The 69,814-nt window shown below is 33.4% G+C and overlaps 3 protein-coding genes and 1 pseudogene across 3 annotated transcripts; 1 reads left to right on the top strand and 3 right to left on the bottom strand.

Moving 5' to 3' along the window:
• Nucleotides 1-15,165: 15,165 nt before the first annotated feature.
• On the top strand, nucleotides 15,166-15,858 carry LOC145957453 (secreted RxLR effector protein 161 pseudogene; annotated as a pseudogene).
• Nucleotides 15,859-30,613: 14,755 nt separating this feature from the next.
• LOC109815715 (transcription factor DIVARICATA) lies at nucleotides 30,614-33,249 on the bottom strand. Its single transcript, XM_020380508.3, is given in 3 exon segments — nucleotides 30,614-31,162; nucleotides 31,164-31,571; nucleotides 32,062-33,249. Coding segments are annotated over 3 exon segments (951 nt in total). The 5' UTR covers nucleotides 32,493-33,249; the 3' UTR covers nucleotides 30,614-31,050.
• A 7,288-nt stretch (nucleotides 33,250-40,537) lies between these two features.
• On the bottom strand, nucleotides 40,538-42,366 carry LOC145957452 (uncharacterized). Its single transcript, XM_083073711.1, has 2 exons — nucleotides 42,099-42,366; nucleotides 40,538-40,779 (listed from the first exon to the last, which is right to left on the bottom strand). The coding sequence occupies exons 1-2, from the start codon at nucleotides 42,364-42,366 to the stop codon at nucleotides 40,538-40,540; spliced, it is 510 nt and encodes a 169-aa protein (XP_082929837.1).
• Nucleotides 42,367-56,912: 14,546 nt separating this feature from the next.
• On the bottom strand, nucleotides 56,913-63,193 carry LOC109815708 (laccase-4). Its single transcript, XM_020380499.3, has 6 exons — nucleotides 63,013-63,193; nucleotides 60,973-61,124; nucleotides 60,183-60,427; nucleotides 59,921-60,055; nucleotides 57,833-58,765; nucleotides 56,913-57,402 (listed from the first exon to the last, which is right to left on the bottom strand). Exons 1-6 carry the CDS (start codon nucleotides 63,097-63,099, stop codon nucleotides 57,272-57,274), a joined length of 1,683 nt encoding a protein of 560 aa, XP_020236088.1. The 5' UTR covers nucleotides 63,100-63,193; the 3' UTR covers nucleotides 56,913-57,271.
• Nucleotides 63,194-69,814: the final 6,621 nt, after the last annotated feature.

Genomic DNA, 69,814 nt, shown 5'->3' with positions numbered 1-69,814 from the left:
TGTGATCTATTTTTTCCACAATATATCTTATTCCAAATGTGATTGAAAATTTGATTTTCCTCTAGGTCTATCTTGTCTCCATGAATTACTTCTCCCTTGCTCAAAATATTGCATAGCCAGTGCATGACCTCCAATATCAACAATCTCATTTTTCATCATTCTCTCATTTTCTCTTAAAGCAACTATCACCTCATCTAACTTCAATGATATTTTTCCTACAAGCAACATCTAAACTAAAGATTTATAAGGCTTTGGTAGTAAAACCAACGGCACTACTTTCTATTTATCATAAATTTTTTAATTTACATTTAACAATTGGCATACTGGCTGGTTGAAATAATTAATGTGATTATAAAGATTTCCTCTCATCTATATTTTGAGATGATATAACTCCATCTTCAAACATAGACGATTGGTCAATGACTTATACACATAAATGTTCTCAAACTTCTTCCACAAGGCATTCGATGTTGTCTCCTTTAACATGTTGCACTTGATCTCGAAAGTAAGAGCGACTCAAATCATGCTAACAACTTTCGTTTGGATTTGACTCTTTCATTGATAGTATTTGACTTTTCATCTTTCGAAGCATGATCAAGACCTTGTTGCACTAAAATATCTTGAATAGTACATCGTCAAATCATAAAATTTGTTTTACCATCAAACATATGTATGTTCCATATCATAGTTTTGATGCTACTGATGGAAAAAATCTTTCCGCATATGATAAGATTACCTTCACGTTCAAGGATCTTAAATGGAACACACACACTGTCATTTTATTTTTTTTACTATATAAATATAGAGAGAGAGAGCAAAACTGTAATACAAAACTTGAATATTATAATCATCCTAATTTAAAAAAAAATCCCTAAAAGATATTAACACAAATTGATAAAAGTCTGTAAATTTAAATAATATCATGAAGATTACAAATTCTTAAGATAGTTTCTTAAATTTTTGTTCACTTAATTTATTTAAAATTTGAATTATTTTTTCAACAATTTTAAAAATAGGTGGAGCAATATATGAGTTTCAACAAGCAACAAAATGCATATATAAGGAGAATTCATTAATGCTGGTAATTAAAATTATTGAACTAGTAGATTAGTGACCAAACTACACTAAAGTTTGTTCATTAGAACAAATATAGCAACCGTACAAATAAATTTGACTATAGTCTCATAATAATTCAGCATGGTCCTTTAAAAGAAGTTCTTTTTATCAATATATTTTGGAGTGAAAATGGATTGGGTAGAGTTTAGACTATTTTTTATCCAACTAAATTAAACTTGAATTAGGTTGAGTTTGTGAACTTTTTTAATGTATCTCAATCTAACCCAATACAACAATAGTTAGGTTGTGTCAAATCAAATCATTCGATTAGATAATTAAAAAATAAATACATTTTAAAAAATTGAAACAAATTTAAAAAAATAAAATTTTTTAATTTAAATTTCAATATATGATTTAAAGTACAAATAACATTATAATAATCATAAATGAGAAATTGAAAATATTTTAAATAAGCAAACATTATGTCCCTAATGTAATGAATTTTGAATTATATAATAAATGGAATTAATAAATTATTCTTCTAGTTACATGTCTTCTTCAATTTAGTCAGTCAATTCATTATTACAAAATGTTTGTTGAAAAAAATAAAAGAATTGTTGAAGTGTAAGGTTGCTATATTTTCAATGTTTTGTCTATGGGGGTCAGCACTACAAAGGAGTGTATTATGTGTTATATTGTATGTAATTTTTTAATTTACTTTTATGTGAAGAAAAGATAGACACTAAAAAGGGGTTGAATAATGTCAATCAAAAACTTGCATTTTTTTAAGTAGTGAAGTAGTAACGCTAATAATAAAGAGAGTTGAAGTGAAAGTAGATGGAACACACAATATTTTTATATTAGTTTATCTCAACCACCAAGATTACATCCAATTCTTAATTTAACCAAATTGAGTTTCACTATCTTAAATAAAATACTATTATTCTTTCATTAAGCCACTATTGGCTCAAACCTAAGTGTTGCTAGACTTGTTTCTTTAAGCAACCATCTAAGTATTCTTTTCACACAAAGTCATTTCAAGCTTCAACACCAAGTATTTTTTTTTATAGTCAAGTCTCTTTAGGTTCAAACAAAAAGTATTCTTTTATACATAAGTCTTTTCAAACTCAACCCTATAACAACATTTTTATGATTGTAAGGTTACAAAAGTTGTTTCATGATACGAGTTTAAGAACAAAGAGCTTTAGAGAAAGAATGAAAGAATTTAAATATGTTTAGTGTGAATGCTTTCAAAAAAAGGTTCTTCATTCTTTTTGATCATGAAACATCTTATATAGTAGCCTAGATAAAGATGACCATTGCAAAACCTAGAGGGTCCTTCATGAGTTTGTTTCATCTTTCTTCCTTATAGGTTCTTTGAGGTGAGAAGTGTCCGTTTATACATTAAATACGTCTCACAAAATTGTCACTTTTTATCTGATCAAGAAGACTATTTATCATCTTTAGAATACCAAACGGACTATCTATAGTTTGAGGGTTCCTCACAAGCTTACTTTGTCTTTATTATAAGTTCCTCGAGGTGAAAAGTGTTTGTTGACGCATTAAATGCTTGCATTGAATGCGATTCACCAAATTGTTACTTTTTATTTAATCAAAGAGATTACTTATCATCTTTAGGATACCAAACAACTGTCTATAGCTTGAAGGTTCCTCACAAGCTTTTGTTTGTCTTCATTACAAGTTCCTTGAGGTGAAAAGTGTTCGTTGATGCATTAAATGAGTTTCATCAAATTCTCACTTTTATATAACTAAGGAGACTGCGTATCATCTTTAGGATACCAAATGGACTATTTTGTAACGTGTGTCAACGAGAAGCAAGTTCTACATCAACTTTTGTTGACTTTTTCTGTGATTTCAAAGATCTGGTTATCCTTGATTCTGATGCAAAGCATGTCTTTATTCAGTTTAACAGATTTGTAAGTTCTAAAGAGTTTTCTTACTTCAATCTATTGAGGAATCACTCAAATGTACAAAAGGTAGTCGCTAGTCACTATCAATAATAAGTATATAAGACTTTATAAAGACAAAATGTATACTTCATCTGATGACACATCGTCTCTCTAATGAATTGCGTCTTATGTAGGGGTGGGTAGATGAACTCGGGTCCGCAGATCGGTTCGTAAGCCCGCGAATTTTGTGGATAACGGACCCGTTTTTTTCAAATCCATATGATTATGTTTAACTTTTGAGCCCAGCTCGTGAAGTCTACGGACTTGACAGATTTAATCTGCAGGCTCGCGGGCTAGTCCGCGGACTTAACTAATTAATATTTTTAAATATTACGATTTTAATATTAGTTGTGTATTTAATTTTTTAAATTATTATGACATTAAAATTATGTTTAGTTAGTATGTATTTTTCATTTGAATTATTTTTATGACATTTTGATGTTTTTATTTTTGAAAGTTTGGTACTATTATTTAAATATTTGTAATTATTTTTATTTTAATATTTTAATATTTAGTATTTTAAACTATTTTAACTATTGATAAATTTTAGTATGATCAAATTTAGCTTATAAATAAAAAAAATATTTTTTTTTTCTAATTTTTTGTATTTTTATTTTTTTAAAATTTATTTTTTTGAACCATTATTTAGGCCCACGGACCGATCCGTTATCCGCGGATTTTGGCGGCCGGATACGGACTTAAAAAATAAGTTCATTTATTTTACGAACCGGACTTATCCGGCTCTTATAAAACGCGAGTTTTACGGACTGAGTCTAAACGGGTCGAACCGGTCCGTATACTCACTCCTAGTTTTATGTTTCCCTTGATTAACATTTCACAAAAATATTTTATCTTATAAAAACGTTATGTTTATTATTAAGATTTGAAAATTTGAGGAATTCAAAATCATCTTTTAACTTCACATTTTATAATTTATTTTAAGTCAAATTGATTCAAATTTATTAGATAAAATATTCCTTAACTTATTATCCAACCTAAATCTGTAAAAAAAAAAAAAAAAACGTTACTCAAATCAACCCAATAACTTAATCCAACATACATGCAAAACTATAATTAGGTTGATTGGAGTAGCTCAAATATGCTGATGAATGATTATTAGTTTGTTACACGTACCCCTAAATATATCCCGACATAAATAGTTGAGTCCTTTAATAATAGTGACATATTATAATTAAATTGAACTTATTGCAGCGAAAAGAAGACACAGAAAAGGAATTCCAGTCATATAATCACATTGCCTACGCAAATAAAACACAGAACAACTCATACTACCATATCAGCGACCAACCCTTTGTTAATAAATAAAATAAAATAAAAATAAAAAAACAAAAAAAAACACCCTAGTGCATTATAGTTTATGCCACCTCAACATAACTGCTTTCTCCCACGTTGTTCAAGCTTTTATACAAAAGTCTAGAGTGGCATCCATGTTAGACATTCTCATTAACCACATACTCATTTTACTTTCTGACATAGTATTTTGCTTTCCTCTTAGCCTCCTATTCTCTTTTCCAACCCCCCAATCTCTTTTTTATTTTATCTTTTTTTTACTAGTAATTAATTAATTTTAAAATTATAAAAAAATTATATATATATATAAAAGTTGGGGTTCATTCTTTTATACCTATGTCTATGGTTATTAACCAACTCATGGATATCATTAATTCAAATAGAATTCGTTAATTCAAATAGCTAGAATTGAAGAAGTGTTCTAAACATTTGAAATTAATATTTTAAAATTATATAGTGATTTAATTCGTAAGATTATTATAAATGAAAAAATTTCTTAAAATATTTAATACAGTTATATATTAAGATTAAAAAATCCTAATTAAAAATAAGATAATAAATGCTATTAGTGGTATTCTCACTGAACATATATATAAATAAAAAAAAATACTTAATTTTTAAAATTAAAATATAAAAAAATTTCAATTAAATAAATATTTTTAATACTTTTAAGATAATAAATGAGAACATTAACTATTATAGATGCAGTTAAAAATATTTTAATAAATATAATATATATTTATATAAAATTATAAAAATTAAGTGTATTTAATTAATTTTTTAATAAATTGATGTTTTATATATATAATAAGTGTTGAGAAAATATTAAGTTTCTTCTTTACGGAGAGGGAGTGGGAATTTGTCATTTATCATGGGGAAACTTTTTAGGTGCACCATTGCTTCGTAAGTTTTTGGTTTAAGCGGGTGGGCCCAAAATATATGGGTGCAAGCAAAGTGATGAGTACTGTGTGTGCCTTTAGCAAAGGTTGTAAAAGCAACAACAATTTTAGTGCCAACAATTAGCAACAGCAATAAAATAAAAAGCAGAAGTTAATATTTATATGCCTACCCTGTAATTTTTTTTTATTCTTTTGAACCGTCCAAACTGTAGGATTTTGGGATTTATTTAATTATATTATATTGTATGAGATATTTAACTATAAAATTATAAAACTTCAGTATGATCCATCTATAATCTTTGCTTAAAATCAGAGAATATGAGATGTTATTAGAGTAAAAATTGTTTTAATTATTTAAAATTAAAATGTTATATATTAATTCATTTGAAGAAATAAAATTAGTTAGAAGTTCTCTCATAAATAAATATGACAAGCAAATTTGTATTTGTGAATAATATTCAAATCTATTCTAACTTTAACGAAAAATATTTGATTTAATTGAGTATAAATATAAATATAGATAATATCTTATTTATTAAATCGAGTATGAGGATAGGTTGAATATATGTTTACTCATCCCGTATCCATATCCATATTCATATCTGTTTTAAATTTCTAAAATTTTAAATTTTTTTTTAAAAACTTACTTAATATTTATGTAATTTTTATTCTATTTTAAAGTTATGTTAAATAAAACTTAATTAATGTAATTTTATAATTATAATTTTATGTTAAAATTTTTGTTTTTTTTAATTATTTAAAAAAATATTAAATTAATTTTTAGGCAGGTACAAAACAAGTGCAAATATACCTGACACTCGATAAGAATGAAGATGCAAATATAAATTTTATATTTATCAAGTATGGAGATAGAGATAAATATATGATACAAAAATGAAGACAAAAACAAGTATAATAAAACTTGTCCTACCTCAGTCATCATCCCTGCTTATAACTAAAGACGAAAATGCATAGTATTTTATATGCGAAAACTTCTCCTTAAACATGTTACCCACTTTTTTATTTTATTTACTAAAAGTTAAAAAAAAAATATTTCCTAAATAAATATTAGGTTTTTGGCCGTCAACGGATAGTTTTTATTAATTTAACATCATGACCGTATAATTTAACACACATTTGCCTTTGGTGAAGAGATTGGTGTTAAGATTGTTGGTCACCAAGTTGTCATATAGTTAAATGACATTAGAAGGAGTGGCTCAATGTGTTTTCCATGCAAATTATGCATTGGGTACATATCAATCACAAGGTTTGAGTAGAAGCTAGCACAAGAGCTGAAGCTATGGTAGAGTTCGACCATTAAGAAATGTTGATGAACCAAATCCCTCACTGTTATGATCAACTTAGATGACATAAGCTCCATATCAATTATTTGGTTGAAGGATTAAATATGTTTTTAGTCTTTTAAATTTAAGATAAATTTGTTATTGGTCCCTCAAATTTAAAACCGTTACTTTAATTCTTGTAATTTTCAAAAATCTTATTTTAGTCCCTTAGATTACCAATTATATATTTGAAAGTGATAAATTAAGAAGGTTATGCAATATCAGTTGTATTTAATGTGATGTTTTCACTATTAAGAACACTAATAGGTAGATTTTATGCAATATGTTTTATAATTTTCTTAATAAATTTTGAATATAAGAACTAAAATAAGATTTTTTTTTTAATTATAGGAACTAAAAATAATAATTTTAAATTTGAGAAACTAAAAATAAATTTATTCTAAATTTAAAGGACTAAAAATATATTTAAACCTTTATGGAAATATTGTAAGATAATTAATTATGTCTCATGTGGGAAATATGTGATATATAAAGGAACTAATAAATAAATAATTAAATAATTAAAGACAAAATCATAAATGGGTTTAATGGAACAATTATGAGAATAATTGTTATTTGATGGAAATGACAATCTTTAGGGGTTATAAATATCCACTAATGTGAAACAAGTTCCACACCCCTGACAGAAAGTATTCTCTCAAACCTTAGTCATCACGAAAGATAGAGAGAGTAGAAAGAAAAGTCAAAGGGAGTGAAATCTTGGTTCTTTTCTCAAGAAGATCAAAGCACTCTAAGGATCAAAGGAGATTTCTATTATGGAGAAAGGTACACATTTTCTTATTATTATGTGAGTATCATGAATTTCAAAGATCCTTTAATTTTCTATAATTGATGTATTAGAAAATCATAGAACTTACATGTGGTATCAGAGCAAGGTTTTGAAATTGAATGATTCTCCGTGAATGATATGTGTTGTAAAATTGTATAATTCTCCATGAATGTTATATATATACATATATAACGATTTTGCAATGATCTAGAAGACATTGTCAAATTAAGAAATTTTAAGCATTTTTTTTTCGTACCAGAAGTGAGATAATTGTGCAACAATGAAAAATTAAAGGATATTTTCTCACTGGAAATGAGATAATTGTACAACAATGAAAATAAAAGAATATTTTCTCACCGGAAGTGAGATAATTGTGAAACAATGAAAATAAAAGGATATTTTCTCGCTGGAAGTGAAATAATTGTGCGACAATGAAAATAAAAGAATATTTTCCTCACCGGAAGTAAGAAAATAATATGAAAAGTGAAAAGGAAAAGGATAGATAAGTAAACGAATATAATATAAATATTATGTTTGATCCTTTGAGTACCACTAGAAGTGGAATAATTTTGTCAAGGTCATTGTTGCAATATTGAATGATATTTGGGAGAATTATATGTATATATATAAATCCCAATTCATATGAACCCTAATTTTATGAGTTAGGAATTATGATTTAATTTTCTGATGCATGTTGTTTGTTTAGATCATGAATGTAATTCGTAATTTTGAATTATGATCAATATGTTAAATTCCACATTATCGAAATCATAGTGGCAATCGCGTAAGAATTATTTTCTTGAAAGTTTCATTTTTTCTGAAATACCTAAATTTGTATTTCTAATTGGAAAGAATTGATTTTTTTTTTAAAATCAAATTTTGGAATTAAGTGTACGATGAATTTATTAGTCATCAAAGTGGCCAAATTTTACATTTATTTAATTCCACATTAATGGTGATTTAATTCAATTACCCATAGAATAACGGATGCTAAATAAAAAAAATTTGTTTGTTTATGGGTGTATTAACATTCATTAATAAAAGACATTTATGTATCGCCCAAAGGTTGATTAGTTGTTCTCATAATTAATGAATATAATTGTGTGTGACTTATGTGTGCTATTAGATTATTTATATATCCAAAGGTATTAGATAATTCTAATTGGTGCATGTTTAGTTGCAAAATAATGATTTAATTTATTATTATCATTATGTTTGTATGTTGTATGTTGATGTATCACCCAAAGGAGAGCATCAATATACTATTAATTGATGTTTGAATATATTATATGTGTAGCATGTATTTTATGTCTCAAAACACTCATGTGAAAATTTTATTATGCAGTATCTGTTCTCAATTCATTGAATTCTCTTGTAGCGTCTGTTCCAATTTTTAATGGGCTTAATTTCTCTAATTGGAATGAGTAAGTCCAATTTCACCTCAGTGTATTGGATCTAGACCTTGCTATATTGGAAGAGAAGCATGCTACTATTACTAACTCTAGTAGTAATGAACAGAAAGCTTATTATAAAGCTTGGGAAAAGTCTAACAGACTCTGCATAATGTTTATGAGAATGATTATTGCTGACAGTATTAAGACAACTCTACCCAAAACTGAAAGTGTTAAAGAATTTATGGTTTTTTGTGGGAGAACGCTCTCAAACAGCTGATAAGTCTGTTGCTGGGACACTAATGAGTACACTGACCACCATAAAGTTTGATGGTTCACGTACTATGCATGAGCATGTCATTGAGATGACAAATATTGTAGCAAGACTTAAGTCCTTAGGAATGGCTATGAATGAGAACTTCCTTGTACAATTTATTCTTAACTCATTATCGACTGAGTATGGCCCGTTTCAAATGAGCTATAATACAATGAAAGACAAATGGAATGTGCATGAATTGCATAGTATGTTGGTTCAGGAGGAAACGAGGCTTAAGAATCAAGGAAGTCACTCAATTCATTATGTAAGCCACCAAGGGAATCAAGAAGCTGGAAAGAAATTTGTTAAGAAACATGATAAGGGCAAAAAGCCATTAAAGATTAATGAGGCATCTATGCCAATCCAGAAGAAAGCATCAAAGGGTAATAATTGCCATTTCTATGGGAAATCTGGACACTTCCAGAAGGATTGCCCAAAACTTAAGGCTTGGTTCAAAAAGAAAGGTAAGCTTAATGCTTATGTATGTTTTGATTCAAATTTAACTGAAGTTCCCTATAATACATGGTGGATCGATTCTGGATGTACGACTCATGTTTCTAATACGATGTAGGGATTCACTACAATCCAAACCATAAGGCCAAATGAGAAGTTCGTCTTCATGGGGAATAGAGGTAAAGTTCCCGTGGAAGCAATCGGGACTTATTGTTTAATCCTTAACACTAGACACCATTTAGATTTATTAGAAACTCTTTATGTACCTAGTTTATCTAGAAATTTAGTTTCATTATCTAAACTTGATGCTATTGGATACTCTTTCACTTTTGGTAATAGATGTTTCAGTTTATTTAAGCATAATCATCTCATTGGTACTGGTATTCTTTGTGATGGTTTATATAAATTGAATTTAGATGGTTTGTATGATGAAACCCTCTTAACTCTACATCATAACATTAGTACTAAACGTAGTTTAGTAAATGAATGTTATGCTTTCTTGTGGCATAGACGTTTAAGTCACATTTCTAGAGAAAGAATGGAAACATTAATAAAAAATGAAATTCTTTCAAATCTAGATTTTACGGATCTAAATATTTGTGTGGATTGTATTAAAGGAAAACAAACGAAACATACAAAGAAAGGAGATACAAGAAACACTCAGCTTCTTGAAATTGTGCATGCCGATATATGTGGTCCTTTTGATGTCAATTCTTTTAGAAAAGAAAAATACTTCATTACCTTTATAGATGAATATTCACGTTATTGTTATGTCTATCTATTGCATGAGAAATCTCAAGCATTCGATGTCTTGGAAATTTACTTGAATGAAGTAGAAAGACAATTAGACAAAAAAAGTGAAAGTTGTAAGATCTAATAGAGGTGGTGAGTATTATGGAAGATATAATGAAATTGGGCAACACCCAGACTGTGACACCCTTACTACCCCAACACAAATATTGTAATAATATAAATAAACTAAGGAAATAAAATTTTCAACAAAGGTAAAAGGGTTCACATAAAAACCTTTAGAAACATTCTTCAATATCCAAAATAGTCTGAAAATGAAACTTGGAAAATAAAACATAAGAGGTTACAAAATGTTTTCGAAATAATAGGTTCAACTCCATATACAAATACAATTCATGTTTTAGAAATTCTTTGCCCCGATGTCACAATATCAGAGCATACCCATAAATCAACTGTTGACATTTTAGATGTCACTCATAGCCCGGATCTTCATCACCTAAAACATCACAAGTTGTACGGTGAGAAAAGAAAATATCTATATATATAGCACATAAGAAAACACAACATATTATCTCATTATAGCTTAATATTCATAAATATTTCAACATATCGTATTTCAATCAATCATGCATCGTCATCACGACATAATTCTCAATCACATCAATCATCACAAATCTTGCACTTCACACTATGCCAAGGTGACGCTACCCATTTAACAATCCAAGGCCGTGCTCACCCCTGATATAACACTGTGCCAAGGTCACGATTCCCCTGTAGCATATCTAGCCTAGGGTCGTGCTCACCCCCGACATGTTATTCAAGGTCACGATACCCACGTAACAATCCAAGGTCATGCTCACCCCTGATATAACATTGTGTCAAGGTCACGTTACCCCCAACCCAGGGTCGTGCTCACCCCTAACATGTTAACCAAGGTCACGATACCCATGTAACAATATCGGGTCGTGCTCACCCTTGATATAACACTGTGCCAAGGTCACGTTACCCCTAACCCAGGGCCGTGCTCACCCCTGACATGTTAACCAAGGTCACGATACCCATGTAACAATCTCGGGTCGTGCTCACCCCTGGTCATAGGTGTGAAGAACCACAATCACATCTCATTCACATTCCACACAACATCTCATAGTTCAATTCCATACACACATCAGATAAGTCCAAAATAGTGGGTTTCATACACTTCAAGCAATTCACATCTAAATCATCAATTTTTATCAAGTAGTATAACAATAACATTCATAAATTGATATAATAATCAATAGAATTACGAATTTAATATAATCTTAACATAACGGTAAAACCCCCAATTATTCCAAAACCTAACTCACCGACACTTTTCTACAATTTCGTTCTCTCTCCCAGATCATCATTCTTACGAATTAAATATATATTTCTAATCCTCAACACATACAGAATCTAATGGGATCATCAATTCCTCAAACAGAAATAATCCAATTTTTCCAAAACCTAAGTTACATGCACTTTTCTATAATTTCGTTCTCTCTCCCAATGCATCATTTTTACAAATAAATCATATATTCGTAGTCCTAAATATATACAGAATCACATAAGACCAATAATTCTCCAAACAGAAATAATTATAAAATTACTCATAATCCTAAGTGACTCTTCCTCTACCCAATTTCCTCATGTAACTCTATATATAAATAATTCCCTTTTCCCCCGTACCTTGATAAGTATTAGCTAAACCTACGCAAGATCTGGTTGGCCTCCCTAGCTGGGTTCCCCTCGATCTGAAGCAGAAAGTAGAGGGAAAGAAGAGAGAGCAGAAGAAAAGAAATCAGAAAATGAGAGGTGTGCCTTTTGGGAGTGGCAGAGAGCTCAATTTATAGGCATCAGGCTTCGCTAGAACGGCCCGTTCTGGGGTGCATTTAATACTCACAACGGTCATATTTTGGAACCGCCCGTTCTCAACTATGGAACGACCCGTTCTCAATTTTGGAACGTCCCATTCCAATTTGGGAACGCCCCGTTCCCATCTCAAATTTGTAGCCAATTTTTATATTTTGGAACGGCCCGTTCTAGTTTGGGAACGACCCGTTCTGGGATACAAAATCACTCTCGTTTTAGTCTTTTGGAACGGCCCGTTCCAATTTGGGAACGGCCCGTTCTGGGCTACTAAACCACCCCTATTGGGCCTTTGGGCCCTCAAACAATCTGTGAAAAATGGGCTATTACACAGACACCAGACTAATCCTTAATTAATGGTTTTGAAAAAAATGGTTCATGGAGGCTCCACCAATGTTTTACTCAAAACATTAGAAAAAGAAAAGGTTTTTAAAAGTCCAATAATGGCCTTGATAACCAGAATTGGGTTTGGGGGCCAATTACGTGTAGGAAACGTATTAAACACCCTTACAACGTCCTCAATTGGTACCCTTATGATGAAGTTAGCATAAGAAGAATTAATAAGTTATATATTTAATCCCTTTATTAATGACTATTTACATGCTTGAAATTTAAATTACACAATTGACTCTAAAATGTCTACATGATTGCTTTTATTATAACAAGATTTATCAAAGATAAGAAATAAAAGGAAGAGAAAAAGATTGACTGAAATACCTCTTAAACGAGCTCTATTGAATCTTCAAATATGGAGATTTTTAGGCGCTTTTTTGGCTACCTTTCATACTACAATATGCCTCACAAAACTCAAGAAATACAACAGAAGGAAGAGAGAGAGAAATTTTGAGCTCTAAGGAGTCTTGGACGAAATTTTGTGGCTTTGAGAACTGTGCCCATGTCTGCTATTTATAGACATAAAAAAGTTGTCAGAACGGCCCGTTCCAGATTCAGAATGGCCTGTTCTGGATCTGTACGTTATGTGTTAATTTTGTATCTTGGAACGACCCACCCATTTTGAAACTAGAACGGCCCGTTCCAGAGATGAGTTTAACACATAACTGCCTATGCTAGAACACCCCGTTTCAGACTAAGGTTTTAGGCCTTTTTGGTAACGTGGAACGACCCATTCCAGTTTAGGAACTGTCCGTTCCAGACTTAGGTTTTAACCTTTTTTAGGAGCTTGGAACAACTCGTTCTAATTTAGGAATGACTCGTTCCAAACTAGGGTTTTAGGCCCTTTTTGTAAATTGGAACGGTCCGTTCCAATTTGAGAATGACCCGTTCCGGTTTTGGAACAGCCCGTTCCAGGCTACTAAAACCATCTTATTTGGGTTTTAGGCTTTCTGATGTCATGTCTTGTTGTTTCCATGCTTCAGAAGCTTCTTTCCTTCGATAATGGAAGTCCATTTCCTTATTTGTATGCCCCCGAACGAAATTGGGTGTCTACATGTATCAGAAGGCATAGAACATTAATGTATATGGGTAGGAGTATGTTAAGCAATTCGATTTTACCCATATATTTGTGGATGTATGCCTTGAAAACTACCGTGTATTTGTTAAACAGGGTTCCTAGTAAGGCAGTTTCAAAGACACCTTTTGAACTGTGGACTGGTAGGAAACCTAGTTTAAGGAACCTATATGTTTGGGGTTGTTAGGTAGAAATAAGGATTTATAATCCACAAGAAAAGAAATTGGATGCAAAAACAATCAGTGGATATTTCATTGGTTATCTAGAAAAATCAAGGGGTATATGTTTTATTGTCCTAATCATAGTATGAGAATTGTTGAAACTGGAAATGCAAGGTTCATTGAAAATGGTGAAGCCAGTGGGAGTACAATTCCACAAAAAGTGGAAGTCAAAGAAGTTAGAATGCAAGTTCCTTTGACTTATGCCTTTAGCAATAAAGTAACTGTTCCTCTAACTATTGTGTCAAATAACAATGAAGAAGAGCAACACAATAATGAACCTATGATTCATAATGAACCTATTGTAGAACAACCACAAGAAATAGCTTTAAGAAGGTCACAAAGAGAAAAAAGACCAGCTATTTCAAATGACTATATGGTATATCTACATGAATTAGAAACTGACTCAAGTATTAATGAGAATGATCCAGTTTCGTTTTCACAAGCTGTAAGTTGTGATAACTTTGAAAAATGGTTAAATGCCATGAAACAATAATTGAAATCCATGGAAAAAAAATTATGTTTGAGACCTTGTAGAATTGTCAAAAGGTTGCAAGAGAGTTGGTTGTAAGTGGGTCTTTAAGACTAAACGTGACTCTGATGGCAACCTTGAAAGGTACAAGGCTAGACTTGTTGTTAAGGGTTTTACTTAAAAATATGACATTCATTACAAAGAGAATTTTTCACCCGTCTCACGAAAGGATTCCTTTAGAATTATCATGGCATTAGTAGCCCATTATGACTTGGAGCTACATCAAATGGATGTGAAAACCACCTTTCTAAATGGAAATTTGGAGAAGAATGTTTACATGGACCAACCAATGGGGTTCTCGGTTGAAGAAAAGGAACACATGGTGTGCAAATTAAAGAAATCAATATATGGACTTAAGCAAGCTTCTCGCCAATGGTATTTAAAGTTTAATGATACCATTGTTTCCTTTGGATTTAAAGAAAACATTGTTGATTGATGCATATATTTAAAGATTAGTGGGAGTAAAGTTATATTTTTAATTCTGTATGTTGATGATATCTTGCTTGCAACTAATGATCTTGGTCTTTTTCATGAGACTAAGAAGTTTCTCTCTAGTAACTTTGAAATGAAAGATATGGGCGAGGCAAACTATGTGATAGGAATAGAAATATTTCGAGATAGATCACAATGACTGTTAAGCTTGTCTCAGAAAGCATATATAAATAAAGTATTAGAGAGATTCAAGATGGAAAAGTGCTCAGCATCGCCCGTTCCAATTCAGAAAGGAGATAAGTTTAGTCTCACTCAATGTCCTAAAAATGACTTGGAACGAAAAAAAATGGAAGCAATTCCGTATGCATCAGTTGTTGGGAGTATCATGTATGCTCAGATCTGTGTTCGACCAGATATAAGTTTTGCAATTGGAATGTTAGGAAGATATCAAAATAATCCAGGAATGGAACATTGGAAAGCTGCAAAGAAACTTCTGAGATACTTACAGGGAACAAAGTGTCACATGCTTACATATAGGAGGTCTAATCACCTTGAGGTGATTGGATATTCAAACTCTAATTTTGTTGGATGTGTGGATTCAAGAAAATCCATTCTTGGCTATGTATTTATTTTAGCTAGAGGAGCAATATCATGGAAAAGTGCAAAACAAATAGTTGTTGCTTCATCGACTATGGAAGCTGAATTTGTAGTATGTTTTGAAGCTACAATTCAGGCTAATTGGTTGCGAAACTTTATTTTAGGGCTTGGAATTGTCGACAGTATTGCTAAGCCGCTGAAAATGTATTGTGATAATTTTACAACAATATTTTTTTCTAAGAACGACAAATACTCTAAGGGTACTAAGCATATAGAATTAAAGTACTTTGTCGTGAAAGAGGAAGTTCAGAAACAAAGAGTGTCAATAGAACATATTAGCACAAATCTTATGATAGTTGATCCTTTAACAAAGGGATTACCGCCCAAAACATTTATTGAGCATGTTAAAAATATGGGCATTATTGTTACTAATGATTGTTGAGTATCATGTTTATTTTATATTAAGTGATTGACATTTTGAGCTCATTAATGATATGTTTCTGAGTACCTATTTTCTATGATTTTATGCATATTTGTGTTAGAGTAATGTAAACAGGTGTTATCTTGAATAAAGATATAATGTTGGATCAAGTATGTGCTCCTTATTAATGATCATATTAAGAAGAAGACTTGTTTGTAGTACATGGAAGGGACTATGTCGATTAAACTGATGTACAACTACCATGACTCAAATTAGTTCATATCTTTAAGTATGAAATTATGATGAACCCAATGTATAAAATGATTTAGCCATTTTAATGCGCATTATGTTAATTTTATTTATTTATTTATTTGTCTGTTGTGAGAAATGTCACATGAGTCAAGTGGGAGAATGTAAGATAATTATGTCTCATGTGGGAAATATGTGATATATAAAGGGACTAATAAATAAATAATTAAATAATTAAAGACAAAATCATAAATGGGTTCAATGGAGCAATTATGAGAATAATTGTTATTTGATGGGAATAACAATCTTTAGGGGTTATAAATATCTACTAATGTGAAACAATGTTCACACCCCTAACAGAAAGTATTCTTTCAAATCCTAGCCATCATCACGAAAGATAGAAAGAGTAGAAAGAAAAGTTAAAAAGAGTGAAATTTTGATTCTCTTCTCAAGAAGATCAAAACACTCTAAAGATTAAAGGAGATTTTTATTATAGAAAATGGTACACATTTTCTTATTATTACGTGAGTATCATGAATTTCAAAGATATTTTAATTTTCTATAATTGATGTATTAAAAAATCATAGAACTTACAAATATTACATACGTATATAGAAATACCAATGCTTAATGAATACTAGCAACTCAACAAACATATAATGCGAAGTTGATTTGCTTGGCGAAACCATGCACACCATCACATGAAATTTGTCTTGTAAGACAAGACTCTAGGAAATGCATCGATCACCATATAAAATGAACTTAGGAGCCACCTACTTTTACAGCAACACTTCCACCACTTCCTTATTCCTTATCATGTTGTGGTGAATTTGTGTAACGCCTAATTCTAATACCCAAATTATACAATATAAAATTATAAAATTTTATAATATTTTCGCAATTATATCATTAACAATATCTATATATTTATTTAATAAAAATAAAAGTAAAGAAAAGAATATCTTGTGAATTTAATACATAACATATCGTTCTAAAATATTTAGAATAACGTATTATTTTACACATTATTCCTTTTCCTTACTCTTTTAATACAATATATATATTCATAACGGAAAGAAAATTACAATTAAAATAATATGATTGACAAGTAAAGTTATAACAGATCCATCAAATAGCCTCCGTATTCCAATTTCCTTCCATGTAGGACAACAGTAACAATAACAGCAAAATGATCTGGAATCTCAAGTTGATCCATCTATTTATAATATATTTAATTAAAAAAAACAAAGAAAAGAAAGGAGTAAGAACAATATCCAATAAATACAATAATTCGAACGAATAAACATAATTATTTATAAATAAAATTTTAACATATATATATATATAAATATATATTTATACAGATTAAATATTAGATTTTCTTGATACAATAAAATTTGAATTATACTTGTAGTGACTAGTCAGGATAAATGAGCATCATTATAACACCAACCAAAAGATATTCCACCTCCATTTCTTACTCATTTAAATCCCCAAGGTTAAACCTCCAGCTACAAATAATTCAAACTTTATCATCTATGGCCATAGAGTATTAATTATCTTTAAAATGAGTAAAAGACATTTTAACAAATTATATTAATCATAAAAAATTACTCAAAATAGATTTAAGAATTTATCATTATTTAAGCTTTAATTAAATAACACAAATTTAAATAAAATATATTAAGAGCACTAATTAATTAAATGACAATGACAATTATTATAAAATAATTAAACAATATAAAATGTGAATATATTAATAATTATTATAGATAAGAATAATCATAGAATAAGTAATAGTAATTAAAGGTTAAACAAATATATGAGGTTAGAAACACCCCACTAAATAATAACATAAATAAATAAACATAATAATTAAAAGTTAAGTAGTTAGATGAGGTTAGGAACACCTCACTGAATAAATATAACAATAACATAGTAATTAAAAGTTAAGTAGTTAGATGAGGTTAGGAACACCTCACTGAATAAATATAATAATAACATAAATAAACATTGTAATTAAAAGTTAAGTAGTTAAATGAGGTTAAGAACACCTCACTGAATAAATATATATAAATATAGTGAAGTTAGAAACACCTCACTGAATAAATATATAAATATAGTGAAGTTAGAAACACCTCACTGAAACACCTCACTGAATAAATATATAAATATAGTGAAGTTAGAAACACCTCACTGAATAAATATATAAATATAGTGAAGTTAGGGGCACCCCACTAAATAAATATAATCAAATAGATGCATAAATAATTACACATAATAGTATATAAAATTTTAAAAAGATAAGGTTCTCCTCCCCCTTACCTAAATAAACAAGAGCTACAACTTGAGCAGAACTTCCTCTTTTGGATTCCCTCTCTTTCCTTCTTTCTTTCTCTCTCCTTCTCTCTATTTTCTCTTCCTTCTCACTAATTTTTTTTTTCGGTAAACTTGTGTTTTCATTCCATGTGAAGCCTATTTATAATGATTGAAAAATACTATTCATAATAATATTATATTAGGATTACTATTTATAAAATAATATTATATTCAAATTAAGAAATTTGGAGGAATTCATTGAATTCCGCAGCCCCCTTCCGTAGCTTTGTAGCAGCCATTTACTATTTATTAAAATAATATTAAATTTACTATTCATTAAAATAATATTATATTTACTATTCATAATATTATAAAATATTATTATTTTTTTATTTTTTATTTTTACATTTTTTTTAACTTTTAATAATCCCATAAATATTTAAAATACATAAAAATAATCCTTAATACTGCATAAATTTTGGGATATTACAATTCTCCCCTACTTACAGAAATTTCGTCCTCGAAATTTTTATTGCTTAAAATAGATAAGGATAATTTTTTCTAACTTCTTCTTCGAGTTCCCAAGTAGCATCTCCAGTGTCTTTATTCCAAATGACTTTTACCAATGCAATCTGTTTGCCTCTTAACTGCTTGATCCTCCTGTCTACGATCTGTACAGGCATTGTTTCAAATGTAAGGTTATCATTTAATTGTACTGTATCAGGCATTATTATATGAGAAGGGTCAGAAATATATTTTCTTAACTGAGACACATGGAAAACATTATGGAGATTAGAAAGAAAAGGTGGTAGAGAAATTTGGTAAGCAACAGGACCTATTTTTCTAAGGATTTGAGAAGGACCAATAAATCGAGGAGTGAGTTTCTTTGATTTCATTACCCTACCAATACCAGCTGTTGGTGTAACTTTCAAAAATACATGATCACCTTCCTGGAATTCAAGAGGTCGTCTTCTTTTATCAGCATAACTTTTTTGTCTGCTTTGAGTCATTCTCAATTTTTCTTGAATCATTTTGATCTTTTCCGTGGTTTGTTGCACCAATTCAGGACCCAAGATTAAATTCTCTCCTGTCTCAAACCAGCACAAAGGAGTTCTACACCTTCTTCCATATAAAGCTTCATAGGGTGCCATACCTATGCTAGAATGGAAACTGTTATTATAAGTGAATTCAATCAGAGGCAAGTATTTGTCCCAACTACCAGAATTCTCTAGCACACAAGCTCTCAATAAATCTTCTAGGGATTGTATGGTTCTTTCTGATTGTCCATCTGTTTGAGGATGATATGCAGAGCTAAGACGAAGCTTAGTTCCTAATGCTTGATGTAAACTTCCCCAAAATCTAGAAGTGAATCTAGGATCCCTATCAGATATTATGCTAGATGGTACCCCATGCAACCTTACAATCTCTCTTATATACAGTTCAGTCAATTTTTCTAGAGAATACCTAATGTTGATGGGTAAGAAATGAGCAGATTTTGTTAGTCTATCCACAATAACCCATATGGAATCGAACTTATGAATTGTTCATGGTAAACCAACTACAAAATCCATTGCTATACTGTCCCATTTCCATTCAGGTATATCTAAGGGTTGTAACATTCCTGCTGGCTTTTGGTGTTCTATCTTAGCTTTTTGACAAATCAAACATATAGCCACATATTGTGCTATTTCCTTTTTCATTTTGGGCCACCAAAACATTCTTTTGAGATCTTGATACATCTTTGTTGCCCCAGGGTGTATGCTCAACTTGCTCTTATGTGCCTCACCTAAAATTATTTTCTTAATTTCTGAATCATTGGGTACACATATCCTATTATTAAATCTCAAAACTCCTCTTTGATCTAAATCGAACTTTTCACCATCCTTTTGACCTATCAACCTCTTTTTCTTCTGAATGAATTTATCAACTACCTGAGCCTCACCAATTTGTCCATGTAAGTCACTAGTAATTTGAACCGCATGCAATTGTATTTTATCTTGACTTACCGTAGTTGATAAACTCATGTCTCTAAATTTTTCTATCAAATTCATCTCTTGAATCATTAATGAGGAGACATGTAAGGATTTTCTACTCAGTGCATCAGCCACAACATTGGCTTTCCCTGGATGGTAATGTAATTCAAAATCATAATCTTTCAAAAATTCCATCCACCTTCTTTGTCTCATATTCAGTTCCTTTTGATCAAACAAATATTTTAAACTTTTATGATCACTAAAAACATCAAACTTACCACCATACACATAATGTCTCCATATTTTGAGTGCAAAAACAATGGCAGCTAGTTCTAGATCATGGGTTGGGTAATTCCTTTCATGAGCTCTCAATTGTCTAGAAGCATATGCTACTACCCTTCTATCTTGCATAAGAACACACCCTAATCCCATTTTTGAGGCATCACAAAATATGACAAATTGTCCATTAGGATTGGGTAAGGCTAAGACTGGTGCAGTAGTTAATCTTTTCTTAAGCTCCTGAAAACTATTCTCACATTTTTCTGTCCACTCAAAGGGTTGTCCTTTCTTGGTGAGTTGAGTTAAAGGCATAGCTATTTTAGAAAATCCCTCAATGAATCTCCTGTAATATCCTGCCAAACCCAAAAAACTACGGATTTCTGTTACCGTCTTTGGAGGTTCTCATAGTAGAACTGCTTCTACCTTAGATGGATCCACAGACACTCCATCTTTGGAAATCACATGTCCTAAAAACTTAACCTCCTCTAACCAAAATTCACACTAAAAAGTTTGGCATACAGTTGTTTGTCTTTCAGGATTTGGAGAACAGTTTGAAGGTGTTCTTCATGTTCTTCATGAGTTCGAGAATATATGAGGATATCATCTATAAAGACCACCACAAAATGGTCTAAATACGGACGAAAAATCCTATTCATATAATCCATGAACACTGCAGGTGCATTGGTTACTCCAAAAGGCATTACTTGATATTCATAATGACCATACCTTGTTCTAAATGCAGTTTTCTGTATGTCATCTGCTTTCACTTTGATTTGATGGTATCCTGATCTTAGATCTATCTTAGAAAATACAGTGGCTCCTCTTAATTGATCCATCAAATCATCTATCCTAGGAAGAGGGTATTTATTCTTTATGGTAAACTTATTTAATTGCCGATAGTCCACACACAGTCTAAAGCTTCCATCTTTCTTTTTGACTAACAAAACAGGAGCCCCCCAAGGTGATACACTAGGGCGTATGAATTGTTTTTCAAGTAACTCCTCTAATTGTTTCTTCAACTCAGCTAATTCAGAAGGTGACATCCTATAAGGTGCCATTGAAATTGGTCCAGTTCCAGGTATTAAATCAATCGAAAATTCAATCTCTCTGTCAGGTGGCAAACCAGGAATATCATTAGGAAAGACTTCAGGAAAATTTTGAACGACAGCTATGTCTTTCAAGTTGACTTCCTCTTTAGCTTCCATAGAGGATAAGATTAAATATCCTTGAACTTTACCCCAAGGAAACTTGTTTATTGGTTTAGATAATGAAATCGATAGGTCCTTAGGATCAGAAAATATTATAGACTTTTCTGCACAATTAAGAAGAACGTGGTTGGAAGATAACCAGTTCATACCTAAAATCACATCTAATTGTGATAAAGGTAAGCAGATCAAATTTACAAGAAATTTTTTATCGCCAATAAAAATAGGACAGTCTGAACAAACCTTATTGGCAATTACAGATTTGTTTGTAGGGGTTGAAACAATCAAATTATTCTCTAAAGAAGAAATTGGTAATTGGAGGTATTGAACACAATTATTGGAGATAAAAGAATGAGTTGCGCCTGAATCATACAGTACATTTAAAGTTTTGTCTTTAATGAAACATTTACCTTGTATTAGATCGTTGTTTTGAGCAGCTTCAGTTCCGGTCATGGTGTAAACTCTTCCAGTTGTAGAAGGTCTTGGTTTGGATCCGGAAGTATTCACGTGCGTCTTTGGTTGTCCACACTCAGAAAATACATGACCAGGCTTTCCACACTTGAAACAAACAGGTCCTTTGAGATGACAATCTTTAGTATAATGACCCTGTCCACACTTAAAACACTTGGCTTGATTATTAATGGACCTACTGGAATTTCCTGCAAATTGAGAAGATTGGGGTTTCCATTGTGGTCGAACATAAGGTTTTCTTTCATTATCCCTTTTCTTACTAAATTGAGGGCCAAAAGATTTTGGTCTATTATCCTTATTATGATCAAAACCTTCCAAAAATCGACACTTGTGTATTAATGTGGGAAAATCAGAGATTTCCAATATCCCTACTGCCTTTCTTAATTCTGATCTAAGTCCATCCTCGAATTTAATACACTTCATCCTCTCATCAGGGTGATAAAAGAAAGTAGAGTATTTTCCCAATTCCTCAAACTTAGAAGCATATTCTCCCACTGTCATATTCCCTTGTTTTAACTGCATAAATTCTATTTCTTTAGCCCTCCTAACATCATTAGGAAAATATTTTTCAAAAAATTTGGTTCTAAATACTTCCCATGTAATGATTATTCCCCCTCCTTCTAATAATCTCCTGGTACTATCCCACCAATATTCTGCTTCTCCTACTAACATAAATACTGCATAATTTACTTTTTGGTTGTCAGGACAGTTCATAGCTCGAAATATTTTTTCTATTTCTTTAATCCATAATTCAGCTTTTTCATGATTGTATCCTCCATCAAATTGGGAAGGGTTATTGCTTCTGAATTCTACAAGTCCTTGTGACTCTCCTGTTCTTCCTGGTGGTTGATTCCTTAACAAGGCGGCAGCCATGTCCCTAATAGCTTGTACAGCCTCTGTTAGTTCGGTATTCCTTCTTCCTGCCATCTGTAATTTTATAGATCAGTTTATAATAATAGAAACATGGTTAGCACATTTCCCCAAGTTACACATGGAACGTTGCTCTGATACCATTTAAATGTAACGCCTAATTCTAATACCCAAATTATACAATATAAAATTATAAAATTTTATAATATTTTCGCAATTATATCATTAACAATATCTATATATTTATTTAATAAAAATAAAAGTAAAGAAAAGAATATCTTGTGAATTTAATACATAACATATCGTTCTAAAATATTTAGAATAACGTATTATTTTACACATTATTCCTTTTCCTTACTCTTTTAATACAATATATATATTCATAACGGAAAGAAAATTACAATTAAAATAATATGATTGACAAGTAAAGTTATAACAGATCCATCAAATAGCCTCCGTATTCCAATTTCCTTCCATGTAGGACAACAGTAACAATAACAGCAAAATGATCTGGAATCTCAAGTTGATCCATCTATTTATAATATATTTAATTAAAAAAAACAAAGAAAAGAAAGGAGTAAGAACAATATCCAATAAATACAATAATTCGAACGAATAAACATAATTATTTATAAATAAAATTTTAACATATATATATATATAAATATATATTTATACAGATTAAATATTAGATTTTCTTGATACAATAAAATTTGAATTATACTTGTAGTGACTAGTCAGGATAAATGAGCATCATTATAACACCAACCAAAAGATATTCCACCTCCATTTCTTACTCATTTAAATCCCCAAGGTTAAACCTCCAGCTACAAATAATTCAAACTTTATCATCTATGGCCATAGAGTATTAATTATCTTTAAAATGAGTAAAAGACATTTTAACAAATTATATTAATCATAAAAAATTACTCAAAATAGATTTAAGAATTTATCATTATTTAAGCTTTAATTAAATAACACAAATTTAAATAAAATATATTAAGAGCACTAATTAATTAAATGACAATGACAATTATTATAAAATAATTAAACAATATAAAATGTGAATATATTAATAATTATTATAGATAAGAATAATCATAGAATAAGTAATAGTAATTAAAGGTTAAACAAATATATGAGGTTAGAAACACCCCACTAAATAATAACATAAATAAATAAACATAATAATTAAAAGTTAAGTAGTTAGATGAGGTTAGGAACACCTCACTGAATAAATATAACAATAACATAGTAATTAAAAGTTAAGTAGTTAGATGAGGTTAGGAACACCTCACTGAATAAATATAATAATAACATAAATAAACATTGTAATTAAAAGTTAAGTAGTTAAATGAGGTTAAGAACACCTCACTGAATAAATATATATAAATATAGTGAAGTTAGAAACACCTCACTGAATAAATATATAAATATAGTGAAGTTAGAAACACCTCACTGAATAAATATATAAATATAGTGAAGTTAGAAACACCTCACTGAATAAATATATAAATATAGTGAAGTTAGGGGCACCCCACTAAATAAATATAATCAAATAGATGCATAAATAATTACACATAATAGTATATAAAATTTTAAAAAGATAAGGTTCTCCTCCCCCTTACCTAAATAAACAAGAGCTACAACTTGAGCAGAACTTCCTCTTTTGGATTCCCTCTCTTTCCCTCTTTCTTTCTCTCTCCTTCTCTCTATTTTCTCTTCCTTCTCACTAATTTTTTTTTTCCGTAAACTTGTGTTTTCATTCCATGTGAAGCCTATTTATAATGATTGAAAAATACTATTCATAATAATATTATATTAGGATTACTATTTATAAAATAATATTATATTCAAATTAAGAAATTTGGAGGGATTCATTGAATTCCGCAGCCCCCTTCCGTAGCTTTGTAGCAGCCATTTACTATTTATTAAAATAATATTAAATTTACTATTCATTAAAATAATATTATATTTACTATTCATAATATTATAAAATATTATTATTTTTTTATTTTTTATTTTTACATTTTTTTTAACTTTTAATAATCCCATAAATATTTAAAATACATAAAAATAATCCTTAATACTGCATAAATTTTGGGATATTACAATTTGCATAAGCTACCCTCGGGTAAGTACGTTGAACGTTTCTCAAATCCTATATTCACACCCACCAAAAGAAAAATTCCTCATTTTTCATGTAATTTCATTTTATCAATCTTATAATCTTGTTGAGCTAGCTAGTCCATTTTTTTAGTTGACCAAAACATAAAGAAAATGTAAAACATTAAAAACTTAGGAAGAAAAGTTATTCAATTTTAAGGAAATCTATAGGTAAAATGAGAATATATATTATTAAAAAAATATAAAACTTCGAAAAATAAATACTAATGTAATAGTTTCTTTTTCTTTACTCTTTTTAGATGATCATTGCTAGCTCATTATTATGATAAGAGCTGATCCTAACTATTTTCTAATATTATGCTATCTCTAATAAAATTTATTAACCATACTTTTAAATATATGAAATGGTTCTTATAAATTTCATCACTAAAATAGTCTAACGTGACATTCATGTTTTAAAAATCATTCTTATATAAGAATTTTCGTTAGTCAATTTTTTATAGTAAAAAAAGGAAGAAATTAAGTGGATTTTAATTTGGAATCCACTTAAGTTAATTAAGAACTCTAATTAAGTTCTTTCATTAAAGCAAAATATAGAAAAGTCTTAAATGTTGTATGACAATAAGAGACCCATAAAAATGTATTAAGAACTCAAAACCTTTATAGACACTCTTAGATTGAAATTCACCATGTACTTCTTAATTATCAAATAGCATAACAATTTAAAGAGTTCAATAATTACTATGAGCCTAATTACAAGGACTCTGTCCCTTTAATAAATTTGCACGAATCTATTTCCTTTTATTAAAATGTTATTCATTCAGGCCTAAAGTACAAATATAAAGCCTTTCCTAAACCACAAATTCCTTCTGGTTGATCAACAGAATCCAACAGATTGCCCCACAGAATGGCATGAGGTTCCAAAAAAGAGATTGTGATTTGAAATTTGAGTAGCAGCATTATCTTTACTTGAGTAATGAATTAACTCCCGACTAATGTAGAGAAAAACAAGGCAAAGTTAAGTGCCAATAAAGGAAATACCAAAACAGGGACATGCACTAAAAAATATAAAGCAAAATAAACACTTGATCCCCAAAGAGATAAGAAAAAAGAATAAAAAGAAAAACTTAGATGCTTAGGGACACAAAGTGAAAAGTGAACAGAAATCAGCATTTGATGCTCCAATTTGTGGCCTTTGCTTTCATCTATGGTCAAAATTCCATATCAAACTCGGTTGGCCCATAACTTTCATACAAGGGACATCAATCTCAATCAACTCATTTCCATTATTATTGTACCAATTAAGTGCAGTGAAACAGCATAAAAGCCCTTTTGAAAGAAGTACATATCTATAAAACAAGTAAATTAAAATTATATATATGTGAGATATTAAGTTTAATCTTTATTCATTTAAAATCATCCTATATATTATTTCTAAAGTAAGTAAAATGACAACACTCTCTTTAATGCTCTTTCTAAAAAAAATTATTATCGACCAAAATTGTTGTAAATCAATCTTATTCTCATTTAATGAATATATCTTAGTCTCCAAAAATTTATAATTTTTAATAAATTTTAACCAATAAATACAAGTGTTAGAAAAATGTTACTAGTATTTTTCATTAAAGTAATTATTACAAAACTAGATAATTTTTTATTATATAAAATTTAATGATTGAATGACAATATAAAATTTTTTTTATCATGTCGGTGTATTCCAGTTAAATTAAATTCTTAAATATGTCAAAATTTTGTTAAAATTTAAAATAAATAAACATTTATTTATCTACAATAAAAAACTACCTTGAAAGAAGTTTTCTTATCTAAAATCAAGTGAAGCAATAAAGTACATTTACATGTAGTATAGAATCTAGCATGAAGTCAATAAAGTTCTTACTTTATTTTTTTTAAAATGTTTCATATTAATATATATATATATATATATATATATAAGTCATTTTCTATATTCTTAAAAATTTACTCTAAAAAAATTCATCTTTAAAAAATATATAAATATAATTACTTTTTTAATACTTATCTTAAAAATATTTTTATTTTTTATAAAACAATATTATTATCAATTTCAAATATTTGACTTTAATATTTATTTTAGAACTAACAATAGTTGAATCGCAATCTTCATGTGTTACTTTAAAGAAATGCAGTGTGACTCAGCAATTCCGGACTAAGCATATGATGACATGGCCTTCTGCCCAAATCAACTGCTTCCACATGCTTAAGAAAGTATGCCAGTGAATGATTCTCTCCTTCGATAATTCTACGCACTACTATTGTTCTTCATTCTTTAATTACTATCAATATTCCTTCTCCACGTAAGAACAACATAACCAATTGTCAGCTTATCGAAAAGTGAAAAAAGAACACACATATATATATATAAGTTAATCTTCTATATATTACTAATGTAAATTTTTTACACTGGTAACTAATTATATTTTTTAATGAGTTAATCACCTATACACTGCAAATGTAAAATTTTTTTATACTGACAACCAATTATATATCTTAATTGTTTCATGCCACTGTTAAAAGTAAATGTGCTTACAGTGACACGACACAATTAAGAAAGAGTTAATCACCTACATAATGCAGTTAAAATTTTCTTACACTGGCAACCAGTGTAAAATTTTCTTACACTGGCAACCAATTATATCTCTTAATTGTGTCATGTCACTGTAAACACATTTACTTTTAACAGTGACATGACACAATTAAGAGATATAATTGGTTGTCAATGTAAGAAAATTTGTTTATTCTAAGAATAAATATATGCATATTCTCAATCTAATTTTAATGATTTAATTATTAAATTTAAAGTTTTTAATACATAAATTAAATCTATAAATTTTAAAAAAATTAAAAAATTATTTAATATTTTGTTTCATTAATTCAAATTGACGGATAATCATAAAAGTATTTTATGTGTTGATTTGAATTAATGAAATAAAATATTAAATAATTTTTAAATCTTTTAAAAATTTACAAATTTAATATATACATTAAAATTTTTAAATTCCACAGTTGGATAGTTAAAATTTGATGTAAAATATGAGTTATTGAATAGAATAAGTCTAAGTAAACTTACTCGTAGAATAAACGAGTTTCTTCTTATCTTATATATATATATATATATATATATATATATATATATAAATGGTTCAAAAGTTACTTTTATTAACCATTACACTATTCAATAACTTTATATTAAATATGAATTTTTCAAAACTTACCATTAGATTGAAAATTCTTTACTCTTAAATCCTATATAAAAAAATTTATATTAATCTAAAATGATTTGATATCTCATTTTTGTAGAATAAAATATACATGATATATTTATTTTAAAATATAATAAAATATGAATACTTTAATTATGTTCAAATTTTTATTCAATGGTTGGATCAACGCAATTTATATTTAATATAAAATTATTGAGTGGTGTACCAGTCGACAAAAGTTACATCGATGTCATTTAAACCCTATATATATATATATATATATATATATATATATATATATATATATATATATATATATATATATATATATATATATATATATATATATATATATATATGGGGAATGCTAATGTACTCCCACCTATTTTTTAGTGGGAGTATGTTAGCAACCTACACCAATTTTTTAGGACAAAAAAACCACTCATTTATTTTGATTTGGTTAATTCGTACAAAGGATATTATAGTAATTTAATTTAATTTTAAATGAAAATAAAATTATTTTCTCTCTCTTATTAATTTCATTCTCCAATTCATTTATTTTTTCTATTAATAAATTTTTATTTGTTTAGAGAGAGAGGAGGGAGACATCATGAGAGATGAAAGAGAAATGAGTTAAAGAAAGAATTTAATAGGAGAGAGATAAATAAGTTAGAGAAAGAATTTAATAAGAAAGAGAAATGAGTTGGAGAAAAAAATTAATAAGAGAGAGAAAATATTTTGTTTTCATTTAAAATTAAATTAAATTACTATAATATCCTTTGTACGAATTAACCAAATCAAAATAAATGAGTGGTTTTTTTGTCCTAAAAAATTGGTGTAGGTTGCTAATATACTCCTACTAAAAAATAGGTGGGAGTACATTAACATTCTCCTATATATATATATATATATATATATATATATATATATATATATATATATATATATATATATATACGAGGACAAATCCAATTACTTTAAATATAAGTCTTGGTAGTCTTAGCTTACTCAATAATTCATGTTCTATATCAAATTTCAATAATTTAACCGTTAAATTAAAGAATTTTAAAATCATTTAATACTTCATTTCATCAATTCAAACTGATAGATAATCACAAAAATATTTTATACATTAATTTAAATCTATATAATAAATTATCATATGATTTTCAATTTTTTTAAAATTTTGCAAAACTTTTAAATTAATGATTAAATCATTGAAATTTGATATAAAATATGAGTTATTGAGTAAAATAAGTCTATTAAAAATAATTTTTAAAATAAGTCAATCCCTTCTCTTTACAATAATAATAATAATCAAAAGCAACAATAAAAAAAAAAATCTGACTTAGTTGATGCGTGAATATTATAAATCTCTTAGTACTTAATTCTATTTGTGTGAGTCATAAAAAAAAGATTAAATATTAGTCTCTCAAATTTATAATAAATTTATTTTTAGTCTCTTAAATTTAAAATTATTGATTTTAGACTTATAATTTTAAAAATTCTTATTTTAATTCCTTAGGTCACCAATAACACATCCAAAAATAATAGATTAAGACAACTATGCCGTATTAACTGTGTTTAATGTGATGTTTGCACTAAAAGGAACACTAGTCTGTATATTTTATATGACAATATTTGACAAATTTTCTAACAAAATTTGAATATAAAAATTAAAATAAGATTGTTTTAAAATTATAGAGACTAAAAAAATCAATTCTAAGTTTAATAGACTAAAAATAAATTTATTTTAAATTTAAAAAATTAAAAACATATTTAAACCTTAAAAAAACTAACACATAGACTTATTAGAGGCAGCAAATAAAACAATAAATTATTGCAGATGTGGACTCGGATCTTAGTGTCCACCAGGTTGTAGAACTAATGGTCCCAAGACATTATGTTTCATATCAAAAGCTTTATGATCACATTTCATTCAGTAAACGAGGACCAAAGCTCTGTCCAACTCCTCATCACATTTGAAAAAGCATTCTGGTATAATCATACTTTATGGCTTTAAATAATAAATACACTCCTAACATAGACTAATAAAAATCAACACAAATTGCTTTATATTACACCACTAGTACATCAACATGATTGATCTTTTTATTTAATTCTATATATAAACTTGGAACTTCATGTATATTTGAAGCATCTTATAAAAAGTTAAGATATAACTTCTCTTTCTCAGGGCACTCTGCAGATAACTCCTCCCTATATAGGAAGATGAACATCAATTGCAAGCTCACTCAAACCTACCACCTAACTACAATCAAATTACCAAACTTGTAATCAGAAGATCATATTATACATCCCAAACTTAACTTCTCTGACAGAATAGTCCCAGAATTTTAATATCAGAACACAATTGGAACTAACCTCTACAAATATTCTAATTATTAGAAACTAACTCAAGTCCACCTCAACATATCACACAAACCATCTATGAAGCAATCCAAAGTCACTGGAAAAGGTCTAAAACTTTTGTACCCTCAAAACTCTAAACCCTGCATCACATGCATAGATCATATTGTTCATCAATTGCATTTGCAAAATAGTATCATAAGGTGAAAACCGGCATCCATGGAGATTGTCCGAGTAAATCATGCTCCTGTGGTCTAGATTCATATGAAGAAATCCCATGAAGTGGCGTTGCCATGAACATGCTTCCGTTTGTTGAATTGAAAACAATTGGCATGTCTTCACACGCCAATTTCCACTCATATTCTTGCTTAAGCATGCTAGACAATTTCTGATTCTGCAAGGGAGAAGAGGGCCTTGTAGTGTCTGATGAAGGAGATTTTGTTTCTTGGAGATTGACCATTGTGATGTCATGGATGCTAGACCTTCTCTTATCCTTCCCTCCTGTAAGCTGCCTGATATAGTACTTCTGAGCATGACTTGCAACCTGAGTTGGTGTCCTTGAGGTCACAAAGTTCTTAGAGATGTTTCTCCAATCTCCTTTACCATACTTCTTGAGACCCAGCAGAAATTGCCTGTGGTTGTTACATAACCAAGGGCATTAAAACAGGTAAAGATAAACACCCTGAACATGAGGCAAATATGAAAATGCATAGAAACAGCTAGAAAAGCACATGTCATGGCAAGATCACATAATAATCAAGCAGAAGCTGATTTATAAACACTCAACCAACCAAATACCATAAATCAACCATCCAAAGTTGAATAAATATAAACAATGTTTTAAGTTGAAAATTGAAATCATGGCACGATTCTTGATATTGTGAGAAATTGTAGACAAATGTGGTCAATGCAACCATAATTGCGGTCACATAGACCTTGAAAACCTTGATATTATCGCCAAAATTGCAGTCATAGATTACTTACTACAAAGAAACATCATAAATAGAAAGCATTTTACCATCCTAGCTAATCAATGATTCTTCATTACTTGAATAACCCATAAATTTGAACATTAGTCTAATTTGAGGTCACTGCTGAAGGTGATGATATGCAATTAATTACCTATGCTCCTCTTCAGTCCATGGCACTCCTTTCTTCCTTTCATGCTCAGATGGCCTAGTGGATGCACCCCTTTTCCCACCAACACTACAAAACTGCTTGAACTCATCATAGCCTTGATTGTTATCATCCCACTCCAATGTGAAAGAAATGGCAGCAGTATAGCCAGGAACCGGGACCAAACCTGCTTCAATGACACACACATCTTCCTCTAGCTCTCTGTACTGTTTGATCACATCACCAACAGTTTTTCCTGGAATCATGGCTGCCACCCTCATCCATCTATCTGGTGTGTCCTTATCAAAGTAAGCCAAAGCATTCTCAAACACCTTGTTCTCCTCTGGGGTCCATCTTGCTCCCTTGCTTTCCTGGAACAACCAATTGGAATTTTGAAAGTAGGAGGCTGGAGAGAGTACTTCAATTCCCCTATCCATTGATCCAACTAACAGTTGCACATAGCAAGAAGCATGCCAAAACAGTGTTCTATAATTCAACCTCTATCTCTAAGAAAAGTTCAAAGAGAGAGAGGTAACCCAGATAGGAGCTTCTTATGGACAAAGAAACATGTAATCAACAAGCATTTGGAAGGAATCTAGAAGATGCTTTGTTTCCAAAACTTAAAATGATGGACAAAGGTTGAACCCTTAAGGAACTCTTCAGATCTAAGAGAAGATGAAACAATCACCAAAAAGCAAAAGAGAAAGGAAAAGGCTAAATCCCCATTAGAGAGGTTCCTAGAGTGACACTCAATAATTGGGACTTGGGAGGGTTCCCAAGAGCATCTAAAAGATAAATACACGTATCTATGTAGTATTGGACAATTGGAGCTAGAATCTTTGATAGGACCAAAAACAGTGAAGAGGGGGCAATTGAGAAAAGCAAAAAGTTGAAATCTTTTAAGAAGAATAGCAGTGGCTATGAGTTGTGTGTGTTGTGCAGGGAGTAGTACAGGGAGTGAAGAGAAATGTGTCAAGTGTGTTGAAGTGATTGGAAGACAGGGATCTATGGAAGAGAGATAGTGAAAAGGGGTGAGTTGTGATTGGTGCAGCGGATGTTTGTGGGGGCTGAGAGTGAGTGTGTGATAGAGAAAGACTAAGGTAAGAGACAGAGACACACTAACAATCTTTTGTTCCAGTTTTGAGTGAGACGATGAAGGTGTCTTTGTCAACTCATGGCCAAATTCACAAATGATAGCAACTTCAGCAACTCAATCGAGGTTGGCACAAGTGTCAAGCATCTACAGACTATAGTTAATTCTTATTATTCTTTTAGAGTGAGATTCACCTCACAACTAGGGATGGCAACCGGGCGGGTCGGGTACGAGTTTTATGATACCCGTTTCTATTTCTGCAAGTTAAACCTATTTCTGTCTCTGTCGGGTATCGGGTATACCCGTACTCATTAATTTTTTTTTTGTTAAAAAAACTGATATTTTTAAATTATTTTTTTATTATATTATAATTATAATTAGGTTATTTATTTTATCTCATATGATAATAAATAATCGCACAGAAAAAATATTAAATTTTTTTAATATAATTAAATTGAAAGTAAATATTAAATTAAAAATAAGAATGGAGACGAGTACGGGTACGGGGCGGGTAAGTACATACCCGTACCCGTACTCGTACCCGATTTAATATATTGGGTTTTACCCGTACCCGTACCTATGGGTGGCAAAACGGGCCAGCCCGCCCCTTTTTGGCCCGCCGATGAAAAACGGGCTGAAAATGCTGGCCTGCCCCGCCTAAAGATGGGTTGGCGGGCCGGCGGGCCAGCCCGCATACCCAAAAAATAATTTGCAAAAAAATGGAAAAAAATAGTCCATGTTTCCTTTGATTCCAGCTATCATTAAAATGGCAGTTAGTGTACTCAAAGTTCCACCAGGGTGTGCAAACGTTTCTTTCACTCTAGCCAAAGATCGATAGTGGACCCATTCCCATCGAGAAAACCATAAAACATGTAGGGTCCTTCTGCATATAATTATGTGTCTTTGCCAGATATATGTGAAAGCAAAGTTTGCTGATGAGACATTAATTTGGGAATCTGATTTTTTTTTACATGTTGGGCCTGATTTTTTTTTTATATAAAGCCTATTATTTTATTTATACTAAAGCCCAATCACCTATGCGGGCTGGCGGGTTGTGACGGGCCAGCCCGCTATTTGGCCCGCCGGGTTGGAGGGCTTGGCAAGGCGGGCTTGGTGGGTTGGCAGGCTGAAATGATGGGTCCGACTTGCCAAAAATTGGCGGCCAACGGGCCGGCTCGCGAGCCACGACCCATTTTGCCATCCCTACCCGTACCCGTACCCGGTCAAACCGGGTATTTCCCGTCAAAGTTGGGACGGGTTCGAGTATTACTCGCAGGTACGAGTATATTTGTCATCCCTACTCACAACAGTTCATTCAACAAGAGTGATCGAATACATTCTCTTTTAAACATATTTTCTTTTAATGATTGAGATTTATTAAAAAAAATTAATAAAAATATAAATTTAATTAAAAAAAAAGTGTGTGATTTATGAATTTAGCTCTTTTAAAGTGAAAGAGTGCATTTTAACCTATAAAACACACTCACAATTATTGATTAAAAAATTAATAATTGATAATCATAATTGTAACGACCCAACTGGTCACTACATACAGCACAGTACACCACAACACCACACAGAAAAGAGCAAGTATATATATAAACAACTAGAATATATACACAAGGTCCAATCTGGGGCTAAAAATCCAAATATACAAAATACAGCCCAATTGCTACACTAAGTAGCTGAAAACAACAAAAGAGTAACTCCATCTGCCAGCTACAGACCTACCTCTAGACACCAACCTATCCCTGCTCTGCTCCCATACATAGTATGATCATTGCAGTCCAAACCACATGGAAACAACAAAGGGTAAGCTAGTGAAAAGAATCAATATACATATATAAAGATACATGAATGGTAAACAGCTACAGCTATCAGCACATCATCAGCATACAACTCAGCACATCTACAACATAAACAGAAATAACCACACAAATGCGTCGTCATGCATATCAGCTAAATTTGGTCTCTTGTAAGCGGTATAGCTCAACCTGTCCCCTATATCGTGGTCACTTTGTACATGTGTTCCTCGACCTTGCCCACACACGGGACCACTAAGAACTTAGAGGAGAACAACAAGTTACCACTTAAAGGGTCAGCTTTCCAGGGAGGGTTTTCAACAAATTGGGCTCTAAGAGCACCACAGTCACTCAATCCACACAATGGGATGAGGAATTTCGAAAAACATCTCCTCTAGTCCTAGTGATCAACAGCTCAGCCTTACGGCCTACAACAGCTCAGCCTTACGGCCTACAACAGTTTATATCAGCATGCAGCACAGCACAGCAAATCAGCAATATCAGCATACAGCATACAGCACAGCTCAACATCATAAAATATAGCTTAAACAACTCACAGCCCAGCTTAATCAGCTCACAGCACAATAATATTATAATTCAGCATTAACATCTAACAGCACAACAATATTCATCATTTACAGGTCAACTCAGCATATAACAACATCTACCAGCAATTTCAGCATGATTCAACACATAACAGCATATAAGTAACCATCACACCTGCGGTCGGCGCACTCATGGTCGCGCTCGACGTGGCACAACCAGAGAGCATCAGGGCCCCAACGCGCTCGGCGCAATTCCCATTGCGCCCGACGTGCTAGGAGACAGAGACCTCAAAAGGTCTCACACGCCTGGTGTGCAAACCCTAAGTAGAGACTTCCCCGAAGTCTCACGCCCGGTGCAATATCAATTGCGCCTGGTGCCACCTCTGGCAAAGACTCCCAAGGAGTCTCCAGCCCGGCGAGACGTGGTCACGCCCGGCGCCACACCAGAAATCCCAAAAACATGTCACATACTCATATCGTGCCCAGCGCGGTCCTACCACGCCCGGCGTGGGCCATCCAGAGGCACACATTCTCAAGCTCGCCCGGCGCACACATCTTTTCGCCCAGCGGGCTTGCCCAAATGGAGCCCTCTGGTGGTCACGCGCCCGGTGCCAAGAACTGCGCCCGGCGTGATGCCGAGCAGCAACTCACCAAGTTTCGAAAATCTTGCTCAAAACTTGCAAAAATCAACATTTCCAGCACATGCAAACCAACCAAAATATCACATTTTAATCAAACATCACGAAAAACACCTCATTTTCAGCATGCAACCATCAAACAAGAAAAACTCAAATTTCACCTGAAACCCCAAAAACCCGAAAACTAATTTTCTTCCATCTCAGCTAAAGATCATCCATCAACAAGCAGCTAATGAGTTTCTAAGACTTATTTTCAACCAAAAACAGCAAAAACCTAACTTCCCTTACCTCGGTGCGAAGAATCTGAGCTCCGAGAAGAAGAAAATGTTCAACGGAGAAGAAATGGGGAAGAAAATGAAGAAAATAAGCTCCACACGGCTCAACAAGCAATCCCACACTTACTTAGCACCTTCAATCGAAAGAGAGCACCACAAAGAGTTTAAGAGCAAAGAAAAGGGATGAATGGGGCAAAGAGAGTGAAAGTGAGGGTTGGTTGTGAGGGAAGAGAAGAAAGAAAACGAAAAGGGGTCTCACAACCTCCCCAACAACAAGAGTTTTCGTCCCCGAAAACAAACTTACTTGGAAAAAGAAACGGATACCACTCCTTGCACTGCTGCTCCACCTCCCAAGTAGCCTCACCAGTAGCTGCATCCCACAACACCTTCACCAGAGCAATGAACTTGCCCCTTAACTCCTTCAGCTTATGATCAACCACAACTACCAGTAACTTCTCAAACGTCAGATTCTCCTTCACCCGCACATCATCCAGCTCCACCACATGACCAGGGTCATGAACATACTTTCTCAGTTGGGATACATGAAATACATCGTGTAGGTTTGAAGGAGATGGTGGCAAGGCCAACCGATAAGCAACCGGACCCACACACTGTATGATCTGATAGGGACCAACAAACCTGTGTCAACTTCCTTGCCTTTAGCGCTCTACCCACACCAGAGGTCGGGGTCACTTTCAGAAACACATGCTCCCCTTCAGCAAATTCTAAAGGCTTTCACCTTTTATCAGCATATGATTTCTGCCTACTCTGAGCAGTCTTCATCCTCTCCTGAATCAGCTTCACCTTCTCAATAGTTTATAGGATTAACTCCGATTCCACAACCACTAACTCACCATCCTGATACCAGCACAGAGGAGTCCTACATCTTCTGCCATACAAGGCTTCAAACGGCGCTATCCCAATACTAGCATGAAAGCTATTATTGTAAGTAAACTCAACCAGCGGTAGGACCTCCTCCCAGCTTCCCAAGTGGTCTAACACACAAGCCCTCAACAAATCCTCCAAGGAGTAGATTGTCCTCTCTGACTGACCATCCGTCTGCGAATGATAAGCAGAACTCAGCTTCAGCTTCGTGCCTAAGGCTTGATGTAGACTCTGCCAAAATCTGGAAGTGAACCTCGGATCTCTGTTTGAAATAATACTGGAAGGCACCCCGTGCAACCGTACTATTTCCCTCACATACAACTGCGTCAGCTTCTCCAAGGACCACTTGATGTTGACAGACAAGAAATGTGCACACTTGGTCAACCGATCAACGATCACCCAGATAGCATCACTATTCCTAGCCGACCTAGGCAACCCCACAACGAAATCCATAGTGATACTATCTCACTTCCATTCCGGAATCTCCATCTGCTGCATCAAACCACTCGGCTTCTGATGCTCCACCTTCGCCTTCTAACATGTCAGACAGGCCACCACATATTCAACTATCTCCTTCTTTATACCAGACCACCAGAAAGTCTTCTTGAGGTCTTGGTACATCTTAGTCATACCAGGATGTATGCTAAGTCTGCTCTTGTGGCCTTCCTCCAACATAGCTCTCTTTAGCTCAGCATCATGAGTTAGGCAAATTCTGCCCTTGAACCTCAAGATTTCATCTCTGCCCAGCTCAAAACCAACAGCCTTCTCGGTACCCAGTAAACCAAGAAGCTTCACCAGCTCAACATCTTGCAACTGCTTCTGTCTAACCTGCCTCGAGAACTCACTAGTTATGGTAATCATCCCACAACTAATGTGATCCTGAGCCAACTCCACACAAAGATTTAAATTTCTGAACTCCTCCATCAGCTCTAGCTCTCTCACCATCATACTAGACATGTGGATAGATTTCCTACTCAGCGCATCCGCCACAACATTGGCCTTCCCAGGATGATACATCAACTGGAAGTCATAATCCTTCAAAAACTCCATCCACCGCCTCTACCTCATGTTCAGCTCCTTCTGATCAAACAGGTACTTCAGACTCTTGTGATCACTGAAGACGTTGAACCGAGCACTATACAGATAATGCCTCCATATCTTCAAGGAAAAAACAATTGCTGCTAACTCCAAGTCATGAGTGGGATAATTCCTTTCATGATTCTTCAGTTGCCTTGAAGCATATGCCACAACTTTCCTGTTCTGCATCAGCACACACCCCAAACCCTGGTGAGAAGCATCATAATACACATCAAAAGGTTCACTAGAGTCGGGCAACACCAGCACAGGAGAAGTAGTCAACCTCCTCTTCAACTCATCAAAACTCTACTCACAGGCATCAGTCCAAATGAACGGCTTCTCCTTCCTTGTCAATTGGGTTAGAGGCGCTACTATCTTGGAGAATCCCTCAATGAACCTTCGATAGTAACTCGCTAGACCCACAAAACTCTGAATGTCAGTGATAGTTCTTGGACACTCCCACTGCAACACCGAATCCACCTTAGTCGGATCAACAACAATCCCCTCAGTTGAGATCACATGTCCCAAGAACTTCACTTCATCCAACCAAAACTCACATTTTGAAAGCTTAGCATACAGCTGCTTCGCCTTTAAAACCTCCAGCACCAATCGCAAGTGCTCTCCATGCTCCTCCGGGGTCCTTGAATAAATCAGGATGTCATCAATAAACACCACCACAAATTTATCCAAGAAGGGCCGGAAGATCATGTTCATGTAATCCATGAACACTGTCGGGGCGTTGGTCACACCAAACGGCATCACAACATACTCGTAGTGACCATACCTAGTCCTGAAAGCAGTCTTCGGTATGTCACCCTCCTTCACCCTAATCTGGTGATAACCTGACCTCAAGTCAATCTTCAAGAAAATCGGTGCTCCCTTCAGCTGATCCATTAAGTCATCTATCCGGGGAAGCGAATATTTGTTCTTAATGGTCAACTTGTTCAACTGTCGGTAATCAACACACAGTCGACTAACTTCATCTTTCTTCTTCGCTAACAAGACGGGAGCACCCCACGGCGATACACTCGGCCACACCAACTGCTTCTCCAACAGGTCCTCCAACTAACCTTTCAGCTCAACCAACTCAGCTGGGGCCATCCTATAGGGAGCCACCGACACTGGCCCTGCACCTGGAACCAAGTCAATGCTAAACTCCATCTCCCTAGTAGGAGGCAACCCAAGCACCTCATCAGGGAACACCTCGGCAAAATCTCTCACCACATCAATCTCAGCAATGACCCTCTCGGTCTCCACACTCATGGCAGCAAGCAAAAGACAGCACTCTGCTCCATCTCTCAACAAGGATTCAGCTTGAACAGCTGAAATCAACAGCTCCTCCTCCACTTGAGGAAAGATCAGCCTCCTATGGCATAATCTATAAGGATGCGATTGGCAGACAACCAATCCATCCCTAAAATTATGTCAATATCCACTAAAGGCAAACAAATCAAGTTCACCTTGTACCTCTTCTCATTCACAACAATTGGACAGCCAGCACACAAGTCAGAAGCAACTACCGAAGCAGAAGCGGGCGTCAACACTAGCAGTCTCAACCAAAAATCACACACCGGCACACCCAGCATAGCAGCACAAGCATAAGAAATAAAAGAATGAGAAGCTCCAGAGTCAAACAAGATCATCACATCCTTACTAGCAGCTCTACCCTTCCCCTTCACAAGATCTGAGGAAGTAAAAGCTTCAGCCCCAATCAAAGCGAACACTCTACTAGCTATAGTAGGTCTGTCACCTCTCTAAGCGTCACCTCTCTAAGTATCACCCCTCTGGGCACCCCTCTTCGATCTGCTTCTGGCTAGACAATTGGTCGACTCATGACCCATTTGATGGCACCTGAAACACTGGCTCTCCGTGTGTGGACAATCCCTGACAAAATGGAATCCAACACTCCTGTAACATTTGAGAGTGGCACATCCACCCTGTCTCCCTCCTCTAGCAGCATTAGAAGGTTTCCTAATGACAGGACCCCCTACTGTGGTTGGGGCCTATCATATGGCTTCCTCTGACTTTCTCCTCTTTTAGACCCAACTGGTCCCTCAGCAGTCTTCATCACACGGTTGCCACCTTCTAACCGCTCAACTACCTTAGCCTTCTCCACCAAGGGCGGAAACTCAGTGATGGCCATAGGCACCACCACCCTCTTCAGCTCCTATCTCAAACCTTCAGCAAACTTCTTGCATTTCCAGGCCTCAGAAATAGCTTGCCAATAGAAACGAGTTAGGTGTTCGAATCTCATTGCATACTCGGATACTGACATCCCACCCTGGTGCAACCGCATGAACTCGGCCTCCTTAGCGTGGCTCACGCTCTCTGGGTAGTACTTCTCAAGAAACACTCTCCAGAAGCAGTCCCAGTCCATTGCAACACCTTGTTGAGATTTTCGTTGAAGTACTTTTGTTATAATTGTAAATCAGTTTAATTCTATCAACGGTCTCAAACACGGCAAGTATACCGGCCGTTCAAGTAGTAAAAATATCGTATCCATAGGGATTAGAAGGTAAAATAAGCATTTATTGACTATTCGTGACTAAAGAATAATTCCAATTTCATAGTTTGTCATGTGAATTCAAAGTTGTGACTATTGGAATGAAAGCTATAAATAAATATTGGTTTGTGAGTGGAAAAGGATAGAAATGGTATAATGGTTTTGTGAGGTTGTGGGGGTCAGATTTCACCAAACGTTACACTAATGAATCCTTAATCTCTTGTTACATATATTGCTTAGTCAACCCATAAGTTTACTCAAACCTAATCCCTTAGAGAAAGAGCCTAGGTGCGGATATTGAATATCAATCCCTTGAGTACCCAATACTTACACCCGCATTACCGATTAGGGTTTAAGACTACTAATGGGTCAAGCTCTATCCCTAGATACAATCTCCACTAGGCATATGTTCCAGAACTAGTTTCAATGGTATTTCCCAATACTCAATGGAACCTTAAATCATACAAAGGGTGATCAATCCAAAGCAAACATTAAGCGTAGAAACGTACACAACAAATAATGAAACAATACATATATATATCATTAAAAACGTAAGGATTACAATAGAGTACGTTGGTTACATCTAACCCCACAAAAATGGGTGGAACCACTCAATAATGAGGGTAAATACAAAATAGAGATGAAAGGAGAAGTGAAGAACCGAAGGAAAGATCCACACACGAACGTTCCCAAGCTCTGAGAATTCCTTCTACAGCTCCAAGGAGGCGCCCCTGCGTGAATGAGGAAGAAAACCCCCGAAAATGCCTTCAAATACGAGCTTGGGAGTCAAATTAGGGTTTACGCGCCCGGCGCATAAGTCGTAGCGCCCAGCGCAGGGCCTTCCAAGAAGTTAAGCATTTTCTGCCTCAGTACACGCCCGACGCAATTCCTTTTGCGCCCGGCGCAATGTCTTCCAGAGACTTTGAATCACTCTCTGTTTCGATCACGCCCCGCACGGGTCATCTTGCGTCCGGCGCAACCACCCTGCTCTGCTCCTTAGCTTCTTATATTTCCAATCCTAAAAGTCTTCAATCCTCAATTCTCTAGCTCAATACCTGCACAAAAAATAAGGTGTATTAAGGTATTGTTAGCTAAATTTGGGTTAGTTATATGTGCACACAAATTGAATCAAAAAGAGAACAATTGTATTGCAATGGTTCAAAGAATGAGTGAAATTGTTTATTAAGTCTTGTCCAAAAAGAGGTATAATTGAGACTTAACACACCTCTAGTAGTCATCATGTGATGGGTACCCCTCCACCAATGCTCAGCCTCTTCTACCAGCATGTACACAACATATGCCAGCCTCCTCTCCTGAGAACATCCCAACACTGTGAAGATCTTCTCCAGCTCACAAATCCAGTGGTCAGCTACCTCTGGGTCTGTATCTCCCTTGAACTGCGGAGGATGACATTTCTGGAACTCAGCAAGATCCCGGCTCTCCTGTGACCCCATGGGCCTTGCTGCACCAGTTGCAGCTCTATCAGCGTCCATCCTAGCAAAATAAGCATTTTGCTGCTGCATAACCATAACCATCATCTCCATGGCACGGGCTATCTGCTCATTGGTTCTAGTCATTGTTTACAAAAGTAACAGCACCTTCAGTACACAATAACTAAACCAAACAACAATCAACAGCACAACAATCAACAAAGAAATTAGCACAGCACAAAGTTCATCACAACAAAAGGCTAAAGGAACCACCCCCACAGAGTGTCCACTAGACTCGAACTGCTTTGATACCACTCAAGTGTAACGACCCGACTGGTCACTACACACATCACAGTACACCATAGCACCACACAAAAAAGAGCAAGTATATATATAAACAACTAGAATATATACACAAGGTCCAATCTAGGGCTAAAAATCCAAATATACAAAATACAGCCCAATTGCTACACTAAGTAGTTGAAAACAACAAAAGAGTAACTCCATCTGCCAGCTGTAGACCTGCCTCTAGACACCAACCTATCCCTGTTCTGCTCCCATACATAGTATGATCATTGCAGTCCAAACCACATGAAAATAACAAAGGGTAAGCTAGTGAAAAGAATCAACATACATATATAAAGATACATGAATGCTAAACAACTACAGCTATCACACTACAAGAAAAATGCTGATTTATGACGGAAATTTCTAATGAAAACAGGTAAATTTTCGACAGATTTTTCTTTTTCTGATGGATTTTCGACGGATTTTAATCCGTCGAAAAAAGTGGCGTTGGAAAAAAAATCCGTCGGAAATAATTTTTTTCGACGGGCTTTTTTGTTGGAAAATTCTGTCGGAAATTTCTGATAATTTTTCGACGGAATTTTTTGTCGGAAATTATAATTTTTTTTAATTTTAATAAATTTATTAATGTAACAACCCTCATATTTGGCCTCTAAAGAGTTCTATTTCACAATATTTCACTGTTTAGCGTATTTTATCCTTACTTGTGCAATTTCTGGGAGACTTCTCGAAGGTCACCCATCCTTGTACTACTCCAGGTTAAGCACGCTTAACTGTGAAGTTCTGATGAGTAAGCTACCGAAATGTATATGTATGTTGTCAGTATAACTTGTACAAATTAATTCATTTAAGTCATCCTTAAATATACAATTTCATATTTGTACTATAATAATAATATATAATAATTTTATATTACGAATAATAATAATAATAATAATATATTTAATTATTCTTTATTTATATGTACTTACTTTTTATAATTAACATCTACTTATTTCTATTTAAAATTATAATTTAAATTATTTAATTTTATAATTTATAATGATAATATAATTTATAAAATTATAAATATTTATTTATTACATACTTATAAATTAAATTTTAATATTTTAAATAAATTATTAATTAATTTAATATATTTATTACCTTAAATCAAACATATAAAATTCAAAAAAATGCATTTATCCTTTTTTTTTCTAATTATTAACTTTTAATAAAATACTAACTTAAAATCTTATCTAATTATATATAATATTCTCATATCAAATTTAAAACCAGATATTACTTATACAAAAATATTAAGATCATAATTGTCAATAAGATTTTAGTTAAATAATTTAAAATAATTAATGTTTCAATTATATTGTTAATTAGCAAATAATTTATTCCAAAACTAATTAATTTTTTATATATTATATATTAGTAAAATTTAATAACTTTTAATTTAACAATTAATTAGATCGATGAAATTCAACACACACCATGAGTTATTGAGCGGAATAACTTTACCAAGAGTTATTTTGTAAGTTATCTTAAATCAAACATATAAAATTTAAAAAATGTATTTATCCTTGTTTTATTTTTTAATTATCAACCATTAATAAAATACTAACTTAAAATCTTATGTAATTATATTATAATATTTTCATATCAAATTTAAAACCAGTTCTTACATTTTCGACAAATATAAATTTGTCTGAAATATTCTATCAATAATATAGTTTTTCCTACAAAAATTTTCTCATCAAAAATATAAATTTTTCGACAGATTTAATTTTGTTTTATAAGAAATCATCTTCAATTAATATAACATTTTGTATATATGATTTAAGAGTAAAATATTTTCAATTTAACGGTTGAATTTACAAAATTCACATTTAATATAAAGTTATTGAGCGGTGTAACACTTAGTAAAATTTACACCATTATAATTATAACCCCCCTCATATATATATATATATATATATATGTATATATATATATATATATATATATGTGTGTGTGTGTGTGTGTATATATATATATATGTGTATATATATATATATTAAATGTGACTTTTACTAAGTATTACATCACTCAATAACTTTATATTAAATGTGAATTTGGTAAATCCAACTGTTAGATTGAAAGTTCATATCTCTTATAGATTATATATACAAAACTTTCTATTAATCCAAGATGATTTGATACTTCATTTTTATAAAACAAAATTGATATAATATATTCATTTCAAAATATACTAAAATATGAACACTTTGATTACGTTCCATTTGTTGTTCAATTTTAACAAAATTTGATATACACGTATAAAGTGATATGAACTTTCAATTTAACGGTTGGATTTACAAAATTCACATTTAATATAAAAGTTATTGAGCGGCATAATACTTAGTAAAAGTTACACCGGTATAATTATAACCCCCTATATTATATATATACATGTATACACATATATTTGTGTTTTTTATTTATTGTATACATTGATTGAAAAAATCAAAATAGTAAAATTGTATACATTGATTAAAAAAATCAAAATAAGAAAAATCAGAAGATTTATGTTCCATTTAAAATTTTTATTATAAGATATATTTTAAAATAAATTATCATCTAAAAATATATATTAGATATTAAAAACATATTTATATCATAAATAAATTAAACTTTATTTTTATAAAATTTAACATATTAATTTTTATATTTTTAGTAGTGTTAAATTATTATAAAATAAGTCTTTATGATTGTAGTTCTACCCAAACATTTAAAAAATGTCTATGATAGATAAATAAGTCATACTTAAGATATATATTTTTAAAGAAAGTTAGGTTCAAACCAACTAAATTATAATACAATATAGTGTGACCTAATTTATTTTCATCTTTAATACTAATCATAGATATAAAAAACTTGTAATAAATAATTATAATATATATTTATACCTTTAAAAGATATATAAAATTTTTAATACTACAGATATATATAAGAAATTAAAAATATTAAATTAAAAATAAGAAATTAAAAATAAGAATTAAAAATAATAATTAAAAATAAGAAATTTTCTGACGGATTTATATTTCTGTCAGAAACAAAAGTTTTCCGTCGAAAATTTCTGACGGATTTATTTTTCGTCAGAAATTTTTGACAGAATTTTTCGTCAGAAAGTTTCTGTCAGAAATTTTTGACGGATTTATATTTCCGTCAGAAATTTCTGATGGAAAATTTCTGACGGAAAACTCTGTCGAAAATTTTTGACAGAAATATAAATCCGTCAAAAATTTCTGACAGAAATATCCGTTGGAAAATTCTGTCGAAAATTTTCGACGGATCCATATCCGTCGGAAATTTACATTTTTCTTGTAGTGTCAGTACATCATCAGCATACAACTCAGCACATCTACAACATAAAAAGCAATAACCACACAAATGCGTCGTCACGCATATCAGCTAGATTTGGTCGCTTGTAAGCGATATAGCTCGACCTGGCCCGTATACCACGGTCGCTTTGTACACGTGTGCCTCAACCTTGCCCACACACGGGACCACTAAGAACTTAGAGGAGAACAGCAAGTTACACTCCAAGGGTCAGCTTTTCAGGGAGGGTTTTCAACAAATTGGGCTCTAAGAGCACCACAGCCACTCAATCCACACAATGGGATGAGGAATTTCGAAAAACATCTCCTCTAGTCCTAGTGATCAACATCTCAGCCTTACGGCCTATAACAGCTCAGTCTTACGGCCTATAACAGCTCAACCTTATGGCCTACAACAACTCAGCCTTACGGCTTACAACAGCTCAGCCTTACGGCCTACAACAGCTCAGCCTTACGGCCTACAACAATTTATATCAGCATGCAACACAGCACAGTAAATCAGCAATATCAGCATACAACACAACTCAACATCATAAAATACAGCTTAAATACTCACAGCCCAGCTTAATCAACTCACAACACAACAATATTATAATTCATCATTATCATCTAACAACACAGCAATATTCATCATTTACAACTCAACTCAGCATATAACAACATCTATTAGCAATTTCAACATGATTCAACACATAACAGCATATAAGTAACCATCACACCTGCGCCCAGGGCACTCATGGTCGCGCCCGGCGTGGCACAACCAGAGAGCATCAGGGCCCCAACGCGCCAGGCGCAATTCCCATTGTGTCCGGCGTGCTAGGAGGCAGAGACCTCAAAAGGTCTCACATGCTCGATGTGCAAACCCGCGCTCGGCGCAGGGTAAGCAAAGACTTCCCCAAAGTCTCACGCCTGGCGCAATATCAATTGCACCCAGCGCCACCTCTGGCAAAGACTCCCAAGGAGTCTCCACGCCCGGCGAGACGTGGTCATGCCCGGCGCCACACCAGAAATCCCAAAAACATGTCACATACAGATATCGCGCCCAATGTGGTCCTACCACGCCCGGCGTGGGCCATCCAGAGGCTCACATTCTCAAGCTCGCCCGGCGCACACATCTTTGCGCCAGGTGGGCTTGCTCAAATGGAGCCCTCTGGTAGTCACGCGCCCGGTGCCAAGAACTGCGCCTGGCGTCATGCCCCGCAGCAACTCGCCAAGTTTCAAAAATCTTGCTCAAAACCTACAAAAATCAACATTTCCAACACATGCAAACCAGCCAAAATACCACATTTTCATCAAACATCAAGAAAAACACCTCATTTTCAGCATGCAAACATCAAACAAGAAAAACCCAAATTTCACTCGAAACCCCGAAAACCCGAAAACTAATTTTCTTCCATCTCAGCTAAAGATCATCCATCAACAAGAAGCTAATGAGTTTCTAAGACTCATTCTCAACCAAAAACAGCAAAAACCTAACTTCTCTTACCCTGGTGCGAAGAATCTGAGCTTTGGGAAGAAGAAAATGCTCAACAGAGAAGAAATGGGGAAGAAGATGAAGAAAAGAAGCTCCACACGGCTCAACAAACAATCCCACACTTACTCAGCACCTTCAATCCAAAGAGAGTGAAAGTGAGGGTTGGTTGTGAAGGAAGAGAAGAAAGAAAATGAAAAGGGGTGTAACGACCCGGCAGGTCACCACACTCACCATCACAATACACCGGAAACTCGAGACAGGATAGAACGAGTATATAAATATAGTGTCTAGAATATAAGTATATAGAATGTCCTACATCCGACTAGAGTTAGAGTGTAGAGTACAAAATACATTCAAAAACCACTATATCAAGTAGCCGTAACAAAACAAAACAAAACATCCATAGGAGTCAGCTCCGCCTACCAGCTGCAGACTCACCACTATCCACCACCTATCCCTGCTTTGCTCCCATACATAGTATGATCATTGCAGTCCAACCACATGGAAACAACAAAAGGGTAAGCTAGCATAAAAAGAAACAGCATATAGAAAGATTTAAGTAATATAAACAACTACAACTATCAACACTTCATCAACATACATCCCATCAGTTTTTCAACATGATTATCAATGAGCATACAATGCGTCGTCACGCATATCAACTCGGAGATCTCCTACAACAACTCAGCCTTACGGCCTACCACAACTCAGCCTTGCGGCCTACAACAACTCAGCCTTGCGGCCTACAACAACTTAGCCTTGCGGCCTACAACAACTCACATCAATATTCCAGCACAACATAACTTATACATCTCAACATATCAACTCACAGTTCAACAAATCAGCCACAACATAACCTCACTTCTCAACACATTCATCAGATACAATTTAATATCAAAAATAACTTTATCTGCTATACATCATTTCATAACCTTCTATTTCAATTCAACTCAGCACAAAATTTCATACACGAACATCCCTTCTCCGCGCCCGGCTCACACGTGGCTGCGCCCGGCGCAGCGCAACTAGAGAGCACCAGGGGGCCAGCGCGCCCAGCGCATGTATGCCCGCGCCCAGCGGGACTCAACCAGAGAACCCAAAACTATCTCGCGCTTAGCGCAATATTCTTTGCGCCCAGCGCTGGCCGGGCAGAGACTCAAGGAGTCTCATGCGCCCGGCGCACCAAAACCCATGCCCAGCGCGGGGAAGGCAGAGACCTCCCTTGGTCTCGCACCCAGCGCAATTTAAATTTGCGCTCAGCGCCCACAAGGCAGAGACTCTTGAGGAGTCTCACGCCCAGCGCGACAAGGGGCGCGCTCAGCGCCCAAAAGAAGAACCAAAACCTGCCATAACTGGTATCGCGCCCAACGCGGTCCAAGTCACGCCAAGCGCGGGCCAGCCAGAGACCCACATTCTCAAGCGCGCTCAGCGCACTCATCATTGCGCTCAGCGAGCTTGGCCAAATGGGGTCTCCTGGTGGCCACGCGCCCAGGCGCGAAGAACCGCGCTCAGCGCGAAGGTCAGTAGCGGCCAACCATTTTCGAAAAACTCTTCAAACAATCTGCAAAACAACCAGAAACTTCACATGCAATCGGTTCGAATCACTACAATTTCATCCAAGAGTCCAAAAATACCACCTTTTTCAACATGCAACAACAATTCAAGGATTTTCCCCAAAATTTCTCAACAACCCCGAAACCCCCAAAGAAGACAAGCTTTCTTTCAAATCCAGCCATGAATCAGACACCAACAAGCATCTAATGAATTTATAGAACTCGTCCATAGTCAAGAACAGCGAAAAAGAAGCAAAATTACTAGCTTCCCTTTACCTCGGCCTAAGATTCCGAGCTTCGGGTGGAAAAGAATGAAGGAGAAGAGAAGCTTGGAAGTGGACGGAGAAGAAATCAGCTGGAGGAAATCAGTTCACACCCCCTAAGCACCTTCAGCTGCCAAGAATCGCCACCAGCAAAAGAGAGAAAAGGAGAAATGAGTATTTTGGAGAGAAAATGAGTTGTGCGGGGAAGGGTGAGTGAGGCTGAGAGAGAAGAAAAATGTAAGGGTGAAAATGGGAAATGAAAGAAAAATAAGGTCCTCACAACCTCCTCGGTAACAAAAGTTTTCGTCCCCGAAAACAGGCTTACTTGGGAATAGAAACGGATATCTCTCCCTGCACTGCTGCTCCACCTCCCAAGTAGCCTCACCAGTAGCTGCATCCCATAACACCTTCACCAGAGCAATGGACTTGCCCCTCAACTCTTTCAACTTATGATCAATCACCGCTACCGGCAACTTCTCAAACGTCAAGTTCTCCTTTACTTGCACATCGTCTAGCTCCACCACATGACTCGGGTTATGAATATACTTCCTCAACTGAAATACATGAAATACATCGTGTAGGTTTGAAAGAGACGGTGGCAAGGCCAAACGATACGCGACTGGACCTACACGTTGTATGATCTGATAGGGACCCACAAACCTTGGTGTCAACTTCCTTGCCCTCAGTGCTCTTCCCACACCAGAGGTCGGAGTCACTTTCAGAAACACATGCTCCCCTTCGGCGAACTCCAAAGGCTTCCTCCTCTTGTCAGCATACGACTTCTGTCTACTCTGAGCAGTCTTCATCCTTTCCTGAATTATCTTTACCCTCTCAGTGGTCTGTAGGATTAGCTCCGGGCCTACCACCACTGATTCACCATCCTGGTACCAGCACAAAGGAGTCCTACATCTCCTGCCATACAATGCTTCAAAGGGTGCCATCCCAATGCTTGCGTGAAAGCTGTTGTTGTAAGTGAACTCAACCAATGGTAGGACCTCCTCCCAGCTACCCAAGTGGTCCAACACACACGCCCTAAGTAGATCCTCCAAGGACTGAATTGTCCTTTCTGACTGACCATCCGTTTGTGGATGATAAGCAGAGCTCAACTTCAACTTCGTGCCTAAGGCCTGGTGGAGACTCTGCCAAAACCTTGAAGTGAACCTCGGATCTCTGTCTGAAATAATACTGGAAGGCACCCCGTGCAACCGTACTATTTCCCTCACATACAACTGCGTCAGCTTCTCCAATGACCACTTGATGTTGACAGGCAAAAAGTGTGCGCACTTGGTCAACCGGTCTACAATCACCCAGATAGCATCACTATTCCTCGCTGACCTAGGTAACCCGACAATGAAATCCATAGTAATGCTATCCCACTTCCACTCCGGAATCTCCATCTGCTGCATCAACCCACTCGGCTTCTGATGCTCCACCTTTGCTTTTTGACAAGTCAGACAGGCCGCCACATACTCAGCTATTTCCCTCTTCATGCCAGGCCACCAGAAAGTCTTCCTGAGGTCCTGGTACATCTTAGTCATACCCGGATGTATGCTAAGTCTACTCTTGTGGCCTTCCTCCAACACAGCTTTCTTCAACTCAGCATCCTGAGGTAGGCAGACTCTGCCCTTGAACCTCAAGATTCCATCTCCTCCTAGTTCGAAGCCAACAACCTTCTCGGTACCCAACAACCCAAGAAGCTTCACCAACTCGGCATCTTGCAACTGCTTAAGTCCAACCTGCCTCAGGAACTCACTAGTTATGGTGACTGTCCCACAACTAATGTGATCCGGAGCTAACTCCACACCGAGGTTGAAATCTCGGAATTTCTCAATTAGATCCATCTCCCTCACCATCATGCTCGACATGTGGATGGATTTCCTACTCAACGCATCCGCCACAACATTGGCCTTACCAGGATGATACATCAACTGGAAGTCATAGTCCTTCAGGAACTCCATCCATCGTCTCTACCTCATGTTCAGCTCCTTCTGATCAAACAGATACTTCAGACTCTTATGATCACTAAAGACGCTGAACCGGGCTCCATACAAATAATGTCGCCATATCTTCAAGGCAAAAACAACAGCTGCCAACTCCAAGTCATGAGTGGGGTAATTCCTCTCATGGTTCTTCAGTTGCCTTGAAGCATAGGCCACCACTTTCCCATGTTGCATCAGTACACACCCAAGACCCTGGTGAGAAGCATCACAATACACATCAAAGGGCTCACCAGAATCCGGCAACACCAACACAGGGGAAGTAGTCAACCTCCTCTTCAACTCCTCAAAGCTCCGCTCACAGGCATCTGCCCAAATAAACGGCTGTTCCTTCCTCGTCAACTGGGTTAGAGGCGCTACTATTTTAGAGAATCCTTCAATGAACCGACGATAGTAGCCCGCCAACCCCACAAAGCTCCGAATATCAGTGACAGTCCTCGGACGCTCCCACTGCAACACCGACTCCACCTTAGCCGGATCAACAGCAATCCCCTCAGCTGAAATCACGTGGCCCAAGAACTTCACTTCATCCAACCAGAACTCACATTTAGAAAGCTTAGCATATAGCTGCTTCGCCTTCAAAACCTCTAGCACTATCTTCAAATGCTCTCCATGCTCTTCCCGGGTTCTTGAATAAACCAAAATATCATCAATGAACACCACCACGAATTTATCCAAAAACGGTCGGAAGATCCTGTTCATGTAATCCATGAACACTGCAGGGGCGTTGGTCACACCAAACGACATTACGACGTACTCATAGTGACCATACCTAGTCCTGAAAGCAGTCTTTGGTATGTCACCCTCCTTCACCCTAATCTGGTGATACCCCGACCTCAAATCGATCTTAGAAAACATCAATGCTCCTCTTAGCTGATCCGTCAAGTCATCTATCCGGGGAAGAGGATATTTGTTCTTGATGGTCAACTTATTCAACTGCCGGTAATCCACACAAAGACGACTGCCCCCATCTTTCTTCTTCACCAACAACACAGGAGCACCCCACGGTGAAACGCTCGGCCGCACCAACTGCTTCTCCAATAAGTCCTCCAACTGACCCTTCAACTCACTCAGCTCGGCAGGAGCCATCCTGTAGGGAGCCACCGACACTGGCCCCGCACCTGGAACCAGATCAATGCCAAACTCTATCTCCCTAACAGGAGGTAACCCAGGCACCTCATCAGGGAATACCTCAGCAAAGTCTCTCACCACATCTATCTCAGAAATGATTCTCTCAGTCTCCTCACTCATCATAGCAAACAGAAGGCAACCTTCTACTCCATCCCTCAACCATGATTCAGCTTGACCAGCTGAAATCAATAACTCATCTCCCTCCTACGGAAAGATCAACCGTCTATTGGCACAATCTATGAGAATACGATTGGCAGATAACCAATCCATCTCCAAGATTATGTCAATATCAACCAAAGGCAAACAAATTAAGTTTACCTTGTACTTCTTCCCATTCACAACAATGGGGCAGCCAGCACACAGTTCAGAAGTGACGACTGAAGCAGAAGCGGGCGTCGACACTAGCAGTCTCAATCCCAAATCAGACACAGGCACTCCCAACATAGCAACACAAGCATAGGAAATAAAAGAATGGGAAGCCCCAGAATCAAACAAAAGCATCACATCCTTACCAGCAGCCTTGCCCTTCCCCTTCACTAGGTCAGAAGAAGTCGAAGCCTCAGCACCAGTCAAAGCGAACACCCTACCAGCTGTAGTGGGTCGGTCACCCCTCTGAGTCTCATTCCTCTGAACGCCACTCCTCTGAGTATCGGCTCTCTGCGCATCGCTCCTCTGAGTACTCATCTCCGGTCTACCCCTGGTGGGACAGTTGAAAGACACATGTCCCATCTGTTGACATCTAAAACACCTGTTCTTAGTGTGTGGACAATCCCTGATCAAATGGGATCCACCACATCTGTAACACCTAAGGGCAGCACCTCCACCCTGTCCTCCCCCTCTAGTAGTCTCAGTAGGTTGCCTAATAATAGGACCCCTTTGTTGTGGCTAGGGCCTATCATACGGCTTTCCCTGACTTCCACTTCCTCTCTTGGACCCAGATGGTCCATCAGCAGCTCTGATCACCCGGCTACTCCCTTCCAACCTCTCTACAATCTTCGCCTTCTCCACTAAGGCGGGAAACTCGGTGATGGCCATAGGCACCACCACCTTCTTCAACTCATATTTCAGCCCCTCCGCAAATTTTCTGCACTTCCAGGCTTCAGAAATAGCCTGTGAATATAAACGAGCCAAGTGCTCGAACTTCAATGCATACTCTGATACAGTCAACCCACCCTGAATCAATCGCAAAAACTCGGCCTCCTTGGCGTGCCTCACGCTCTCCGGATAGTATTTCTCCATGAATACGGTTCTGAAACACTCCCAATCAACTGTAACTCCCCGAGCAGTAAGCATCTGGTAAGTGTTTCTTCACCAATGTTCGGCCTCTCCTACCAGCATATACACAGCATATGCCAACCTCTTTTCTGGAGAGCACCCCAGAACATTAAAGATCTTCTCTAACTTACGTATCCAGCGGTCTGCTACCTCTGGATCCGCTTCACCCGTAAATTGCGGGGGATGACACTTCCGGAACTCAGCTAGGTCCCGGCTCTCCTGTGACCCCGTGGGCCTTGCTGCACCAGCTGCAGCTCTCTCAGCTTCCATCCTAGCAAAATATGCATTCTGCTGTTGCATAGCCATAGCCATCATCTCTATGGCACGGGCTATCTGTTCGTTGGTTCTAGTCATCGTCTACAAAATAACAGTATCTTTAGTACACTACCAATCACCCAAACAACAACTATCAACACAGTAATTCATCACATCAATTAGCACAGCAAGCAACACAACAAGGCAACACATCACAGAGTTAACACAACAAAAGCCTAAAGGAACCACCCCCAAAGAGTGTCCACTAGACTCGACCTGCTCTGATACCACTAAAGTGTAACGACCCGGCAGGTCACCACACTCACCATCACAATACACCGGAAACTCGAGACAGGATAGAACGAGTATATAAATATAGTGTCTAGAATATAAGTATATACAATGTCCTACATTCGACTAGAGTTAGAGTGTAGAGTACAAAATACATCCAAAAACCACTATATCAAGTAGCCGTAACAAAACAAAACAAAACATCCATAGGAGTCAGCTCCGCCTACCAGCTGCAGACTCACCACTATCCACCACCTATCCCTGCTCTGCTCCCATACATAGTATGATCATTGCAGTCCAACCACATGGAAACAACAAAAGGGTAAGCTAGCATAAAAAGAAACAGCATATAGAAAGATTTAAGTAATATAAACAACTACAACTATCAACACTTCATCAACATACATCCCATCGGTTTTTCAACATGATTATCAATGAGCATACAATGCGTCGTCACGCATATCAACTCGGAGATCTCCTACAACAACTCAGCCTTACAGCCTACCACAACTCAGCCTTGCGGCCTACAACAACTCAGCCTTGCGGCCTACAACAACTCACATCAATATTCCAGCACAACATAACTTATACATCTCAACATATCAACTCACAGTTCAACAAATCAGCCACAACATAACCTCACTTCTCAACACATTCATCAGATACAATTTAATATCAAAAATAACTTTATCTGCTATACATCATTTCATAGCCTTCTATTTCAATTCAACTCAGCACAAAATTTCATACACGAACATCCCTTCTCCGCGCCCGGCGCACACGTGGCTGCGCCCGGCGCAGCGCAACTAGAGAGCACCAGGGGGCCAGCGCGCCCAGCGCATGTATGCCCGCGCCCAGCGGGACTCAACCAGAGAACCCAAAACTATCTCGCGCTTAGCGCAATATTCTTTGCGCCCAGCGCTGGCCGGGCAGAGACTCAAGGAGTCTCATGCGCCCGGCGCACCAAAACCCGTGCCCAGCGCGGGGAAGGCAGAGACCTCCCTTGGTCTCGCACCCAGCGCAATTTAAATTTGCGGTCAGCGCCCACTAGGCAGAGACTCTTGAGGAGTCTCACGCCCAGCGCGACAAGGGGCGCGCTCAGCGCCCAAAAGAAGAACCAAAACCTGCCACAACTGGTATCGCGCCCAACGCGGTCCAAGTCACGCCAAGCGCGGGCCAGCCAGAGACCCACATTCTCAAGCGCGCTCAGCGCACTCATCATTGCGCTCAGCGAGCTTGGCCAAATGGGGTCTCCTGGTGGCCACGCGCCCAGGCGCGAAGAACTGCGCTCAGCGCGAAGCTCAGCTGCGGCCAACCATTTTCGAAAAACTCTTCAAACAATCTGCAAAACAACCAGAAACTTCACATGCAATCGGTTCGAATCACTACAATTTCATCCAAGAGTCCAAAAATACCACCTTTTTCAACATGCAACAACAATTCAAGGATTTTCCCCAAAATTTCTCAACAACCCCGAAACCCCCAAAGAAGACAAGCTTTCTTTCAAATCCAGCCATGAATCAGACACCAACAAACATCTAATGAATTTATAGAACTCGTCCACAGTCAAGAACAGCGAAAAAGAAGCAAAATTACTAGCTTCCCTTTACCTCGGCCTAAGATTCCGAGCTTCGGGTGGAAAAGAATGAAGGAGAAGAGAAGCTTGGAAGTGGACGGAGAAGAAATCAGCTGGAGGAAATCAGTTCACACCCCCTAAGCACCTTCAGCTGCCAAGAATCGCCACCAGCAAAAGAGAGAAAAGGAGAAATGAGTATTTTGGAGAGAAAATGAGTTGTGCGGGGAAGGGTGAGTGAGGCTGAGAGAGAAGAAAAATGTAAGGGTGAAAATGGGAAATGAAAGAAAAATAAGGTCCTCACAAGGGGTCTCACAATAATAAAGTTAGATATATATACATATATATATATATATATAATAAAATTTAAAATTAATATATATATATATATATATATATATATTATTTCACATTATCAACTTTTATTCATTTTAGGAGAGTCGAATCCATAATTTATTGCACATATATTGTTTTTCTTATTTTTATACATGTGAGTTTAATTTTATTGAAATTTACTAAAAAGTTTAAGGTTTCATACATTATTTGTTCTTAATTTTTTCAGAAATATTAAATTAGGTCTTTAAATTAAATAAATTTGTAATTAAGTCATTCATATTTTTTAATTTCGGTAATTTAGTTTCTGGAATTAAAAATTTGTTTAAAATTTATGGAATTTCACAAATATGGTTCAATACTAACATGAAATAATAATCTAACTTAGTTGTCCAAGTATGCATGTATTAAAAATATTTTATAAAATTTTATGGATTGTAAATAAATTTGTAATTATAGAACTAAATTACAGAAGAAGAAAAAAAATTTAAAAGACCTAATTACATTTTTTTAATTTAAATAATCTAATTGAAAAATATGATGTATTAGACCTATATGATGACATTTGACTAATATTACACTGAGCACACATATTAAACCTATATGTATATAAGGCCTAAACCCATATATATTTCAAATAATTCACATGTGCGTGACTAAGCTATCATAATATTACACTAACAAAAATTAATATAGTTAGTGCATGACATTTGTATCTTCTCTGCAAGTCTGCAAGGATCTATTATTTTGAGTTGTGATACATATGAACATGTCTTCTTAATGCAAAGAATTATGAAATACTCGTCACCCAATGAACATGTATTGAATGAAGCAAGTACCATTTTTATTTCAATTAAATTACCTGCACTCATTGTTTTCAATACATATGATCAGTATAGCTATAACAAAAACTAAAGACAATAAATGAATGTGCAAAGAAAATCAAAATGATAGCTCCAATCTACAGAACGTGCGAGAAGAAATCCTGCTATTAACTCAAAAAAATAAAACAATTTGGACAACCCGCTTATTATTAAATAACGACCCTCGCTTTCTTTTGCCTGGCTTCTCTGTATCCTTCCGAAGCTTCATTTTGCAAAGGAAAGGCCTTTCCTTTTATTTGTGTTATTCAATTATTGGCTGAAAGTCTCAACATTTTGGAAGATCTTTTGGTGGGGGTATCAATGATTCATTAGGACCTTCACCATTGTCCACCAAGAATGCCATCTTTAGCCCCCATGTTGTATGCACCTCGAAATGACAGTGCAAGAACCACACACCTGTCAAATATGTGCAAGTAGAAAAAATTAACATGAAGAGATATTGAACTTTCAAGAATGACCATTATGACCCTATTATAATTAACCTATAGATAACCATTTTCATAACATAACTCTCAATTAATGCAATAACTGTTATGCACAAAGTCTAACTCAATCACTAGATAAGAGACTAATGGACTAATATTTTCGATACAAAAACAATAAAAAAAACACTTATAAATTTATATCCAAACAAACTCTTAATACATAAGTTAGTTTTACCTCATTAAAAAAGTTTATTTAGATTTTTCTTTTTAATTTTTTCTCTTAGAAGTATTTTAGAAAAGTTTATGACATCATACCCTCATGCTAATAAGTTTGAGATTCATAACTTTTTCCTGAATCCACCTTTAGATTTTGAGTATGAATGAGATTCAAGAATCTTTACCTGGGTTATCTGCTCTGAATCTAATAGCAACCCATCCTCCAGTTGGCACTCCAATTGTGTTCCTCTCAACAGGATCCACAAGGTTAAAGTTATTTGGACCCGTTTTGGGGTCATAGTTTCCTACACCAGAGCCAACAGCAAAGAAATTGAACCCATGAAGATGAACTGGGTGGCTCTCAGGAGCAATGACCCCAGTATCCTGCAAAACAACTTGAACTGTGGAGTTGAATTTCAGCCTGTAAACCTTGGTGCCATTTTTCGTCTGCGAACTCGCCGTTGCCGGAGTCGCCGTGTAGTTGTAAACATGAGCAGGGTTGCCGGGGAAATCAGTGGTGAACACCCCCTTGATGTTGAAGTAATGTGCCTGAAGCAATGCAGTGGTTGGCATCACAAATGTCACATTGTTGACAGCAGCCACTGCTCTACTCCCATTGCCAGCAGTGCAAGAAGGACATGGGTTGATCCCCAATCCAACAGTGAACAAAAGTGAATGATCAACTGTTAGTGGCACATTTGCTGGGTATTTCTTAGAATTAAGGCTTTTAAGAGACTTGGTGAAGTTGGTAGCAACTTGTGTAGCATTTCTTGGAGGAGGGGTGGTGAGAATTGTAGGGGTGCTTGCAAGAGTGCCTGTGTAGTGCAGTGTGGCTGTAGCAGTCAAGTTATCTATTGCTACCACAGAAGCATCCATGAAAGTAGAGGCTACTATGATGTATTTGCCAGAATTTTGGTCAGCAGTTAAAAGGGCATTGGTGGTTTGGCCAGGGGCTATTAGAAGAGTGTCGGTTTTGAAGGGCTTTACATATGAGGCATCAACTTCAATCACAGTGAGTGAATGACCAGCAATTTTGAAAAAAAGTTCTTCATTGAGTGCAGCATTGATAATTCTCAGTAGGTAGGTCTTGCCACTTTCCACAGGAAGTTTGTACACATCTAGTTGTATCCAACCAAGAAGGGAAATCAAGCATAAGTATAGTCAGCACTTATTGAAAAATTAAAAAAACATATATAATCTACAAAACACAAACTTATTTCTAGAATAGTGTTAGTGTGTCTGACACGTTTTAGACATGACACTTATCGAACATGTCTTGAATGTGTTCGACGTCTCTTTATCATGTCACAATTAAGAATTATTATTTTTTATTTAGATACATTTTTTATACAATTTAGACATTTTTTTAATACGATTTGAACTTAAAGAGTTAAAAAAGTGAAGTGACACATATTCTTAACTAAACACTTATCTAATATTTTTATTATAAATATTTTTTAAAAATTAACTTATTTATAAATATTACAAATTTCATAAAAAAATTTAGACATAAATATTGAAAAAAATCCAAGTCCACGTCAACTAGAGATAAGACAATTAAAAAATATATAAGTGGAGAGCAATCCTTACCTTACAAGTTATTTTTGTAAGGTTGAGTTAGATTAATCTATTATTCTAAGATGGTACCAGAGTCATCTAGATACACTCTAAATGAGCTACCTACCATTGATACATGCACCATGGGCATGAGGGGTGTATCGAGAAAAATTCAGGTCCCGCTAATCCTAGATCATTAAAAAGTGTCACCCATCATTTATTTACGTATCAAACCCAATAGTACTGGACGTGAGGGGGTGTATTGAGAAAAACCCAAGTCACACATTGACTAGAGATTAGGCAATTAAATAATATATAAGTGGAAGGTAACCCTCACCTTATAAGTTGATTTTGTAGGGTTGAATTAGACTTAAATCCACTATTCTAAGATAGTATCAGAACTATCCTAGATTCTTAAAATGAGCTGCCTATCCTAGATCATTCAAAAGGACTACCTACTATTTATCAACAATTCACTCTAAATAAGTCACCCACCATTGATACATGCATCATGGGCATGAGGAGGTGTATTAGAATTACTAATTGTTTTAATTTTTAAGAAATATAATTCTTCATCTATGATATAAAAATTGTATCCTACATTTTTTATAGTAGTCGAGTCCCGTGTCCATGTCGTATTCGGTTGTGTCGAAACTGCTTCATAGTATATAATACATGTAAGAAAGCAAAGAAATGAAAAGTGTGGCAGAACCTACCCTGTGTAGAACAATTAGCCACAGACACAATCCCTGGAAGGCCATTGATGGTATGAGCATCTGAGACATTTGGTGCCAGTCCTGACTTGAGAGCTTCATTGATAACATCTTCAGTATCAGATTTCCACCATTCTCCTGCAATTTATCACCATAATGAAATTTAACTTGAAACCTTGTTATGTTGAGGACTAATAATCAACAATAGTGAATAGGAAAATATGAATGAGTGAAGGGTATATATTAATTAATCATTTGAATTCACCTAATATTACAACCAATTCTTTATCTGGTTTTGGGAAAGGGTATGGCACACCACGCTTTGGCAAGATAACTATGGCACCATGGAGAGTTGACCTTAGCCAATTCACATGAGCATGCCAAAGAAGTGTTCCTCTTTGTCCTGTAATGGTGAAGTTGTACAAATATGATTGTCCTGGCAAAATTGGGCACTGTGTGATGTATGCAGGCCCATCAGCCCAACCAGTTCTTAGTTGCCTTATTCCATGCCTGCCAAGATGCTTATAGTCTTCCAATTAGCATTCAATATTATTTTGCTTAGATAAAATCATTTTTTGTATTAACAATAAGGTTCATTCCTTTTGTGCTTTATTTTTAAGTAAATAGTATATGTGTGACACCTTACATTAACACTTGATCACATATTATTTGTTGATTTTTATAATAAATATTTTAAAATTATTATTAATGAAGAATTTTGGTTAATTAACAAAGTAAATTTTTTTTATAGAAACAATATAGAGAAAAGGTTAAATATTTTTGACCCCTCAGAAATCAAAAAATTTAAGAATGTTAAGTTTAGTCTTTATAAGAATTTAATACGTTTTTAGTCCCTAAAGTGACGTGATTTTGATTTTCTTTTTATTAAGAAATAATAATATATGTTTTTGAATAAATATAGAAACTAAAAACGTATTAAATATTTATATTTTTAAAATATTTTGAAAAAATACCATCAGGAAATATTAAACCTAATTTTTCTCCATGACACTTCGTGCATGCAAGTTGAAGCAAATAAAAAAACGAAGTCTCACCAGTGGATGGTGACGTTGTGGTTGACAAGGTTTCTGACTTTGACCAACACTGTATCATCTTCCCTAGCGTAAAGAGTGGGTCCTGGAAACTTTCCATTAACGGTGACAATAGCTTTGCTTGAACACAACCTTGTAGTATTCTTCAGCACCACCTGCATGTGGTTGGAATAGTTACTAATAATAGGTTATCCCTTGTCATTAAAATTTTAAAAATTAAATAATATATAATTACATTCTGCTTTGAATGTATTCAAAAATCATGCATGATTGAACATATAATTTAGGTGAAATCGTATCTTAATTCAAGAAAAATAATTATTATTACTGTATGATGCCTGCACATATCTAGGAATAGAAATTAGAATATATATTATTTTAATGTTTTATAATAAGATAATTAATATTGTGTGTGGTACCATATTTGTATCTGATTATATATGATACGATATGTCGATATCTTTTTGGCCATGGCTTCACAATGGATCGATAAAGATGTGCAGTTATCCGGAGCGTAGTGTATCTATGAGAGGGGGCCATGACCACTCCAAAATTTCTAGGGATTTTTTTTGTTTGTTTTATACATATTGATTATTAAAAAATATTTTTATTTTATATACTAACAAAACTTAGCAAAAATATTCAAATATTTTAAAGTTATCTACTTTCAATTATTAATAATATTAAGTCATGGTAAAAAAAATTACAAAACAAAGTTATTTATTTCTCAATTATTAATAATTTTAAGTTAGAGCATGAAAAAATTTAATTAAAAAATATTTAGACATTTAAAGAATATAAAGGAAGTAATATTTAGTCATTCTCTATGTTATTATTTTTTTTAATAGAAACTTTTATATCAACAATGCACTTTTAAGTTTTTTTATTTTAATGACACCAACCATTGTAATTGATTTAATAATAATTTTATACATTAACTATTTCATTATAAGTTTATATAGTATGCCTTGAATCTATGGATTTTTCTTGCATACAATATTTCATGTGAGGTCTTTTATACATATTTTTTTTTTTATGAATTTTGTTTTTTTTCTCAAAAATTTCTTCAAATTTTATTATAATTATGACAAAAATATGGTTATTGCTTTTAAATTTATTAAATACATTTTTTTATGTATTCTCGCACATTACGTTTTGTATAAAAAAAAATCTTGTAATTTTTAAAAAAAAATTTCTAATTTTTCATATTCAAAAATTGAAGGAAATATAAAAGTCATAAAAAAAAAGGGTTAATGAATGTTATTAATAAAATAGAAAAAATATTTTAACATCATAAAAATAATTATTAAATATTTTAAAAAATTCTATCAAATTATATTATCAAACTATTACATATCACTTATACATTTTATTTTAAGTTATTTTGGCCCCTCCAAATAATTTTCCCTAGCTCCACCACTGGCAGTTAAACTCATTGATTTTTGATACTTCATTCTCATAAAATAAAATTGGCGTAATATATATATTTCGAAATATACTAAAATATGAACACTTTGATTATTTTCAAGTTGTTGTTCAATTTTAACAAAATTTGACATATATGATCTAAGAGATATGAACTTTCAATTTAACGGTTGGATTTTCAAAATTCACATTTAATATAAAGTTATTAAGCGGTGTAATACTTAGTAAAAGTTACATCAGTGTCGTTTGAATCCTCCTTTCTCTCTCTCTCTCTCTCTCTCTCTCTCTCTCTCTCTCCCTCTCTCTCTCTCTCTCTCTCTCTCTCTCTCTCTCTCTCTCTCTCTCTCTCTCTCTCTCTCTCTCTCTCTCTCTCTCTCTCTCTCTCTCTCATCTCTCTCTCTCTCCTCTCTCCTCTCTCTATATATATATATATATATATATATATATATATATATATATATATATATATTGATTGGAATGGTTGAATGAAGCATAAATTAAGTGCATATGCATTTTGAATGTATATTGTACTATTGTTTAAGCTCGCACTCTAAAATGCATGAAACAATATTCATTACCCCACGAGGCCAGAAAAGAATTAAGGCATGGTTTACTTACATGGAATTTGTAGTGCCTCACTTTGCACTCGACTAAAGCTGGAACGATGAAAGCAATGAGAAACAGCATTCTAACCCAAGAATCCATTTCATTCAATCTTCACCACCTGATTCGCCTGTGTCAACTTACTTGTAATAATTATTACTTATGTGCTTAAGTGCATTCATGCATGACTAGCCAACACACACACACTAGTTATATATATAGGCTGAAACAGTAGCCACAAATTGCTTCCTCCTGGTTCTTCTTTGGTTATTAGGTGAATGATGGAAGCATATACTTGGAAATTAAGGCTTGACTAGGGCGAAAGAGAAAGGAAAAATAAAACCAAAAAAAAATGTTAAACTCATGATTTCTTGCATGTCACATAAAGTTTGTAATGGAAATCCATGTACGTTCTTCTGTAAGTTAAGTTATTAAACCACCTTAGACACATTTTTTTTTCTGATAAATACAAACTCCTTAAATATTTAGTTGATTAGTTGTATTCTGAGGTTCAACTATTTCTTTCTGTTGCCCCTATTAACTAATTACTAAGCAAAAAAGTTGTTAAACCATGCCAATTAAAAGTTAAAAACACAGTAAACTTGTTTCTGTGGCAAAACCATTCTTCATTTTGGGGCTGACAGGCTGAATCATCCTTTTGCCTGCTGCTGCACGCTACAGCCTATATGTATCATGTAGAATTTTACAAATTATTATGGTTTTTCACTCTTTTAGGTGCATTATAAATAACATTCAGTAATATTAGTTTTTTTTTTCTTCTTTTGGGTGCTCATTATATTACTAATAAACTTTTGTTTATTATGAAATTATGTGTAAGTGTTAGATGAATTTATTTGAATATAAAATATATAATTTAAATACGGAAAAATGTATATACATCAATAAAGTACTTTTATCAATTTGTAAGTTATTATAAATAATTTATGTATCAAATAATTGTAAGAATCTTTTGTCAAATTTACATATCAAATAATTCACTACTGTTAACTTAAAATGTATTAGGAAATGTTTGTGTTTCTACATACCTATATGGTTAATAATGTCTTTAAATGAACTTTTAAAGACTTGAAACTCAATCCTTTATTAATCGGATAAGTTTGCTCTTTATATATATATATATATATATAGTTAAATTAAATTAATTTCAAAAAATAATCACCCTCTTTTAACAACAAGTTTGTTCATTCAAAAAGCTCCAGGAAAAGTAATTATTTTCTTAAAAATTAACTAAATAACACTACTAGAAAAATGTCATTTTCTTGCGAATTTTCCTGCAATTCGTAGAAATTTTTTACAAATTTTCCTGCAAAAAAATATTTGCAGAATTTTTTTTTTGAATTTTCCTACAAAAAAGATATTCGCAAATTTTTTTTGCGAATTTATTTGTGAAAAATAATTTCTAGATATTTCTTACAAATTTTGCTACAATTTTAATAATCATAGAAAAAAATTTTCATGTTCAAAATTTGCAGAAAATATTGTAAGAATTTTATTTTATTTCTTGCAGATTTTCTTGCAAAAATAAATTCGCAAGTAATGTTTACTAAATGGTAGAAAAATTTTGCAGATAACTTTTCCTGAGGATTTTCCTGCAAATTTAAATCCGCAGAAAAAATAAAAAAAAAATATTTAAATTTATAAGTTTAATATTTTAAAAAAACTTCAAGTCCCACATCGATTGAAAATAAAACAATTAAAGAGTATATAAGTTGGGGCAACACTTACCTTACAAGTTGATTTGTATGGCTGAGTGTTAAGCTTATAATCTACAATCTTAGAATTTAAATGATTATGTATCACATGTTTAGGATAAATTCATTGTGAACATTTGAAAGTTGAAGAATTATTGATAGAATTTATAGTAATTTCTTTAATTTTTTTATAAAAATATTCTTGCAGAATTTCTTGCGAAAAAATTCGCAAGAAACTTTTCTTCGAATTTTTTTTTACAGGAAACTTTTCTGTAAATTTTTTTTGCAAAAAATTTCACAGGAAAATTTTCTGCGAATTTTAAAATTCGTAAAAATATATTATCCACGAAGGTATTATCTGCAAATAAAATTTCGCAAAAAAAATTGTAGGAACAACGTTTCCTGCGAATTTTTATGAAAAATTCACAAGAAAAGTCGCACTTAATAAAAAAAAATCTAGTAGTATAAAATATACACATACTAATTTAAACATGTGTTTTCTTTAAGAATGTCTAGTGTAGTATCTAGAACTTATTATATCCTGCCAATTAAGAATTGAAATGATGCAATATAGACCTATTTGCTTACTACTTTTCTTAAACAACAATTCTTATATATTTCTTTAAAAAATCATTTTTTTTTCAAGTTTAAACTAATTAGCTCATATATGAAGATTTGCTAATGTATAATTACGTATTTTTTAGTTAAAATACATTAGAAAGTTAAATATTGAGTACATTATAAAAAAAAATTGTAATTATAGTTTACTAAGTTTCTTAAAAAAAAAGTGTATATTATAGTAAATTTTATAAATATTTACTTATGCATACTCATTTTTCTAATTAAGATGTTAGTAATTACACCGCAGGTGTATATTTTAAGATAATTTTTTATTCTAAGATAATTTTAATCATAAATTATTTACTTACTTGGAAGAAAGAAATTAAAATTAAATGGATGAACATTAACGAGTCCTAAAATTTCTCATTTTCAAAATATATGTGTTTTATTAAATATTTTAAAATAATTTAATTATTAAATGTAGATTTCCACTAAGAGATAGATAAACACATAAAATGACGTCGTATAGTCTTGAACAGGGTTACCTTCAGGAGAGAATATCTATAGCATATCTATATGAAATGTCATGTAAAACGCCATACATTTAGTAAATCTATATTACAGTTTAAAATCTAATGATAATGAATGTGTAATTTTAAATAATATTACCAAAACTAATTATGCATTATATTTAGTATATATTAAATACTATATAAGAAAAAAAATATTTATATACTTATGTAGATGTAGATACTATATGTTAATAATATTAAATACTACATTAATACTTTTCTTTTACTTAATTATATAAATCGATAAGTATTAAACTGATAAGTCATAAACTCATTAAAAAAAATTCTCACTAAGTACAGAACACAAATTAATTAATAGAATAATTAATTAAGGGAGAGATATTAAAGGGTATTAAGCATTTACATTATAAATAATAAGATGAGCCTAAAATTAAGAATATCATAAATAAAGTGACTATATATGTACATGAACAGTGTGTGTTTGATGCACAATAAAAATTAAAATTAAAATTTTAGATGAGAAGAAGCTTAAAGACTTAATTAGGTAACATGAAACAAAACTATCAATTAATATGACAAAAACATAAATTTTGTAATAAAGCAGTGTAGTTTAGATAAATCATAATCGTATTACATTCAATGGTTCATGTAAATCAAGCGAATCATAGTGAATGGTCAATTTAATTTTGGTTTAATATAATTCAAAAGTCGACCAATCACAAATGTGAGAGATGGGTCTATTAGGATGTGAAATTGGCCAAAAATTTTTTTTAATGAGATTAGTTAATGACAATATGAAATTTATCAATTCTTTTTTATTAATGGAAATCAAATAAGTTAATGGGAGTGGATAATAATTTACACATATTGCTCAGCCAACTAAATTGACCCCTTGATAAGTTTAAGCTAAAATAAATTTTTAGTCCACCTACTCCATTCTAAAACTTTTTTATTTTATTTTTGTCCTTATCGTTAAATTAACTATTAAATATAATAGAGAAAGACCGGAAATTTATAGGAATCAAAATAGAAAATTCATAATATTATAAGGACTAAAGTTTAAGATGACCAAAATGAAAATAATACAAATTTGAGAGGATTAAAATGAAAATAATACAAACTAACAGGATTAAAGTAATAAATAATTAAAATTAAAATGATTAAAAAAAACTTATCTTATAGGAAATTATATATTTATTTGAGTCAAATTTATAAAATTTAAACTTTTAAATACAATAAATACATCAATACAAAGTAAAACTAATGAAAAAATTATAAAAAAATAAATAAATAAATTCACAACTTCATAAAAGTCATACATTAATGATATAATAACCGTTACGAATGTACGAAAGCTAAATATACCAAATAAGTAGAAAAAACTAAATTAACATAAAATATATAAAAAATAATAATTAATAGCACATGAACATGAAATAATAAAAAAAATAAAAGGAAAAATGAAAAAAGTTTACATTATCATTCTTTCTACATCACACCAATATTTCTTATAGATTACATTAAATATTTTTTTATTATTATTTTATACTGTGCTATCAATTATTTTGACATTTATGTCATATTTTATATTTTTTTATTCCTTATTTGTTAGATTCCCTTCTCAAAGATGATTACAATAATTATTATCGAATTTTTATGAAAATTTATTTTTAAGGCTTAATTATTTTTTAACTGTTTTGTTTTAGTCTTTCTATTTTAATCTGTATAATTTTTTTCACTTTTTTATTTTGTTTCTTATAATTTTCTTATTTTAAAAAAATTTTATCCACATATTTCTTTTTTGATTTTTTTCTACTAAATTTAATAGCCTATCTAACTAAAATGAAGAAAATAAAAGAAAAGACTCTCACAGGAATAAAAAATTGAAAGTATAAAAACACCTTATCTTACATATTCCCGAAAGTTATTTAAGTCGATCGTAAATTTATCAATACCCACTTATTAAATTGGTGACCAACATTTTGTGTAGCTACCTAGAAATAATAGAAAGAGTGATTTTGCAGGGAATTGGAATTAGTTAAAATATTTAACATATCGGAATTTCATATTTAATAAATTATAAATAGATATACATCGTTAATTATATATATATATATATATATATATATATATATTACAATTTCAATCTGATAAAATATTTTTTTATAGTTAATTTTATTCGTCCTCTTGAACACGTTTGCATTAAAAATTCAATGATCTATTATTATAATATATGAATACGCTAATTAATTTCTATAAAATAAAATGAAGGAATAATACGCCAATTTTGTAACGCGTTGAAAAATTGGCCATTCTTTGTCAATGAAATGTACACATAAATTCATGGAAGTGAAATAAAAAATAGCAATATAGATAAGATTCACTAACGATATCTAACCCAACAAGTAGATAATTGAAATTTTTTAAACATAATAGTATAGAAATCCAATTTTCTAGTCACAAGTTTAGAGACAACAATTTCTATCATGGAAGGAATTAATCTCTAATTACTATAGTTTAAGAATATCACATAAGGAAAAATGGTTTTCTTTTAAGTGATTCATGTGCTAATTTACGAAATTAGACATGTAAATGGTGATTATTGATAAACATATAGGATTAAGGTGTTCTTACAAGATTGATCTCAACCACTATAATATTAATCCTTGTCTACACACATACGATAGTAAACCATTTTTATTTACTTATTGTATTCGTATGTAGCATAGTGAAAGAAGCAAAAGGAACTAGAAGATGGCTACTTATGCGTGGATGCTTAGATCACAAAATATAGTTTAGTTGAGAAATGGCTTTCGGATCGTGTATCAACGCAGCTTGTATGCAATGTACACATCATGATTTATTTGAAACCAATATGAATCTAACTTTTGGGAAGTGATGATCTTTCACCTTTCATGTTCTTGTTCCATTCTGCCCCTTGATACCATCTCTCTATCTATATATCTCTCTTTTTGGTATGTAACAGACTAACACAAAATGTGACACATGGTAGTTTACTCAGTAATTAGTAAAGTTAAAGAAAGAAGATAATTATGAATTTAGGTTTATGGTCAACTTGATTAGAAATGAGTCTACGTCATGCAATTGGTTGATGACATGAACATCTAAGATTGATTGTAGAGAAAGTCTAAACCTGGGAAAATGAAAAGATGGATCATCTGTTCTCTTTTCCTCTTTCTTTTTCTTAATTCATAATCCTTTTTTATTTGAGCCATCTATCTTAATTGGGTATTTAAGCTTCATTTTCTAAAATAAATTTGTTCCAAAAGTAACTAAGTTAACAGCACTCAACTTAAAGATAGAGTTAAAATAATATACATAAAATCGATTGTCATGTTATTGGAATTTCGATTGCTAAATAAATTACTCTACTTTAAAATGTAAAACAAAATATTCAGAAAAAAAAATGTAAAAGTAAATACACTTTTGCTAAGTATCATTAATAGATTATTTGGAAAAGCATGGATTCCATCTATGGCTTCTAAGCCATTTAAACTAGCTTCCTATTTTGGCAACGAGTTTAATAATTTTGCATAAAATCAGGTCTATATATATCTCAAATCATGATTTGACTGAAGCAATTAATTTTGTTACTTTTGCGGCGGAAAAAAATCAGTTGCATATATTAAAGGTTAAAATGTAATTTAGTTTTTACACATTTAACAAATTTTTAGTTTGATTCTTATATATAATAAATTATTAAATTAGCACTTAATTTTTTTATATTAAACTTATATAAAAAAAAAACTCACATAATTTAATATAAGAATATTACTTTGATAAACATGTAGAAAGATTAGGTTACTCTTTTTTGTAATTACCAAAAAAAATTTATTTATTTTAGATAATAAAAAGTTTAGGTTAAAATGAGATATAATCCCATTTAAGATCAAAACTAATATCTTATCTACCAGAAATTTTTTATTGAAATTACAAATTATCAATCACATCTAGTTCACGTAGAAGAATATAAAATATTCGGAAATTTAT

Source organism: Cajanus cajan, chromosome 4 (genome assembly GCF_000230855.2).
Source record: "Cajanus cajan strain Asha chromosome 4, NIPB_CcT2T_4, whole genome shotgun sequence".
Taxonomy (NCBI): Eukaryota; Viridiplantae; Streptophyta; class Magnoliopsida; order Fabales; family Fabaceae; genus Cajanus; species Cajanus cajan.
Note: the sequence above shows the minus strand (reverse complement) of the source record. Positions and strands in the feature narration are given on the sequence as shown.

Bases quoted from the DNA above. Each gene is read 5' to 3' on its own strand.
- LOC145957452 (XM_083073711.1), bottom strand. From the start codon at position 42,366: ATGGACGCTGATAGAGCTGCAACTGGTGCAGCAAGGCCCATGGGGTCA. The intron at 40,780-42,098 runs GTGTGTTAAGTC...TTATAACAAAAG, and splicing joins TCACATGATGACTACTAGAG to TACTTCAACGAAAATCTCAA.
- LOC109815708 (XM_020380499.3), bottom strand. From the start codon at position 63,099: ATGGATTCTTGGGTTAGAATGCTGTTTCTCATTGCTTTCATCGTTCCA. The intron at 58,766-59,920 runs GTAGGTTCTGCC...GGATACAACTAG, and splicing joins GGCTAATTGTTCTACACAGG to ATGTGTACAAACTTCCTGTG. The intron at 57,403-57,832 runs GTAAAGATTCTT...CATATTTGACAG, and splicing joins ATTCAGAGCAGATAACCCAG to GTGTGTGGTTCTTGCACTGT.